This window comes from Oryctolagus cuniculus, chromosome 7 (assembly GCF_964237555.1).
Source record: "Oryctolagus cuniculus chromosome 7, mOryCun1.1, whole genome shotgun sequence".
In the NCBI taxonomy this organism is placed as follows: domain Eukaryota; kingdom Metazoa; phylum Chordata; class Mammalia; order Lagomorpha; family Leporidae; genus Oryctolagus; species Oryctolagus cuniculus.
The window spans coordinates 130,175,192-130,245,138 of record NC_091438.1 but is presented as its reverse complement, the minus strand read 5'-3'; the positions used below and the strand labels follow the sequence as shown (position 1 = coordinate 130,245,138).

Below are 69,947 nucleotides of genomic sequence, written 5' to 3'. Positions count from 1 at the left end.
GTGACAGAATAAGAGAGGAAAGAAAACAGAAATATTTGCTTCATATATTTTTTCTTCCTTCCTTTTTTTTTTTTTTTTTTTTTTTTACAGGTAGAGTTAGACAGTGAGAGAAAGACAGAGAAAGGTCTTCCTTTTCTGTTGGTTCACCCCCCAAATGGCCACTATGGTCAGTGTACTGAGGCCAGCGCGCTGCGCCGATCTGAAGCCAGGAGCCAGGTGCTTTCTCCTGGTCTCCCATGCGGGTGCAGGGCCCAAGCTCTTGGGCCATCCTCCACTGCCTTCCCGGGCCACAGCAGAGAGCTGGACTGGAAGAGGAGCAACCGGGACAGAACCGGAGCCCCAACCGGGACTAGAACCTGGGGTGCCGGCGCCACAGGTGGAGGAGTAGCCAAGCGAGCCGCGGCGCCGGCCTGCTTAATATATTTATACATACACATAAGCTTAACCAAATAGGGAGGAACTATGGCAATCACAGGTCTCATTTCTGTAATTGATCACATAGCTGTAGCTTTTATTTATAACTACCACTTCCTACTGCTCACTCTATGTTTTCTTTGCTTTCAGCAAGAACCTCTCATGGTCACTGGTGACTGACATCTTCATTCCTGAAGGGCCAGGACCATTTGTAGCCCTGTCTGGATTGTATTGTTGTAGTTATCCTTTTCCCTTAACCATAGAGCGTGGTAATACCAGGAGATGACCAAAATGATCTATATTCCAGATATACTCCTCCTTACTTCTACTGTGGAGTAATAATTCAGTTTCCTCTTTGTAGATAAATTACCGCAGCTGACATCAACCTCTTACTCTGCACAATAATGTTACCAAAATGGCTCTGTAAGAATGTTCAAGGGGACATTCCATTATTCAGTATTCTATCAAGCCAGATGCTTTAGGATTCTGAGGTGCCTGGTAAGAGCAGTGCCTTCTATGAGCATAAGCCCACTACCACACTTCTTTGGTTGTGAAATGAGTTCCTTGGTTAGAAGTAGTACAGTGTGCCACACCATGACAATGGATAAGACATTTTGTAAGTCTGTGGATGGCAGTTATGGAAGAAGTATTGAGCAGAGGGAAGGCAAAGCCAGAGAGTGTCTATTCGAGTCAGGACAAAATGCTGCCGCTCTCATAATGGAGGCAGTGTGAAATGATCAACCTGCCACAAACCAGCTGGCTGAGCGCTTGGGAAGTGGTGCCATACGAGGGCAGCCTCAGTGTTGGTCTCTGCTGCTGGCAGATTGGACATTTAGAGGTATATGCTGTCAGGTCAGTCTTATTGACTGGAAATTCATGTTGCTGAGCTCATACGTGACCTCCATCCCTGTCACCATGGCCACTTTTTCATGAACCCATTGGGTGACAATGAGGGTGGCCGATGAAAGAGGCTGCTTGGTATCCACAGAGAAGGTCATCCTGTCCTCCCGGTGAGTGGAATTGCTATCTGCCGAGGCTGTCCTTTGGTGAGCATTCACGTGGGACATACATCTCTTCCCATTTTGTGCCCATTCAGAGAAGTCCATCCATACCCACATACCTCATCCCCAGATTTTAGCACCCATTTTCCAGTCATGTTCCTTGCAAATGTCTACTCAGCTAAATCATTGGCTAAAACCCATGAATCCATATTTTATCATATGTCTCACCATTTTTCTTTTCAAGAAAACTGCACAACCAGGTGGACTTCCTGAAGTTCTGTCCACTGGGAAGATTTCCCTGCACCACTGTCTTTCTGGGGTGTCTCAGAGAGGGCTCTAGTGCTGTAGATGTCCACATTGTGACAGTGCCTGCAGACTGTACAGAACTGTCTTTAAACCAGGTGTGAGTTCTCTTCCTCAATCATTTCAGGAAACTCCCCTTGAGGCCATAGATGTAGGTTAGGAGAGAGAAGGCAGTGAACAGGAGTGAGGGTCATGGGCATTTGGGCCACTTCTTCGCATAACTTACTTGTGCCTTCAGGGCTTACTCTGGCCCTGTCACGAATCTATCAAGTCCACTTGATGATAGACTGTTGCTGTGCCAGCTGTATGACTTGGTAGGTCAGATATGAATCCAACTCACATGGTGAAGCATTCAGGCATTAGCAGGCCAGAAGCTGCCCCTCAAAAGGACAGTGGTTTGCTTCAGCAGATGACGGCAGGGCCTTGCTTTAAAATTCTATAGGCTTTACTTCGATTTATCTATGGGTGCCTGCCAAAAGCTCCAAACAACATCCTTATCTGCCACTGACATTTCAAGCACCACTGGGTCTCCTGGATCATATGTCCCAAGTGGGGAACAGCCTGGATCTATGGTAGAGTCTTATTTTATTTTGGGTGCAATTAAAAACTAATAGCTTTTGGCTCTGGGTAAATGGGCTATAGTAAAATACTCAAATGAGGAATAGGTAGCCTCCACAAAATGTGCCTCTTTCTTGGTTGTAGGAGGAGCCATATGCAACAGCTTATTTTTTGCTTTAGGATAAATATCACAAGCCAAGGCATTTAGCCTAGTAGCTAAGCTGACTGCATCCCATATCACAGTGCCTGAGTTCATATCCCAGCTCTCCTCCCAATTCCATCCCTCCAGAAATTCGAAACCTACAATGCAGTAGTGATGGCTCAAGTAGTTGGATCCCTGGGAGACCTGGATTGCATTCTCAGCAACTTGTTCAGCCAGGTCCAGACCTGGTCATTGCAGGCATTTGAGGAGTAAACCAATGGATAGGATCTCTCTCTCTATCTCTCTCTCTGTCTCTCTCTCCTCCTTTTCAAATAATTAAAAATAAATTTACAAAAAAATGGAATATCTAGACATGCCCCATTACCACCAGACCTCTAGAAATTTCACTGAGGTGAAAAGCCCCTAAATTTTAGTTGGCTTATATGCTACTCAACTAGGTCCAATCAGAATAATGTCATCAATGAAATATCATGTGGAAGAAAAGAACAATCAAGACCCCTGTGAACAAGACACAGGAAGAAACAGAAACCTGACCCAATCAAAGAAACAAATCTCAGGAAAGATGTGTGAATTATCTAACAAAGAATTCAAAATAACTACCTTAAAGAGGCTCAATTTGTTATGAGAGAATCCAGATAGTTAATTAAATGGAACCAGAAAGTGACATGAGGAAAACAAGTAGGTAACCAAGTGATAGGGAACATAGAAAAGACTGAATAGAAATTCTGTTGCTGAAGAATGCAGTAAGTGAATTGAAAAGTTCACTAAAGGGGTTCACAGCATATCTGATCAAGTAGAATAAAGAATCAGCAAAAGAAAAAAAAAAAAAAAAGAAGGAAAAGAATCTGTAAACATGATAGGTTATTTGAAATGACTGAGTAAACAAATGAAAAAACAATGGCTGTCGCCGCGGCTCACTAGGCTAATCCTCTGCCTTGCGGCGCTGGCACACCCAGTTCTAGTCCCGGTCGGGGCGCCGGATTCTGTCCTGGTTGCCCCTCTTCCAGGCCAGCTCTCTGCTGTGGCCAGGGAGTGCAGTGGAGGATGGCCCAAGTCCTTGGGCCCTGCACCCCATGGGAGACCAGGAGAAGCACCTGGCTTCTGCCATCGGATCAGCACGGCGCGCTGGCCGCAGCGTGCTGGCCGTGGCGGCCATTGGAGGGTGAACCAACGGCAAAGGAAGACCTTTCTCTCTGTCTCTCTCTCTCACTGTCCACTCTGCCTGTCAAAAAAAAAAAAAAAAAAAGGACAGTTAGTAAAGCCCCAGGGACTTATGGGATACCATCAAGTAGACCAATGTAAGTATTATGGGAGCTCTAGAAGAAGAAGGGAGGAAAAGGGGAAGAGAGCTCATTTAGGGAAATAATGGCCCCAAATTTCCCCCAAATCCAAGAATATCAAAGGACTCCAACTAAGATGAACCCAAATAGGCCCATCTGAGACACATAACCAAACTGTCAAAGGTCAAAGACAGAGAGAGAGTTTGAACACAATGTAAAAAAAAAAAAATCATTCTGGTATTCATATAAGGGAGATTCCACTAGATTATTGGGGAATTTCTCAGCAGAAACTTTACAGGTCAGAAGTGAGAGGGGTGACAGGTTCAGAGTGCTGCAAGGAGACAATTACCAACCAAGAACAGCATATTCCGCAAAGCTCTTTGAAAAGAAAGAGAAGAGAGCTGGTCACTTGGAACAGCAATTAAGTAGCCACCTGGGATACCTGCATCCCGGAGCAGAGTGCCTGGTACAAGTCCTGGTGATTCCGCTTCAGATCAGCTGCTCTGCTTCCTATGCAGCTCCCTGCTAATGTGTCTAGGAGGGCAGCAGAAAATGTCCCAAGTGCTTGGGCCCCTGTACCCACGTGGGAGACCCAGATGGAGTTCTGGGCTCCTGGTTTTGGCTTTGTCCAGCCCTGGCCATGGCAGGCATTTGGAAGTAGCAGATGGAAGATCTCCCTCTCTGTTATTTCCTCTCTCTGTAACTCTGCCTTTCAAATAAATAAATCGAAACTTCAACATACATACTTCCAAATAATACAGGAGTAAAGAAGTCTCAAGAGAAATTTTTAAGTATTTTGAGCTACATGAAAATGAAAATACAATTTATTCAAATTTGGGGGATGCAGAAGAAGTAGTATTTAGGGAGAAATTTACAGTATTAAATGCATGTAATTTTTAGAAAATTAGAAAAAAAAATGAAACCAATAATCAAGCTTCCATCTTGGAAAATTGGCAAAAGAAGAGTAAGTTAAATCTAAAACAAACAGAAAAAATTAATAAAAGTTAGATCAGAGGTTGATTAAATTTAAAATTAAATCACTAGAGAAAATCAGCAAAATTGGAAGCTTGTTCTTTGTAACAATCAATAAAATTGACAAGTCTCTAGCTAAGCTAACTAAGAAAATAAGAGAAAAAACATAGATTCTTCTGTAGACCGCAGATGAAAGACAGGACATCAGTGCAGGCACACAGATGTTAGAATGACAATCAGGGCAGGCATCTGGCCCTGCAGTCAGGGTGTCCCCTCCCATGTCGGACCGCCTGAGTTCCACACCCATATCCAGCTTCAGGCTCCAGTTCTGCTAATGCAGGTCCTGTGAGGCAGCAGTGACTGCACAAGTAATTGAGTTCCTGCCACAAGTGTGGAAAACCTGCGTGGAGCTCCTGGCTCCTGGCTTTGGCCTGGCTCAGCCCTGGCCATTGCAGGCATCTGGAAAGTAAACCACCAGATGAGAGTTCTCTTTTTCTGTTTCTCTCTCTACCTTTCAAATAAATTTTCATAGAAATATATATTTTTTCAAATGGGTAAGATAATCAAGAAATACTATGAACAACTCTATGCCCACAAATTAGATAACTTGAGTGAAATAGACCAAATTCTTGAAAGGTAACAACCTGTTAAAACTCACACAAGGTAAATAGATCATCTGAAAAGGTTTGTATCCATTGAATAATTTGAATTAATTGTTAATTAATAAACTCCCCCTAGAGAAAGCACCAAAACCAAATGGGCTAACTGGTGAATTCTACCAGGTATTTAAGGAAGAAATTATAGCAAATCTCTACCATCTTTTCCAGGAATTAGTGGAAGGAATATTTCCTATTTCTATGATGACAGCATTATCTTAATACCAAAACAAGTAAAAGCCATCATAAGAAAGGAAAAGTATATATAGACCAATATTTCTTATGAACATAGATACAAAAATCCTTAACAAAATATTAATATACCAAACTCCATGACACAAAAGAATTAGACACCATTAACAAGCTTTATTCCAGGTATATGAGGCTGGGTCAACATTCAAAAATCAATTAATGTAATCTACCACATCAGCAGTCTAAAGAAAAATAATCACATAATCGTATCAGTGGAGGGAGGAAAAATATTTGGCAAAATCCAAACTCCATTCATAATAAAAAAAACTTTCAGAAAAGTAGGAAAAGAGGGGAACCTCTTTAACTTGATAAAGAGCATCTACAAAAGCACTATAGCTGATATCATACTTAATAGTGAGAAATTTGAAGGTTATTGCTAAGACTAGGAACAAGGCCAGGGTGTCTCCTTCTAACTACTACTTTTTAAAATTTATTTGACAGGTAGAGTTATAGACAGTGAGAGAGGCAGAGAGAAAGGTCTTCCTCCCATTGGTTCACCTCCCAAATGACTGCTACGGCCGGCACTGCGCCGATTTGAAGCCAGGATCCAGGTGCTTCTTCTTTTCCCATGCGGGTGCAGGGCCCAAGCACTTGGGCCATCCTCCACTGCACTCCCGAGCCACAGCAGAGAGCTGGACTGGAAGAGGAGCAGCCGGGACTAGAACCGGCGCCCATGTGGGATGCTGACGCCTCAGGCAGAGGATTAACCAAGTGAGCCATGGCGCCAGCCCCACTAACTAACTACTCCTTTTCTTTTCTTTTCTTTTCTTTTCTTTTCTTTTCTTTTCTTTTCTTTTCTTTTCTTTTCTTTTCTTTTCTTTTCTTTTCTTTTCTTTTCTTTTCTTCAGGCAGAGTGGACAGTGAGAGAGAGAGACAGAGAGAAAGGTCTTCCTTTTGCCGTTGGTTCACCCTCCAATGGCCGCCACGGCCGGCGCACTGCGGCCGGCGCACCGTGCTGATCCGATGGCAGGAGCCAGGTACTTATCCTGGTCTCCCATGGGGTGCAGGGCCCAAGTACTTGGGCCATCCTCCACTGCACTCCCGAGCCACAGCAGAGAGCTGGACTGGAAGAGGAGCAGCCGGGACTAGAACCGGCGCCCATGTGGGATGCTGACGCCTCAGGCAGAGGATTAACCAAGTGAGCCATGGCGCCAGCCCCACTAACTAACTACTCCTTTTCTTTTCTTTTCTTTTCTTTTCTTTTCTTTTCTTTTCTTTTCTTTTCTTTTCTTTTCTTTTCTTTTCTTTTCTTTTCTTTTCTTTTCTTTTCTTCAGGCAGAGTGGACAGTGAGAGAGAGAGACAGAGAGAAAGGTCTTCCTTTTGCCGTTGGTTCACCCTCCAATGGCCGCCACGGCCGGCGCACTGCGGCCGGCGCACCGCGCTGATCCGATGGCAGGAGCCAGGTACTTATCCTGGTCTCCCATGGGGTGCAGGGCCCAAGGACTTGGGCCATCCTCCACTGCACTCCCTGGCCACAGCAGAGAGCTGGCCTGGAAGAGGGGCAACCGGGACAGCATCTGGCGCCCCGACCGACCGGGACTAGAACCTGGTGTGCCGGCGCCGCAAGGCAGAGGATTAGCCTAGTGAGCCGCGGCGCCGGCCTCCTTTTCAATACTGTACTGAATGTCCTAGCTAATGCAATAAGACAGGAAAAGGAAATAAAAAGTCTACAAAGTGGGAAGGAAGAAATAAAAGTGTCTTTTTTTTTTTTGATGGATTACATGATCACCTATGTGGAAAATCCTAAAGAATCAACAAGAAGTGACAATAGCAAGTTTGCAGAATGTAAGGTTAATGTACAAGCTTTCCTACATCTCATTAATGAATAAGAGAAACTTAAAATTAAAACACGTTATCATTTATATTACTACCTCCAAAGCTGAAAAACTTAGGACTATGAGGGTACTTCAAAAAGTGTGTGGGCTGCCGCCAGCATTGTGGTACAGTAGGTAAAGCTGCCACCTGTGACACCAGCATCTCATATGGGCACCACTTCATGTCCCTGCTGCTTCACTTTTGATCCAGCTCCCTGCTAATGTGTCTGAGAAAGCAGAGAGGGATGGCCCAAAGTGCTTGGGCCCCTGCACCCATGTGGGAGACTGGATGAAGCTCTTGGCTCCTGGCTTTGGCCTGGTCCAGCCCTGGGAGTTAAAGTCATAGGGGAATGAATCAGCAGTTGAAAGATTCTCTCTCTCTCTCTCTGCCCCCCCCCCTCCTTGTAATTCTCTCAAATAAAACTTTTTTTAAACTTGTGGACAGTGGCATTAAATGCCAATTTTAGTTGTGGGCATTTGGTCTAGCAGTTGGGATGCTCATACCCCATACCAGAATCTGGCTCTGCTCCTGATTCCAGCTTCCTGCTAATACAGATCCTAGTAGGCAACAGACAATGGCTCAGCTACGTGGATCCCTGCCACCCACGTGGGCTACTTGGGTGAGTTGTTGGCTTCTGCCTTCAGCCCAGGGCTACTGTATGCATTTGGGAACTAGCAGATGGGAACTCTCTGACAGCCTTTTTCACTTTCTGTCTTATAGGAAAAAAAAAAAAAAAAAGCTTATTTTGGTGCAAAAACCTGAGAACTGCAGTTTCATAAGAAAATTCGTAGAGGGGCCTGGCACTGTGGCGTAGCAGGTAAAGCCACCGTCTGCAGTGCTGGCACCCCATATAGGTGCTGGGATGAGACCTGGCCTGGGAAACACAGTGGAAGGTGGCCTGACTTGGGCCCTTGCTTCTTCTATGTGGGAAGAAGCTCTTGGCTCCTGGCTTCACTTGGCCAGGAGTTGAGAGTTGAGGCCATCTGAGAAGTGAACCAATGGATGGAATTTCTCTCTCTCTCTTTCCCTCTCTCTAACTCTGACTTTAAAATAAATAAATAAGTCTTTTCTTAAAAAAAAAGTTCATAGGAAATGCATATTATGAAAAGACTACTCATGGATTTCAAAATCTTTTTGTACCAAAATAAACAAATTTTAATTAGATTTTCCATGAACTTTTTGAAGTACCTTTGTAAATCAAACAAAATATACATATATCTGAACAGCAGAGTGAGAGAGAGAGGGAGTGAGGGAGGGAGATACCCCCAGTCCTCTGATTCATTCCTCAAACGGCCACAATGGCCAGGGTGGGCTAGGTTAAAGCCAGAAGCCAGAACACCCTCCACATGGGTGGCAAGGGCCCAAGTATTTGAGCCATCTTCCACTGCCCTCCCAGGGGCATTAGCAGGGAGTTGGATCAGAAATGGAGCAGCTAGGACTTGAACTGACCCTCCAATATGGGCTTAGGCTGCTGCGCCACAACGCCAGCCCCAGATCTTGTATCTTATGGCTATGGATATCAGATCACTGTGGCATGTGGTTGAATATAGTTAGAATGATAATGTACCAGTTTCATTTTTAAATGACAATATCAAAAGTTAAACTGCCCTACAAATATTTACATTTAGGATTAAAAAATATTAATGTCAATCTAATAGTGAGCAAACAGTTTTTCAAAATTCATTTACAGGGCACGTGAGCAAAAGAGTGTGAAGATAACTAGGCTAAAGAGAGATCAGGAGTCTGCTTTGAGACCGTGGAGAAACAGCAACTGATATTCAAGGTTAGGGTCAACACCATCCTCCTCTTCAGCCTTAAATCAAAATCAAGCCCTTACCAGGAAGAGCCTGAGGCCCTGGAGGCCAGTCCTTTGGAAGAAGGGGAATAAAACAGCGAGGGAAGAAACCCACCGCCACTTCACACACACCTTTAGGTCTTCTCCCCCACTGCTTGAGTTCAGGATGACTTTTCAAGAGATTGTAAATTAAGGGGAGGGCTGTGATTCCCCCAACTCCCTGATGTAAACTGCTTAGAGAGCTGTACAAACATTTAAAGGGACAGGTCCTTACCAGCTGTCACCTTAAAGCATCAGCTAAGGTCTCTGATAAAGAAGGAGGGGAACAGGACAAACCGGCTGGAGTCCAGACTACGTGACTAACTCTCAATGTTAGGTTACATTGCCATGATTTCAATCCCTTCTGCCCTAAACGTTCTGTAAAGGTTTATGTGAACTTCAGACTAGTATTTCCAGCTGCCTGCTACTCACCGTCTTTGTTCAAATGTCTAATAGGCATCTAACTCAACACAGGCAGACCTGGACACTGGATTCCAGCTTCCTCAGTGCTTTCCTTCTCAGTTAACACACCACCATCAGTCTAGGTAATCCAGCTCTCGGTTATTCCTCTCTGTTTCTCAAACCACACAGCCATCCCTATCAGCAAATGCCATTGGCTGAAATGTCAAGATTCACCCCGATTTTGACCATATCTACTTGCTGCTACTTATCTGAGGTGAGCCACCGTCACCTCTCACCTGGATAACTTCAACTACTTCTTCCTGGTCTTCCCACTGCTGCTCTTGCTCCCCTATAGTTGACAGTACCCGGATGATCCTTATGATTCATCGTGTCACCTTTCTGGCCAGTATTCTCTAGTGGCTTCCCATCCTTGAAATAAAACCCAAAGTCCAGGGCTGATGCTGTGGCGCAGTGGGGAAAAGCCCCAGTCTGCAGTGCCGGCATGCCATATGGCTACCGGTTCGAGTTCCAGATGCTCCACTTCTGATCCAGCTCTCTGCTATGGCCTGGGAAAGCAGTAGAAGATGGCCCAAGTCCTTGGGTCCCTGCACCCATGTAGGGGGTCCGGAAGAAGCTCCTGGCTCCTGGCTTTGGATCAGCACAGCTCCGGCCATTGTGGCTATCAGGGGAGTGAACCAGTGGATGGAAGACTGACCTCTCTCTCTCTCTCTCTCTCTCTCCCCTTTTCCTTCTTCCCCCTCCCCCTTCCCTCCCTCTCCCTCTGTAATCCTGCCTTCCAAATAAATAAATAAATCTTTAAAAAAAAAAAAACCAAACCGAAGTCCTCATGTGACCTATGAGGTCCTACGTGATCTAGCATCTATCCCTCTGGCCTCATCTGTGTATCATTCTGGTCCAGTTGTCCAGCGTCCTTGCCGATCCTCCACTGTACCAATGTGGTCTTGTCCTGGCAGCTTTGAACTTCTTTAGAAGGCTTCTGTCCCTAGATCTGTGTATAATTTGCTCCCTTACTTCACTCAAGGCTGTGTTCAAATATCATTCTTTCATGGTCTCATCTAAATCTGAGCACCCTCTATCCCCGACTCCTACCTCTGCCCTCATAACCCTTGATCCCCTCTCTCCTTAGGTTACTTTTTTCTTTTTTTAAAGATTTATTTGTTTATTTGAAAGGCAGCATTACAGAGACAGGAGAGATAGAGATCTTACATCAGCTGCTTTACTCCCCAAATGGCTGCAACGGCCAGAGCTGGGCTGATCCGAAGCTAGGAGCCAGGAGCTTTTTCTGGGTCTCCCACATGGGTACAGGGGCACAAGGACTTTGATCATCCTTTGCTGCCTTCCCAGGCACATTATCAGGGAGCTGGTCAGAAGTGGAGCAGCCAGGACTTGAACCGGTGCCCATAGGGGATGCTGGTACTGCAGGCAGCGGCTTTGCCTGCTACACCACAGCGCCGGCCCCTAGGTTATCTTTTTTACTCATAACAAAAATCATCACATGACACTGCATTATACATTTGTTGACTGTTTATTGGACTTCCCCAACGGATTGTAAGCTCCATGGAGGCAAATCTTTGTCTTCTTGTTGCCGTCTCCTTGGCACACAGGAGGCACTCAGGAAAGGAATGAGGTGAATGATAGTAAACAGGAGATCTGAGTTCCATGACAGGCAACAGCTTGTGCTGGAAACCTTGCACCAGGCAGTTAGGGGATGCCAACTGCCAGATCCAAGGGATGAGCTTAAGACGAGGAAACCTGGGAATTCACAGAAACCTTGGGGCTGAGTGTCCGATTTTTGAAGCATGTGGAAGGGGGAAGATTATCTAACTCTAGCTGACAGCTGCATTACACAGATCTTAATTCGTCTTAATGTCACAATGGACCAGGAAGCTCCGGAAGTGAGCTTGCCCAGGGTTATTTAGCTCAGTAACAGAGTAAGACTCTGAAATCAGTTCTTTTCCACTCTGGAAACCATCATCTTCCCAACAGCTAGCTTGGGAGAAAACTGCACAGCTTAGGGAGAACGCTTGGCCGAGAGTGGGTGCTCAGCAAAATGACTGCTAAAGGAAGAAGCAAGCCCTTCATAGCGAAAGTGATGGCTCATAGGTCTTTTGCAATCACACAACCTTGTAGAGCTCTCTCCTGGCAGACCAGGAGAAGGGAGATAAGCAAAAAGTTGTAGAGTAAGACAGGGTGAGGAGCTGTCCTGGTAATACTGGATAGGTCAGGTCGCTTGCAGCTTAGGGTGCTGAAGGAGTATAGTGGGACCAGAATGTGGCTAAGGATTTGGTTTGGAATTTATCATGAGACAGTGGGGAGCAGAAAGCCGTAGAGTAGCATGGTCAGAGCTTTGCTTTACTACGATCATTCAGGGCGCTGGGGACAGGGTTTCTCCATGGATTTGTCGTAACAGGAACAAAGGTTCCCTCCAAAGCAATTCCAGAGAGGTTATGGTTAAAACCTGCCTTCACCCAGATGTTCATAAAAACAGCCACTAGTTGGCAGCAGTGTGCCAATGAAGAATGGATGGGCCAGACCTCCGACCTGCGGCTTCTAAACTCCACGTCTGAACTTGTGCTGCGGTCTGATCACCGAGGTGGGGGCAGGGAAGAGGACTAGGTGGAAGGGCAGTCTGTGTGGTGGGAATTCCAAAAGCACAGAGGGAGGTGATACAGTGGCTCCTTGGCTGGAGGATATGGCTGGGCAGGCCTGGAATTATCAGGCAAAGAAAGAGGGATGTGGCCCTAGGGAAATGGGCACTGACAGAAGGTTAAGTAGGAGAGAGGTAGGATAAGACTGGCATTTTGAAAACAGCCGAACTATAGTGTGGAGAATGAGGGTAAAGACAGGAAGCAGAAAGAAGAGTAAGGAGTCAGCTGCGTACGGGGTGTGTGTGTGTGTGTGTGTGCATGTGCGCATATACTGGGGCCATGAGTGACCTGCACTAGGGTCAGTAACTGCAATGGACAGAGGGAATAGATTTGTAGGAGACATAAGAAATAAAAATCATAGAATGAGAAAGGGATCATAATAAGGTGGTTTTGTCAGAAGAAAATTTAAAATTATTTCCTTGTTATTAAATATAATTTCTAGGGTCGATGCTATGGGGTAGTGGGTTAATTCACCGCCTGTAATGCCAGAATCCCATATGGGCACCAGTTCAAGTCCCAGCTGCTCCACTTCCCATCCACTCTCCACTAAAACACCTGGGAAAGCATCAGAGGGTTTGTGGCACAAGTCCTTGGGCCCCTGCACCCACATGAGAAACCCAGAAGAAGCTCCTGGCTCCTGGCTTCGGATCGGCACAGCTCTGGCCATGGTAGCCATTTGGGGAGTGAACCAGCAAATGGAAGATCTCTCTCTGCAACCGCACCTTTAAGTAAATAAAGAAGTCGTTAAAAAAAAAAATACAGTTACTAGACTGGTGCGTTGTCTTCCTAAAACCGCACTGGAATAACTTGGATTTTGGAAATTCTTTGGGTCTAAAGTCTAAATTCTGAACCATTCATTCAGTAATTCCAACCAGATTATGGGGTGGGGGGAACTAAGGACCAAGCAGTGACTGAACCCCTATTCCTCCCCGAGTCTGGAGCGCTTTGACGGGAGAACTACAGCTTTGATGGAAGAAATACAGGGGGCCTTGATCCAGAAGGCTTCCAGGGGGAAATTCTGAGCCTAGGATTTCAGATTAAGGAGCTCACAAAACCCGTCAGTGAATTTAACTCAGCAGTGGAGGGAGAAGAGGGCCTGGAGAGCCACCTCTTCAGAAACCGTAGATGTCACTTCACTCGCAACAGGTTTCCAGGCAAGCTGCATTCCCCGGAACGCGCTCAACAAGCCCCTCCCTTCCCGAGAAAAGTGCCCCATCCGGAAGGCTGCCACTCGGGGGTCTTCCCTAGAGGCTGGCGTCTGGGCCGCCGCCCGGGGGCGGTGGCGGTGGCAGCCAGGCTGCTATTGGTGGAGGCTTGAAGCCCGCCCCCGCCGGACTCAAAGGCGGCTCTGATTGGTGGAGACGCCCCCAGGTCCTGCCTCTTCTATCTCGTCGGTGAGCCACAGATGGGCGGGGCTTGTAGGAAGGCTGTAGAGTTTGAAGAGGTTGGGTGATCGCTCCTAGCGGTAGGCGGTTCTACCCTGGCCCCAAGTCTTCTACACTCGGAGTGGGTTGAGGTCTCTAGGGAAGAGGCGTCAGGGGACCGGAAGCTGTGCCTCCCCTAGCCTTCAGGGCCGCTGAGGGGCCGCGCAGGGCTCCCTGCGCCTGCGCATCATTTCTCGTTCGGGAAATGGCGGCGTCCTGGGATTCGGGTGGCAACTCGCGGCGGGAGGGAACTAGGGTTGGGGTGGGGGTCTTGGGTCCCTTCAGCCCGGGGACTGGACCCCTGGACCTGGGCGGAACGCCCAGGGGCGGGCCGTGGTTGCCGCCTGGTCCTGCCGGCTTTCAGGGCTCTTGGGCCCGAAGGAAGGAAGCGGGGCGAGCTCTGCGCGCCATCTGCTTTGCCAGCTTTGCTTCGGCTCCGGTCCCTGGCGGCGGCTCCCTCCCATCCCCACCTCAGCCCAAGTTTTAAGATGCCATGGCATCAGCCGCTGAGCACCGCCGAGTCTTCTTGGGCCCCGTCTCCCTGGCAGCCTCGCACCGTGCCTCCCGGGCCCCGCTCGCCGGTGAGTCGTAGGCATCCCTACGAACTCCCTCCAACAGAAGCCCTTGGGAACGCATGAGGCTTCCCTTTCCCTGGCCCCAGACTCAGGCAGGCCCCACGCCTCCCGCCCTCGTCTGTTAAGCTGGCTAAGTCCTGGTAGATTCTGTTACCTCTTGACTAGGCACTTGGGCAAGCGCTGGTTTTCCATCTCATCCCCTCCTTCATGCTGAAGAGATGTTAGAGTTTTGCTCGTGTGCAGTTCGGAAGGCAAGTCACTCCCCTACCCCTTGGTGCTTTATTTCATCTGTGTGCCGAGTACTATACTGAATGGTGCTGGGGCCCTAGATAAGCCAAATGGCTTCTGTCCCTGAAATCGGAAAGGTGAGAATGTGCGTCTGTGATGGCGGGTGGAAGGGGCACGCCACAGGAAAGGAACAGATGAGCTGCTCTTGAAATTCGGGGCTGAGGATGGGTCAGCAGTAGCGTCTCAGCTGGAAGCCAGCAGGCTGGTCCCAGTGAAGTGGGAACCAGGCAGCAGCAGGACAGCTCGCTGGTCTGTGCAAAGAACATGGGTTCATTTTGCTGGGGAGAGGGGAGGGGTATAGGGGTTGTGTAGTATGTGGGGGGAGGGAGGGGGACTTCCGAGACACAACCTCTCCCAACCTGAGAAATGAAGATACAGGAACCACCCTACCTCCTTCACATCGAGATAACACTTATCAAGCCGAAGCATAAAGGTTGGCACGTGGCTATGACCGGGTATTACAGCACGGGTGTCGAGATAAGGAACTCAGATTTTCTCCGGGTAATGGGCATCTGACAGATTTCCAGACAACACGGGGCCCTGAGCAGCGGTGCTTAGGAGCAGTGGGCTCCTGAGTCAGAAGGGCAGGCGCTGCAGGGAAGCGACTCTGCTGCTCCCTCTCCCACCAGGACCTCCCTGCCCTCGACCCGCAAGCATCTCAAGACCGTGTTTCTAAAAACCAGCCATTTATATCTGTTTAGGTAAGTTACAGAAGGAGTGTGTTGGTGTATTTACAAGTTGGTTTGTCCAGATATACTATAACTTAGTGTCTGTATTTAATATTGACAACCAAAAAATATATATAAATATCTTCCATCTATACACAGCAGGGCAGGAGTGTCCATGTCTTCTGGAGCAGTGAGTTCTCAGCCTCGTGGGGCTCTCCTCTCGGGGTGGTCATCTGGCCCTCAGTGCAAAGGAGACTAGAACCTGGCAGCCCAGTCTGGCCCTTCCCCTCTCCTCCCTGCTCTCCAGTGCTCCCAACTGGTCTCAGGCAAGGAAAGATTAATCTGAGTGGTTTGAGTAGGAAGAGAGGGGCGGGTGAATCCTAACGGAGCCTGACCCCCAGGGCAGGGAGATCCAGGCCTGCGGAAGGGGGTGGCCACAGCCACCTCCCGGAGTAGAAGCCTTGAAGTTCGTAGTTCGATTAGTGTGTCCTTGGTCAGAAGTCCAGCCCTACAGATTAGCTTGGCGAAGAAGGCAAGTGTCTGGACAGGGCTTGGTCCCCACGCTCAGGCGTTGAGGCATTCAGAGTGAAGCCTGGAGGGTGGGGACAGGAGACTCTGGCTGATAAAAAAATAATAACAAAATCAGTAATAAAAAACTTATAAAACCTGCTGCTTGTCTGAATAGGGTTGAGCAACAGTCTTGGTTTTGTTCAAATCCTGGAGCCATGAAAAGTCCTGAATGTTCTTGTGGACATTGCTGCTGGCTGAAGAAAGAAGCCCCGGCCCGGCTCGGCTGCGATGTGTCAGTTTGGAAGTCCCACCCAGCTGCCTGTGCTCCAGAGAGCTCCATGGGGCTGCTGGGAGCAGGCCGGGCAGGCAGTGTGGGGCGCCTCACACTTGGGAATCAGCCCCCAGAGGGTGGAAGAGCTCCTCGGGCGTCTTGTCGCTTTGGCTGGCTCCCCCCTGCCGGAAGCCGGAAGCGATCTCATCGAAGGTCCGGCCTTTAGTCTCAGGAACTTTGAAGTAGGTGAAGATGAAGAACAGAACCAGGAGCACGGTGAAGATGATGAACACGTAGGGGCCGCACAGTTGCTAGAAAGACACGCAGACACATGTCACAGTCATGACCCCCGTTTCCCGGCTGTAGGACTTGGGACGGGTCACTTTACCTCTGGGAACACCCGCCTACCACCCAGGAATGCTGTGCTGCCTGCACCTGGCACGTGACAGGCTCCAGGAGCACCAATCAAAGCTAAGGACAGGACTTGGCCGGGTAACCAGGGCTGGGAGCCTCAGCTTCCTCAGCCAGGAGAAAGCTGCCCAGCACTCTGGGGTAGTGTGCACAGGCAGGAAACAGTGGGTCTGGAGGCAGGGGTTCTCACCTCCACATACTGGAAGCACATGCCCACAATGAAATTCGAGGTCCAGTTGGAGAAGCCAGCGACGGCAACAGCTGCTGGCCGAGGACCCTGGCTGAAGAGCTCAGCCACGATGAACCACGGGATGGGGCCAGGGCCCACTTCAAAGAAGGCCACGAAGCCAAAGATGGCCACGATGCTCAGATAGGACATCCAGGGCAGCTGCTCCTGTTGCGGGGAAAGGAAGGGGAAGTTAGGCTGGGTTGTGCTGGATTCTCAGGGAACAAGCTGCAGAGACGACTCAGAGCAGGCCAAGAGCTCTGGGCTGGAAAGCAGGAGGCCAGGGCGCTGGTCCCGGTCTCTCCGTGTGTCCCGGGCACCCTGCACTGGGTCTCCGTTTTCTCATCTGAACCAGAGGCTAGAAGTCTTGCAGTGTGGCTGCAAGCCTGAGTCCACCCTCTGGCACTGGTAATCAGGTGTACGTGAGCGAGCTGCTAAGAGGAGGCCCCTGCTTCGGGTGCAGTTTGCCACCTGCGGGAGAGACCTCGATTGTATTCCTGGCTCCCAGCTTCACTGGGCCTAGTCCTGGCCGTTGCGGGCATTTGGAGACCAAGTAGCAAATGGGAACTGTCTGTTTCTCAAGTAAGTAAACTAAAAATAAAATTTTTAAAATTACCCTCAGGAAAAAGAATTACCTTCAGGATATATGTATAAGATATAGATGAAACATAAATGACTTTCATGTTTAGACTTGAGACCCAAGATATCTTATATACATGGAAATATTCCAAAATCCAAATACATCTGAAATTCATGGGTCCCAAGCACCTTGGATAAGGGACGCCCAACCTGTAATAACTAAACCACTCCTGGGCTGTGAGAGCTGCAGGGGACTGGGTGGTCTGCACCTCTGGGCTGAGGGTGCAGATATTTCTGGGGCTGTTGCGAAGGTGCGTCGAGGCTATGGATGACACATGCTGGGCGAGGAAACTCCTTGGGGATATGGGGGCTTGGGGCCAGAGGTGCTGTGTTGAGAAACCACCGCCAGAGAGGAATAAGTTCAAGACAGAACGCGAATAGGTTGGAAAGACAGCCTGAGGAGCCAGAAGGGCCTGCCAGGCCACGGCAGAGACAGGCGCTTTGGGATCTGAAGCCCAGGGGCACTTGCCACCCCCTACCCCTGCTTCACCTTTCAGGGCGTGGCCACTCACCAGCAGGGCCAGCGCGATGGTCATGAGCACAGCACAGCCTGCCATGCCTGCCAGGCCGATGAGGTGCAGGGTCCGCCGGCCGGCTCGCTCCACCACGAACAGCTGTGAGCAGGGACAGTGTCAGTGCCACCCCTGCCTGCCACCCCTGGGAACTCCCCCGCCCGGAAGCCTGCACCAACAGAATTGCAAAGACTGGTGTGGAAGACTGTCCCGCCTCCTCCCTGGGGTTCAGCTTGGGGGCCAGATAGGAAGGGGCAGAGAGCTGGCCCCGTGCCTGACAGCCGTCTTAGGGGTACAGTGGAGGATGAAATAGGCAGCCCTGAGACTCAAGACAGCTGAGCCTCTCTTGGCTATGACCTCTGGAGGGCCACTTGCCATCTCATTCCTGAGCCTCTGTGTCAGCTATGTGATATGAGTAATGAACTTTCAAGTTGTTGAAGATGAAACGAGATCCGAGTTATGGAGCAGGTGACACATGGCTGGCTCTCAGCAAATGCTGCCGCTGTCATGAGGCCCTGGCTGGACCCTGGCCACCTGACCAGGGGCAAAGACTCACCGATACGACGGTGAAGGCGGTGTTGACGATGCCGGAGCCGATGGTGGCGTACACAGGCTGCTGCACCCCCGCCTTCTCGAAGATGCTCGTGGAGTAATAGAAGACCTGTCGGACAGAGACACCATGGAGACTCGGCTGGGCGCTGGGACCCTGGCCCTCCCTGCCGGTGTGCAAGCAGGTGTGGAATTCCGGGTGAGAGAGGAACGAGGTGGCCAATGCCTCCTGGGCCTTGCCTCTCGAGGGAGGCGTCTCCTGGCAGAGGCCTGCCTGTTGGCCCGTCTGGGGGACTTGATGGCGGGGTTTGGCTGGGGCCACAGGAAGGGGTGGGTGGGGGCACTCACGGCGTTGATGCCGGACAGCTGCTGGGACAGCTGCAGCACCACGGCGATGAGGATGGGCTGGCGGTAGGCAGGTGAGCGGAAGAGCTCCAGGATGGTGACCTTCTTCTCCCGCATCATCTGCCGGCTCTCCTCCTTCATCTCCTGCAGGTCCCGGGTCACGTCGGCATTCCCACGCAGCTTCTTCAGCACTGGGGGTGGGGGAACCGAGGGAAGGGGGCGTGGCTCAGGGCAGGAAGGCGGCCGGGGCTCGGCGGGGGGCTGGGGAGGAGGGCAGGGCCCGGCCCGTACCACTCTTGGCCCGGTTCTCCTCGTTGCGGTTGATGAGCAGGAAGCGGGGGCTCTCGGGGCACAGGGGCAGCACGATGCACTGCAGCAGGGCTGGGACGAAGATGACGCTCAGCAGCAGGGGCCACAGGTCCTCGTTGCCCATGATGGAGTCCAGGCCGAACACCTGGGGGAAGCAGGCAGTGAGGGAGGCTTGACCTCCCTGAACCTCAGCTTCCTCCCCTGTGACGTGGGCAAGCTAGGACCTAACTCGCAGCATTACTGGGAGGACAAATGGCGGCTACAGATGGGCCTGGGGTGGCGAGGGGAGGGTTGCTACATGGCCACAGGTAGATTTTAGGAGTGGAGGAGGGAGACCCAAAAGGCACATGGACCTGGAGGCATGAGAGAGCTCAGCATGCAGAAGGAACACCGGGGTCCCCTGGGTGGGGTGCCCAGAGTGAGAGGCTCCGTGACCTTGCTATCCCCCTGAGAAGTCCCCTGTGGGGTTCCTGAGTGGTGTCATGTTCTCTGGGTTCCCTGGACCATGAGGCTGTCCTCTCCAGGGCTGTGGAAGGCTGGGGAAAAGCTCCTCCCTGCTGGACACGGACGCTGGAGCCAGCGACACTGTGGGCAGGGGCAGTGCCGGGCGGGCTTACCTGCGCGATGAGGATGCCAACGACGATGCCCAGCTGGTGCAGGGTACCCAGGGCCCCGCGCAGGGCTGTAGGCGACACCTCCCCCACGTACATGGGCACGAAGCCTGTGGTCAGGCCGCAGTACACGCCAATGATGAAGCGGCCCAGGATGAGCATCTCGAAGGACTTGGCCAGCTTTGAGAAGCCCATGAGCACGGCGGACACGAAGGCCAGCAGGTTCATCATCAGCATTGAGTTCCGCCTGCGGTAGGGTTGCAGGTCAGGCAGGGGCTGGGGCAGAGGCTCCCACTCCCATCAGGGACACTCCCCGGGCAGGAGGGTGCAAGCTCCCCCAGGGGCAGGGCCAGGACCCCTCCTGCTCACCGGCCAAAGCGGTTAACGAAGAGGCCCACAGAGAAGGAGCCAATCATTCCCCCGACGGAGAAGATGGCCACCGAGAGGGACCACAGCGTGGTGAGCGTGGTGGGCAAGATGCGCTCCCCATAGCGGTGGATCCACGTCTGGTTGTAGAACTCCTCGATCACCTGCAGGGGAGAAGCAGCCTGGGTGGGCAAGCGCCGGACCGCACAGCCCACCCTCGGGGAGGGCGCTGGGGAAGCCACGGGGGCCTGGCTCTACCGCCCTCTCACTGCATGTTCTTGGGCCAACTCCCTCCCTTTGTGTAGGCCTCAGTTTCCTCAGAAACAGAGGTGGGCTCCCCTTCTGAGCAACGAGCCCGCTGTCACACTTGCCCAAGGTGGGCTTCCAGCGCCCTGTGGTCTCACAACATGGCTTGCCAGGGACAATGGCATATGGAGGTGCAGAGCCACCACGCTCTTTATCAGTAGCCCCTTTTCTGTCCTGCTCACTGTGGCCTAAGGCCCCTGGTTCCTGCCACCAGGCCACCTCGCCAACCCCTTGCTGGGGAGGAAACTGCTGGACGGACAGGTCCTGCCATTCCCTGGGTGCTGCAGGAAGTGCAGACGTGATGGCTCTGCACGCAGGGCCTGGTGGGTCAAACACACACACAGGACCCTTCAGCCGCACTCCCGCCCCTAGGCCCAGCTCTGTGGCGGCTGGCCTGGGAGGGCCAGCTTGCAGGACCACGGCCTCCTCCCTCTCTGCCGGGGGCCCAGCTGGGAGGTATGGGGAAGCGCTGTGGACAAGGAAGCAGCTCCGGGAACTGCAGCTACCTGTCCTGGTACAGCCCTGCCCCCTCCCAGGGGAGGGCCTGGCTGGAAGCCAGGTAAGTAGTAGGCGGGCACCACTGGATTTCAGGCGACACAGACACACTCCCAGTGCCACAGGGCAGGCTGGACTCACCCAGAAGACAGGTAGCTGGACACAGGCCCAGCTACCCAGAAGAGCTGCCTGCACACACGTCCCCTCACACACATGCTAGCATAATGTGAATACGCCTGACCCCAGCCAGTCACAGCCTGCCTGCCTCTTCCCGCCTCACTGCTTGCAGCTCATATTCCATTCCATGCCAACCCCATCCACCCCAGAGCCCCTCCCCAGACCCCTGCCGCAAGGTCACACACACAGCAGTAGGCAGCCCCTTGGTCCTCCACCCTCACTGCTCCTGGTCCTCTCTGGCCTCCCCAAGCCACAGGAGTCTGACAGCAGAGGCTGGGGGCGGCCGCACTTGCCAGGAGAGCCAGCTGGGAAGACTGCCACGGCCTGCCTCAAGGCTGGAGACACCTGACAGATGCCCAGCCCTGGGACCAGAAGTCGACAGAGAAGCCAGCCAGGGCAGGGATTAGGAACCTGGGCTCTGAATCTGGGCACTAGGAAGTCGGCTCCCAGCTCCGCTCCTGATTTTGGGTGTGACCAAGGGCAAGTTATCCCAATGGCCTCATCTCGACATCTCGGCAGGGAATTAGTGGAACATACTCGCGTGCTCCCACAGCCTCTGGCACTGTCGTCACCTCCAAATCACCCCCTGCACACGCTGGGAGCAGCCCGAAGGCAGTGCAGACCCCACAGCACCCACTTGAGCCTTCAAGCCACGATTCAAAATCAAGGCCCCAGGCCCGCCTCGCGCCCTACCATCATCTTCCACCCACAATGCGTCGGCCACCCCGCCCTCCGCACCGCTGAGACGCTGTCACTCCTGCCCGACGCTGACCCAGCTCTGCGGGAGAGACAGGAGGACCTGGGGAGGAGACGGACGCTGGGTTCTGCTGGGCGACGAGAAGGCCGGCTTTGCCACAGCCAGAGAGCGAGCGTCTCTCAAGGCTCAACGCCGACTGCAGAGCACTGGCTAGGAACAGTGACGTCCCCGTTATCAGGCCCGGCGGAGGACAGGCTGTTCTGGAGCAGGGAGCTATCCAGATAAATGACGCGCGCCCCTCGGAGGGCCACACTGACCCACTGTGGGGACTGAAATTGTTCTTCCTCCTGTCGCTGTCACCAGAAGCCCGAGCAGGGCTCCGGCATGACGCCATCCCTGGGCTCTGCTCCCTGGGCGCGGCTGGGGCCCGGTGGCTCTTGGTTTCTGCATCTCATGGTTCTCAGGGTCTCTCCCCACCGCTCTGGGGGCTCAGAGCTCTTCGCACGCAGCTCCCCAGCCCTCTGTTCAAGTCCGCCAGGCAGCCAGCTGGTGGGACTTGTTTGAAGTGCATGCTAAGGGCAAGTGCTCTGCGGGCTCCCACTGCCTACAAGAGGTTTCTCTTTTGGCAACTGGGTCTTTACCTCTCCCCCCGAGGTGTTGAGGCAGCTGGTAAGCAGACCCCGTGTATAAAGGGGGCCTTATCAGAGCCCCACACAATCAGAGAGGGTCCAAGCCAGGGCTAGCTCCTCCAGGGCTCAGCAGCTCCTCCATGTCCCAGCTCACGTCAAGCAGTTGAGGAAGGGTAAGAAGCCGGCCAGCTTCCTTCACTTTGACCTTGCCCCACTCAGCAACCCCCTCCACCACCCCCTCCACCAGCACCACCACCAAGCTGCACTTCTTAGCCAAGCCACAGCCGGGCTGTGGACTTTCTGCCTCTTCATTTGGCGGCTGGATTCCTGGGAAGAAACTGTGCCTGGATTTCCATTCCTGCTCTGGTCTGGGGACTCTGTGTCTGCTCCTCCCCGGGGGTCCATAGGACACGGTGCAGGCATGCCAGGGGGCCCTCAGATAATTGGGAAGAATCCAACATGGGGAAAAGTCCTGGGGCCCCCTCTTTTGCCAAACACTGTCCCCAGCATCCACTTAGAAGTGTCGGGTGCCTCTTGGGGAAGAGGACCCGACTCACCACTGCCCTAGCAGACCAGGCTCCCCCAGGCTCCTGGCTGACTCCTCAGCCCCAGCTCATGTGTGAGGCAGGGCCAGCCATGTGCCTATTTTTTTTTTTTTTAAGATTTATTTATGTATTTGAAAGAGTTACACAGAGAGAGGAGAAGCAGAGAGAGAGGTCTTCCATCCACTGGTTCACTCCCCAATTCAACGGTAAGAGCTGCACCCATCAAAAGCCAGAAGCCAGGAGCTTCTTCTAGGTCTCCCATGTGGGTGCAGGGGCCCACGGACTTGGGCCATCTTCCACTGCTTTCCCAGGCCATAGCAGAGAGCTGGATGGGAAGAGGGGCAGCCTGGACTCGAACCGGCGCCCATATGGGATGCTGGCACTGCAGGCGGCAGGTTTACTAGCTATGCCACAGTGCTGGTCCCATGTGCCTGTTCTGAACACTCTACCCACATGCCCATCACAAGCCTGAGCAGGGCCCTGGATCCTGCCACTGCCCCTGCTCGCGACCCTCCCTGGTCCTAGCGATTCTGCCCCTGGCTGGAGCTACTTCTGCATTCACGCGGCACCTGGCCTGGGTCTCGCCTGGGTTCTGCCTCAGACTCTTCCCATCCGCCAAAGCCAGGTCCATTTCCCACAGTTAAGTACTCGGCAGCACGCAGAGCCCTGCAGTCCGCCAGGTGCAGCTGCTTCCTTCCAGCCCATTCGTGCCCTTCACCTTCCTGGAGGCACAGGAAGGGAGGATTCTGGTCAGTGTGTGTGTGTGTGTGTGTGTGTGTGTGTGTGTGTGGCAGGGGTGAGCAGTCACGGCATTGGCCTGCCAAGAGCAGAGAGAGATCTGCCTAGAGACCTCTGTCCAAGCCCCTTGTTGAGCCTAGAGGGCAAAGAGGCCCCCAGGAGAGCTGGTGGGGCTGGCATGGAGGGTGAGCTCTGGGCAGCTGAGATGCCCAGGACTGGCTGGTTTCCAATAAGGAGCTATTCCTCACCCAGGGGGTCGGCGGGAGGCCTGCGTGTGCCTAGGGATGTCGGGGAAGCCCCCCACCCCCACCCCCAGGCGGTGGATTAGGACGCCACTCGGCCTGCCCAGACAGGAAGTCCTCACTTCCTCTCTGCGTCTGTGGAGGCGCATGCGGTGGCGCACGTCACCTGGCACACGAATAAACCGTTCCTGTCCTCACCGCAGTTCTCTAGAACGAAGCCTCTGCCTCTGGTGGCCAAGACAGTGCCTGGAGGCCCGTGTCCCCTATCAGAGTGCCCGGGTCCCTGTCCCGGCTCCCCTGCAGCTCCCAGCTCCCTGCTACTGTGCATCCTGGCAGGTAGGAGGCGATGGCGCCAGCGGTCAGGTCCCTGCCACCCACGTGGGAGAACAGGGACGGAGCTGCTGGCTCCAGGCTTCAGTGTATCTGGCCGCGGCTGTCGTAGGCATCTGGGGTGTGAATCAGCAGATGGAAGCTCTCTGATTCTGTCTTTCAAAAGAAGAAAGAGCAGCAGCAGCCACTGCCTTCAGGGAGGTGCTTGGGGCAGGGTTCCCGTGTTTCAGTTGCCGGAGGCTCAAGCACTGCCCTAAGGACCCCACAGGGTAAGTAAGGAAGCCCCTGCCTCGGGGGGTCAGGCCGGCTTCAGACCCGGAGGGGCCCGGCAGGTCTGCAGCCGCAGGGGGCAGAACCAGAGCCAGGCTTCAGCTCAGAGAAAGGAAGTGCACAGCAGGCCTAGGCTGCTCATTTTACAGGTAGTGAGCTCCCCGTCTGTGAGGAGCATGCAAGCAAGTTCCAAACAGTCACCAGGAGGCTCATCCGGGAGACAGGATCTTGTTCCAGGCTGGCCTTACCATCCTTCCCTGTGGACTCTCCTGCACCCCAGGAGCCTGGGTTTCCTGAGTCATCCCCAGCAGGGCCCCCTCTCGGCCCTCCCTCCTCTTTCCTAGGTGGGACTGTGGGGAGGAAGGAGTTAAACAGCCAGCCAAACTTCCAGCTCCAGGCAGAGGGAGAAAAGGCCAGCTTGTCCAGCTCCGTCCTTCAGCCTGGCCTTGACCTCTACTCCCTGCCTCCTCCTCCTCCCCCTTCCCAGTTGGGCTGGCCTCCGGTCCCGCACCCTACGACCCAGGGCTTCTATCTCCATAGCAACTCAGAAACCAGCAGATCAGCTGTGAGCCAGGTGGGGCTGCGCGGATAACCCCTCCCAGGGGCTGGGAGAAGGGGACCAGGTTGGAGCCCGAAGCAGGGCCCCAGCCCCACAGCAGAGGATCGGACCACCCAGGCTGCTGGCTTTCTCTGGGCAGGCGGGCAGGCGGCAACAGCCCAACAGCTCAGCCCCTGGAAGTGCTTTTTGGCCCCAACCCTTCCTGTGGTGCTCGCAGGACCTGGACACCCACGCCTCTGTGCTTTGCTCTTAGCTTGGTCACCTTTCAGAGAACGCATGGGGCGGGGGCTCCCGTGCAAAGCAGGCTGGGTAGCCACCCCCCACCATGGCAGGGCAGAAGTTCTCCAGCGGGCGCTCTTGTCCCCCTCCCCTGGAGGACACCTGCTGGGCCCAGAGCCTCCTGTGGTTGTCACACTGGCTACCTGGTGTCTAGCTGAGCAGAGGCTAGGGATGCCACTGAAGATCCTGGCACGCACAGGGCAGCCCCTACCACACCGGGGGACGGACCCAGGGAGCCGTCAGCCCCTGGTCGCCGGGCGGGCAAGTGCCTTCTCCCTCGCCCTTCTCAGCTCCCGTGGTTGTTTCCATCATGGTCCTCAGACCATGTGTGACTGAGGGGGCTCGGAGACGAGGTGGCTGTGACAGGGTGTGGTGGTATGGGGGATGGTGCAACTGCCCGCAGGAGACCGTTGAGATGCCCACACACCAGCAGGCCTGACTCAGCTCCCGTCAGAGCTGGGTGGCAGCTGCGGGTGGCGGCAGGGTGGCGAGGTGCCCTCCTTCCACCGTGGTCAGGGACAGACTGGAGTCTGCCTCCACGTACTCACACCCCAGCTCTGCCACTCGCTAGCCATGTGGCCTGGGCATAGTCGCTTAACATCTCTGTGCTCCAGTCTCCTCTACACCAGGGATCGTAGGAATGGGGGCCATGAGGGGCTGAGCTACTACGGGGTGTAGTGGTGGTGCTGGGCAAAGGAGGAATGGGACCCAGGACTGTTGGCATCAAGGAGGGGCTGCCTGGAGCCAGGACGGGCGGGGAGCTGCGTGTCGCCTCCCCCAGCCCAGGCGGTTCTTTCAATCAAGCCGGGTCCCCTGGCAGCCTCCATCCGCTCTGTCCCACAGCCACCAGGCCCCTCCCAGCCCAGCCTCTGCGTTCTGAGGATACCTCATTCCCAGACAAGCCTGACGCTGCCCTTTGGCCAAGCCCTCGGAGTTTCTCAATGGCTTTTAGTCAGCTGTGTTGGCAACTGAGCCGCTTGGGGAGAGGAGAGGCAGCTCTCAGACGGGCCCCGCGTTCACTTCCCCGCTCCCCCGTACCGCCCCGTGGTTGGGCTGGCCTTGTCTGCCGCCACCCTCCGCCCTCAGGGGCAGGGCACCATCACTCACAGTGCAGGGCAGGGGCAGGGGCAGGCAGGGCACGGGCGGAGGAGGCGCAAGGCCCAGAGTCCACCTCTGACGCAGCCTGGCTCGCTGTATGACCTCACCTAGCCTCGCTTTCCTCCCCTATAAAAGGGGAAGATAATTTCACCCGCCTGCCTGTAGGAGGTAATTTATGGGTCGGGTGCTTTGTAAACATTTAAGATAATATTAAGATTAATTAACCACTTCCAGGAGGAAGCCCTCTGGGGCCTCTTTTATGGCGGAGAACAAGTTTCTGGTAATTAGCAGCAGAGCCGGCGTCTTCACCATGAATGGGGAGAAGCCTCTTCCCGAGAGCAGGCAAACCATGGCCGTTGCCCAAGAGACGTTGTTCTAAGTGGACAGGGGAGCTGGCGAGCCCGGTCTGCGGGAGCCAGCAGCTCCACATCGGCGCACACAGCACGCCGCCGTGTCTTTGCACACGCGGCTCCCGTTGCCTGGATCCCTGTCCCTCCTCCCTGGGAGATGAGGGTAGGGCAGGGGGACTGTGTTGTGTTCCTGCACCTGCCTCCTGCGATGTCAGCATCCATATAGGAGTGCCTGTTCAAGTCCTGGCTGCTCTGCTTCCGATCCAGCTCCCTGCTGAAGCGCCTGGGAAGGCAGCAGATGATGGCCCAAGTGCTCGGGCCCCTGCAACCCATGTGGGAGACCTGGTTGGAGTTCCTGGCTCCTGGCTTTAACATGACCCAGCCCCAGCTGTTGAAGCCATTTGGGGAGTGACCTAGGGGATGGAAGATAACCCTCTCTCTCTCTCTCTCATCTGTCACTCTGCCTTTCAAATAAATAAATCTTAAAAGAAAAAGTCTAGGGGCTGGTGCTATGGCATAGCAGGTTAAACCACTGCCTGCCGTGCCAGCTTCCCATAGGGGCGCTGGTTTAGTCTTACATGTTCCACTTCGGACCCAGCTCCCTGCTAATGACCTGGGAAAGCAGCGGAGGACGCTCCAAGTCCCTAGGGTCCTGCACATGGGAGACCCGGATGAATCTCCTGGCTCTGCCTTCAGCTTGGTCCAGCCCTGGCTGTTGCAGCCATCTGGGGAGTGACCCAGCAGATGGAAGAGCTCCCTCCCTCTCTCGTTCTGTAGCTCTGCCTTTCAAATAAATAACTAAATCTCTTTTTTTTTTTAAAAATGAACATTTACATTGTATCAGGTACTATAAGTAACCTGGAGATGATCCAGAGTACACAGGGGAAGAAACAGAGGCTGTGCGCAAATACTGGACCGTTCTGTACTAGGGATTTGAGCACCCAGGATTTCCTGTCTGCAGGGGGTCCTGGAGTCCCTGCCCCTGGGGATACTGAGGGATGCCTGCATCGAGCTCTCTCCAAGGGGGTCTCTGCTGCCCCTATGGACGGGCAGGCCGTGGAGGGCAGGGACAGAGCCTGGTGGCCCCTCTGTCACAACACGCTGGCTCCCAGCCACACTTTCATGCCATACCCTTGGGTCCACCTAGCCTTCCCTTGCATGTGGAATTGGAATATATCTTTCCAGCCTGTGCTGGTTGGAACAACTCCGGCCAGGCTTGTTTGTACGACGCGGAAGCAAACATGCGCCCGAAACGCTGCTAGCTTTCAGTGTTGTGTCCTCAGCCCTGGGGCTCGGAGCTGGTTCCCATGTGACCCTCGGACAGGAGGCCCCCAGAACTGCTAATAAACGCAGCGCACAGCCCCCGCTGGGGTCCGTGGATGGTCCTTCTCTTCTACCCATGGTCCATGGGAGTGCTGACCTTTTACCTCATTCCGATTAGATGGGAGACCCTGATTCTAGAACTGCCCACAGCTTCAGAAGTATCTTAGGACCTGCCCACACTTCCTCTTCTTCACGGTCTCCTCCACGGATTCCTTACAGCACATTTAAAAGTCCTCAATTAAGAGAAAGGGAGAAGGCTGGCGCCGCGGCTCACTAGGCTAATCCTCCTAGTTCTAGTCCCGGTTGGGGCGCCGGATTCTGTCCCGGTTGCCCCTCTTCCAGGCCAGCTCTCTGCTGTGGCCAGGGAGTGCAGTGGAGGATGGCCCAAGTCCTTGAGCCCTGCACCCCATGGGAGACCAGGATAAGTACCTGGCTCCTGCCTTCGGATCAGCCTGGTGCGCCGGCCACGGCGGCCATTGGAGGGTGAACCAACGGCAAAGGAAGACCTTTCTCTCTGTGTCTCTCTCTCACTGTCAAAAAAAAAAAAAAAAAAAAAAAAAAAAGAGAGAGAGAGAGAGAAGAAACCGTAGCCTGGCAATGTGCTCCTGTCTGCCCTCCCTTGGAAGGGCCGACTCCTCGCTCTCCTCTGGTTCCTCAGCCTGCACCGCGAGGCTGCTCCTACCCGCACAGCCCCTCCCTCCAGCTCTCCCAGTCACAGGGCGGCCACTGCCCCTCTGGCCCTCAGCAGTGCTAACTGCCCCGTCCAGTTCAGCCACGGGGCATCTGACGGCTCCTGCACGTCATTTGGCTGCCCCGTGCCTGCTGTCACAAAAGCTCCATTCTAGCGCTGAGGACACGCGGCGAGCGGGCCCTTCACGAGCCCGCATCCTCCTGCTGTTGAAGCTTCCGTCTCCTGGTTTTGGAGGTCCCAGCTCTCCTTGTACCCGCTGCCCCCTTCTCCTACCAATGGGGAGGTCTCTGGAGTCCTGGCTCTTGTTCTTCCTTCTGTCCCACACAGTCTCTCTAGGAGATCCTCCACGCCTGCCTGTGCAGCAGTGACCCACTCCTATTCCCGTCCAGTGCCTCCCGCACTTCCACAGCTGTGTCCAGGCCTCGATTCCTGCACACCTCACCACGCCTGCTCCTCTTCAAGACCCCACCCACAGCACCCAAGCCGTCCAAACCCTTCTGCTGTCCTCACTCAGCTGACGGCCGGATCCTGCCCATTCGTCCTTCTGAGGGCTTGGTTTGGCGTCACCAATGCGACAGCAGCTTGCTCACTGGCTCCCCTGTCTCTGGCCTCACATTCTGATGCAGCCCACCACACCAGACACCTGAGTCGTTTTCCTGAAATGCAGATCGGATCACCCCTGTCCTTTCAAGCCCACACTCCCCAGCCTGGCTAATGCACAGGTGCCCCCAGGCCCGCTGTGCCTGCGCCGTGCCACACTGCTGAATGACCATCTGCCAGTCAAGCCCACCACAAGGCCCTTTGTGGTCCAGCTCTCGCGTGCATTTGCATCGTGGGGCTCCCCGGCGTCCCCTCTCCTCCCGCTCACCTTAGGGCCAGGCCTTCCTGAACACCGGACTTCCTCTTTCCTGGGTATTTTACTCCCATGCTTGCACCTGCCTCCCCACTGCTGCTGGGGTTCTGTTCTGGTTCCTCCTCTTTCCTGCCCTGGGTGCCTCCTCAGGCATGAACTCACTCTACGATCTCCTTCAAGACAGCGCTCAGTCCTTCAGCTCTCAACCTTGGCTGCACAAGTAGAATCAGGATGCTTGAAAACTCAAGACCCAAACAGCATCCCAGACCCAAGTGAGTGAGAATCTGGGGGTGTACAGGAGCCCCCAGTGTGCCATCGAGGTGGACAGCCAGCCTCCCTCGGTTGCATCCTCCTCCGCCTTGCAGACAGACTGCCCATGTGCAAGGATTCCCAAAGGGCACCAGCTCCGAAGCACACACCTTGGCAAGGGCTGCTCAGGGCACTTAGCAAGAAGCAGGGCTTGGGGCTGTTCCAAGCCTGAGCCCACAGTCGCCATGTCCAGGCGAGTCTGGAAAAGTTCCGTCAGCTGGGCTGCAGCTGGGCATGACTCAGCAGCCCCAGCCTTCCTGGTGACCTGCTCCCCAGCATCGGGCGTGGTCCCCATAGCCAACCTCTGCCTATCTGGAGGAAGCCCAGCTCTGATGCCAGACACTGCTCAGTTCCCCCAACAGGCCTGTGAGCCCGAGGAGCCAGTCACACTCATTTTCCTGTCCTGGCTGTCTGGCCGGGGAGCGTGGCCCTGACAGCAGTGCCATCTCATCTCCCTGGGGAGACGCGGACATTTAAACTGCCCAGCCGGTTGGTTAGGAAGACAGCTTGAGATTGTGTGAACAATAGAACTCCGTTCTGGCTTGACCATCCCTGGCTATGTGACCCAGGGCCTCAGTTTTCCACATCTATAAAATGGAAATCAGCACCCAAACCTTGTGCAAACACGCAGAATGCCTGGTACAAGGAATGACTCCATTCCGTTTGCTTTCTTGCCCTTCCCTGTCCCCCCACTCCCCTCTCCTCCCTAAGGCACAAAGGTGGGGCCGCAGGTGATCACCAGGGCCCTCCTAACCCTGACATCCCAGTGAATGAGAGAGGACAGATCTGGGACGCACTGTGGAGAGAAGGAAGTCAGAACAGACTTCCTTCCGCTGCGGGTCCCTTTCTCCTCTGCCTGGCACAGGGCCTCCAGGGACAGGAGGCAGTGTCAACCCAGAACTGAATGCCTTACAAGGGAGTGAGTTGTGTGTGGGTGTAGGTGGGTCAGGGGGAGGCGGTGGGGGGGGTGAGGAGCACAGGCTCCAGGACCACCTGGAGGGAAGGGCTGACACCAGCTGTCTCTCTGCCCAGCCGGGTGGTGGTGGGCAGGTGTCTCCTCTCCGGCCAGCTTCCCCACCAGGCTGCCTGTCTTTAGAGGGCTGCGGTGGGCATCGAGTGACAGAAGCACCAGGAAAACCCTGCAGTCCTGGGGGCGCCATACCGGGGCAGCATCCTTGTGCTGAGTGTGGCTTTGTCGTGAGAGCTCACATTGGGTGGGAGGTTGGTGAAGATGACCTATGAAGACCCCCAAGTCTGTGAGCCCCGCAGCCCCACAATCCCAAGGCCAGAGCTAGGAGGCTCTGACACGGTCAGGGTCCGACAATTGGCTGTGGAGGCAGAGGGTGAACTGATGCCGATGACAAACAGGTGGTGGGTGCAGCAGAGCGAGCAGGTGTCTGAAAGCCATGCAGGCCACAGCACTCACCTTCTGGGGGGCGTTGATGACTCCAGTGTTGTAGCCAAACTGCAGGGAGCCGAGCACTGCTCCTCCCACGGCCAGCATGAGGCGGCCCGTCACCTTCTGCGGAGAAACAAACCACAGTTACAGGCGTGTCTGGGCCCAGGTTACCGCAGGGCAGGGCTCGGGCTGGCAGGTTCCCATGCTCAGATATCTTGCCTGCCTTCTGGCACCACACCCATCCTTCTCCCAGGAAACTTGGCCACTTCCTGACCTCGGGTGGCCAAACCAGCCCTGCTGACTTCTAGACACTGGGCCGGCCAGATCACTTCCTGGGGAGAAAGGGCAAGTAGGGTCTTCTCTCTGCAGCCGGGTCTTGGCGTCAGATTTTCCGGAGCCTCATTCTCTCCATAGAGCCACGCGTGGGGTTCAGTGGCTCCTGACTCTCTGGGGGGTACTCTCGCGCAAAAGGGTGCAAATGGGAGCAGCACAGATGGGGGAAGCTCCTGATCCCAGCCCGTCTGCTCCGTGAGCACTATCAGCGAAGGTCAGACTGCCCTCTCCCCTCTGCCTGCTTGTCTGCAAAATCGGGGCAACCATGATGGTGAGCCCTGGAGAGGTGATCCTGGCCCTGCCTGTGCCTCCACTCATGGGGCAGGAGACCCTGGGGGGAACTCAGGGCTCCAGACGCCCCACCCAGCACCCCTCACGGCAACACTCCCCAAACCACAAGCTTCTCAGGGCTGTGTGGCCACGGATGACATAGCAGCCAGGAATGTGCTTTAGAAAAGCACACGACACAAGGCGAGGACGCGTGTTGGGCCAAGGGAGGAGGGGAGGGTGGTGTTGTGGAAGCCTGAGGGCGCGAAGGCAGCAGGAAGGGATGGGGCCAGCAGGTGAAAGGGCTCTGCTTACAGACAGGTAAAAGGCTGGCGAGGTGTCTGCCTTGCTAGGGAAGGGACAGAACTCTTTCCGGCTTTTCAAATGAGGGAGCCAAGAAATGTGACATCAGACAGGCCCTTAACTGGCTACGGGAGCACGGAACCCGGGGAGGCTCGCCCAGGGCAGGGCTGGTGTTCAGGCCGGGCACCACGGCAGGCTGGGCAGAGGGTGTGTGTGTGTGTCTGGGGGCCGGGTAGGAAGCCCAGACTCCTGAGTCACATTCGTGGAGGATTGCCTCAGCCCGCCACAGCCTGGCTGTGCGCCCCGGTTCCCACACAGAACCCAGAAGCGGCCCTGACTTCGAGATCAGCGCTGATAGCGCTGGGCGGGGCTGTTCATCAGACAGGTTCCCAGTACGGTCCCTGCGCTCTCCAGAAGCCCATCAGGCAGCGACTGCGAGAGCCAAGGCTCTCCCATCAGAAGCTGGGAAAGAGGGAAGAGGCTTCCGCCCGGCCACGGTGCCCAGCTCACACCCATTCCGTGTCAGGACCCCCCTGGCCGGTCCACCTGCCCCTCCTTGGCGAACCTCTGCATGTTCAAAAGCCTGCTTTGTCTCAACTCCTCGGGGAGCCCTCAGACTGGGGACTGTCGCTCTGAGTGAGCCCCTGACAAGCCTCTACTCCATGGGGCCCCCTCCGTGCTCTGCCCCCTGCCATACTCCCTGCCACACCCCCCCTCCAAAAAAAAAAAAACGACCCGGACCAGGCCCAAGTCTGCAGGTGGCCCCTGGCATTGTGGAGGCTGCTGTAGGGCAGTGAGGAGCAGCAGCAGGAGGGCTCAGGCACTGAGCCGTGCACCCTGCCAGGCGCTGGGCCTCGTGCTTTTGCTTGGCTTATCCAGGATGTGATGCTCAGGGTACGCAAGATAAATATTTTTCCAGTACACAATAGAATAGCTAGAAAAGCAGCAAGGCAAACCTATGATTTCATAAGGTACAGCTCAGCTATAAAAAAAAAAAAAAAAAAAAGCCGGAATACCTAAGAAGAAAGCTCTCTCTATGGATTGATCTGGGACAGTCTCCAAGCCACAGTGCTAAGCAAAAGTGAGCTTCAGCGCATGTGGGTTGCATGTCACCTTTCATGTGAAAAAAACCAAATTGGCTGGGTGGGGGCGGGGTGGAGGGAGGATATTTATGCATCTCTCTATATAAAAGAATGGGCAGGAGGGCTGGTGTTGCGGCTCAGCAGGTTAAACCACCGCCAGCCATGCTGGCATCCGTGTGAGCGCCGTTCCCACTTCTGACCCAGCCACTGTACCACGTGAGAGACCCAGGTGGAGCTCCAGGCTTCTGGCGTTGGCCTTGCCCAGCCCCGGCTGTTGCAGCCACCTGGGGAGTGAACCAGTGGATGGAAGATCTCTCTCTCTCTCTCACTCTTTCAAGTAAATAAATAAATCTTTTTTAAGGAAGGGATGGGCAAGAAAATGAATGCTGTTCCTGGAGGAACTGGAGGGGCTATGAGAAAGACATCGTTTTATATCCTTTTTTGCACTTTTTTTTTTTTTTTTTTTTTTTTTTTTACAGGCAGAATGGACAGTGAGAGAGAGAGACAGAGAGAAAGGTCTTCCTTTGCCGTTGGTTCACCCTCCAATGGCTGCCGCGGCCGGCGCGCTGCAGCCGGCGCTTTTCCTGGTCTCCCATGGGGTGCAGGGCCCAAGCACCTGGGCCATCCTCCACTGCACTCCCTGGCCACAGCAGAGGGCTGGCCTGGAAGAGGGGCAACCGGGACAGAATCTGGCGCCCTGACTGGGACTAGAACCCAGTGTGCCGGCGCCGCTAGGCGGAGGATTAGCCTAGTGAGCCGCGGCGCCGGCTCTTTTTTGCACTTTTTGTTTTTGGATTCTGGACCATGTGAGTGGATCATCTATTCAAAATAATTTTTACAAATCCTTCAAATTCCTACTACTTTATTTTTTTTAAAGATTTGTTTATTTATTTGAAAGTCTGAGTTATACAGAGAGAGGAGAGGCAGAGAAAGAGGTCTTCCATCCACTGGTTCACTCCCCAATGGCGCCAATCTGAAGCCAGGAGCCAGGAGCTTCCTCCAGGTCTCCCATGCAGGTGCAGGGGCCCAAGGACTTGGGCCATCTTCCACTGCTTTCCCAGGCCAGAGCAGAGAGCCAGATTGGAAGTAGAGCAGCCGGGTCTCGAACTGGTGCCCATATGGGATGCCGGCACTGCAAGCAATGGCTTTACCTGCTACACCATGGCGCTGGCCCCACTTTATTTTTTTTAAAGATTTATTTTTATTTACTTGAAAGACAGGGTTACAGAGAGAGGTGGAGACAGAGAGAGAGAGAGGTCTCCTATCCTCCTATTACTTTAAACAAGCAATTTCAGTAAAAATAGTACGTGAAAAGTAATACAGATCGGTGACCCATGAATCTGGCCAAACACACGCCAGCGGAGCATGAGCCAGCGAAGGATGCACAGCAGTGGCCCTGTTCTATTTAAGTCCCGCCCGGATGTTCCAGAGGTCTCCAGGCCTCTGACGTCATCCTTCGGGCCCCCCTGCAGCCTCTGATAGTGGGGGCTGCTGGGAGCCAAGGACAAACCCCTGTGGTGGACTTTTGCCACTGGCAGGTCAAGGCCAAGCTCTGCTTTAGGAAACCTGCCCACCACGCCCTGGTTATACTCACACCCACCCAGGCAGGCTGCTGCCTTAGGACCCACTGCAATCCTGTCACTAGCGCATGTTCCAGGCCCCGACCTGGAGCTGGGGCCCTGGGTGACGCCATGGAAGGAAGGGGCTTGCAAGTCCCTGGGGGGCTGGGGCTGGGGCAGAGCGGGGAGGCAGACGAAGAAAAGAGGTCTGGGCTTCAATGTGTGTGTGTGTGTGGGGGGGTGCCACGAGGCACCGTGGGAGTCCTGGCAGGACAGACTTTTAATTTTGCCTGGGGGAAGTCAGGGATGGGTTCCCAAGAGATGACATTGGAGCTGGGCTGTGGGGGCACACAGGGAGTCTGCCAAGTGGCGAAGCAGCAGCAAGGCTGCATTCCAGGCAGACAGGACGGTACGTGCAAGGGGAGAGATGGGCCGACAGGTCCAGGTGAAGAAGCGGGGTGCTTGGCGTGGCTGCCGCTCCGAGCCCCTGGCTGCCAGCCTCTATCGGTGCCCATCATGGGCCACAAGTGTTTGCCAGATCAGAGAAGGGACGGACAGGAAGCCACCTCCACTGGGCCGTCTCTGTACCACCTGCTCCTGCCAGCCTGACGCCGAAGCTGAAGGGCCGTAATGCAGTCTGTTCACACAATGGGCATTGTCCTAGGTGTGGAGCTAACAGAATAGCTGATGATGACTTAGAGAAGGGTAAAGTGCCGCCAGCTGTGCCTTTCTGGTGGACCTTTTTCAGTCGTGTGCAGCAATGTGGAGCCTAGACTCTCCCCCCCCCCCCCCCCACAGAGGCCTATTACCACCCCCTGGGAATGCAGCTGTCTTCAGAAATGTTCTCTGCTCTCCTATAGGCCATTGGCCTAGCTGTGATCTCAGCCTCCAGCTTAATACTTTAAGAATGGACGTGGGGGGCCCAGCACGTTGGCATGGCAGTGCCACATATGGACACCGGTACTTGTTCTGGCTGCTCCACTTCCCAACCAGTTCCCTGCTAGTGGCCTGGGACACACAGCAGAGGATGGCCCAAGTGCTTGGGCCTCTGCCACCCACATGGGAGACCTGGAAGAAGCTCCTAGTTCCTGGCTTCGGCCTGGCTCAGCCCTGGGCTGTTGTGGCCACTTGGGGAGTGAACCAGTGGATGGAAGACCTCTCTCTCGTAACTCTGCCTTTCAAATAAATAACCAGGATCTTCTAGTCTCTGCAGTTGAGTACCCAGGGCAAAGACCTCCCAGAGCTATCACAAAACACAGAAAATCCACCACTACTCCATGTAACTTTTCTGTGTGCATCTGTTTTGCTATTCTGACCCAGCTGTTGCTCAAACCCCTGATGAGGACTGGCACGTCAGCTCTGATAAGTGGAAGCTGCCTGGCAGACCCCACCACATCTCCTCTCCAAGCCCATGGGCTGCAAGAGAGATATTGAAGTTAGGGGACCAAACTCAAGTCCCAGCTCTCCCAGGAGTGCCACATGCCCAGTCCAGCCACCGCCTGAGCTCAAGGTCCCCACACCTTGCCCGCAGTTCTGGAGGTCCCAAAGCCCACCAAGAGCTCTCTCTGTCCCAGGAGGCCACTGAAGAGGTGTTTGCTTTGAGGACCTCTCCTGCACAGGCTGGGATGCTGGTTGGCCTGGGCAAAACCACAGCCTTTTGGCTGGTGCCCCTGTGCCTGTCCTCGGCAGCTCCAGCCCCGGGCTTGGCCTGCAGCAGGCCCTCAGTCAATATTGGCAGAGGAAGGGTGTGTGGCCCTGCCGCTCAGAGGCAGGGTGTTCCCTGCAGAATCCAGATGTCACTCCCTTTTGTCTTGTCCTCGTCCTCCTCCCACGGCTTCCCTCACACAAGGGCAGGGGACCCTCTGCCTGCTTTGCCCAAAGCTCGGGCGGGGGGGATGGGCAGGTGGGGTCTAGTTGAGAGCTCCCCTTTTACTGACTTTGCATGCGTTCCTTTTCTGAGAGTTGAACAAAGTTCTAGACTTTACAACTTTTCAGATTGCTCTGACATCCTCCCTGATAAGGAGTCTAAGGCCAGAGGACACCCGGCCAACAAAAGGATTCCCGGCCTGGTGTTTCACCCTCTACCTCCTTCTATCCTGGCTGGTCTTTCCAGAAAGCCAATGCTGGCCCACGGCGGAAGCCTCAGGTACACGGTCCCCTGAGAGTCATTTCCTGGGAGCCTTCAAGTGATGTCAGGACTCTCGCATGGCTGAGCGTCCCCAGCACCCCCACGGTGGCCCCGGAGGCAGAGGGTGCTCACCGGGCTGTAGGGCAGAGACCAGAGGAGAGGGCGGGCAGGCGCAGTTATCGGCGGCACCAGCAAGGAGGTGCTGGGCACCCTGCCAGCGGCCGCTCACACATCCTGATTTAAGCACTGCACAGCAGCTGGGGTGGGGTAGGGGGAGATTGCTCCCACTTCACAGAGGAGAAAGTGGGAGGCTCAGAGAGGAAGAGGTGCGTGCATAGCCAGAGGGCCCTTGGATTCCCTGAAGTTTCTAGTTGGGGGGTCTCTGGTGCCAAATTCTGCTCCCTTCCTGCTCGGATCCTCCCCCCTGCTTCCGGGTTTGGGTTCCTGAAGGAAACAAGGTTTCTACCTGGTGCTTTCTATGTAGGTCAGACTCGGTTCCAGCAGCCACGCTCTGCGCTTCGCCTGCTCCGAGCAGAGACAGCCCCGTCTCAAGCTCAGAAACTTTTTGGCCACCTCACTGGATTTTGCTCCAAGGCAGGGTTGGCAAACTAAGGCCTCTGGGCCAAATGCAGTGGCCGGCTCAGAACAGGCTTTGGATTTCTAAGCAGCAGGGGACAGGTGACCAACAGTTTGTGATTATGTGAAAACTAATATTCAATCCCAATTTCAGTGACCACTGGGTTTTACTGGAACACAGCCACACACGTGTGTTTATGTCTTGTTTATGGCTGCTTTTATGCCACAACGCCAGAGCTGAGTGGTTGGGACAGGCAGAAACCAGATGGTTCAGGAAGCTGACAATTTTTACTACTATTTGGCCTTTACAGAACAAGTTTGCCAACCTCTGCTTTAATCCCCAGGTGCCCTGAACCCAAAGTGTGAAACTGCCCAAGATTGTCAAAGCCTCCCAGGAAAAATCAGATCCTCCCTAAATAATCCGAGAAGTGTGCATCCTATGGGATGCTAAACGCAATTGACTAGCCCTCTGGGCTGTGTGCCCAGACCCTCAGACTGGAACGGGACCTTGGAGATGCTGCCACCCTGGAGGTGGTATGCATTCAATGGTGAGATGGGGCATATGCAAAGGTCACTGTCACTCCCAGCACACAAGTGTAAGTCCCACCTCCACTGGGGGGGCCTTAAAAAAGTCTCTTCCTACGAACAGGTGTTTGGCTCAGCAGTGAAGACACCTGCATTTGCTCACCTCCTGACTCCAGCTGCCCGCGAAGGAACATCCGGGTGGTGATGGCTCAGTGACTGGGCTCCTGCGACCCACGTGGGGGACCTGGATTGAGTTCTCAGCTCCCAGTTTATGGGCTTTTGAGGGGTAAACCAACAGATGGGAGTTCCTCTTTACGTCTCTCTCTCTCAAAAAATAAGTCTTTTTCCTAAAGCTTCAGTTCTCCCTGAGAGGTTTTTCCAAGAAAAAAAATTACTTTGCTAAAGAAAAGCTATGCCTGAATTCATGTTTCCAACCCTATCCTAGCCAATGGGGCCTCGATGACAAACTAACCCTAATCCCTGCCCAGGGAACTTGACATTTCAGTCGAGGGCTAAGGCAGAAAATAAATGCTTGTCATAACATCAGGTGGTGAATCTGCATCACGGTGGGACATGCCTGTAATGGAATAGTACGCAGCTGTTGGAAAGAACGCAGCACATCTGCACATGCTGACTGATACCCGAGGAGCCCTGGGGCTTGTACAACGGCGCTGGCTGGGGTGCGCAGAGACAGGCGCTGCACATATTGGGCTGGTGAGCAAGAAGGGCCAGGCAGAACAATGGAGAAAGCATGATCCAGTTGCACAAACATGACATTTGTAGGCATGCATCAACACATGCATGACAAGAGATCTGTGAAGGCAAGCACCAATGCGTTACAGCTGGAGAAGACATTCTTTCGCCTGTTAAGTGTCATGAGATTTGGTTCTATGACTTCTGTATTAGAAAAAAATTGGAATATCAGGAACTCTATTGGACACAGCTCTGGGGCCCATGCTTGCCCTCCCTGCGCCCCAGAAGTCTCAGAGCAAGCGGCAACCCCACAACACAACACACCATGTAAAGATTCAAAAAGTTCGTGGAAAATGGAATTCAAATTTTATCTTGAAGGAAAAAATATTTGAAGTTCATGCAGGATGGGCATAGCAGGTAAAGCCACCATCTGCAGCGCCAGCATCCCATGTGGGTGCCAGTTCGAGTCCCAGCTGCTCCACTTCCAATCTAGCTCCCTACTAAGTGTGCCTGGGAAAGCAGTGAAAGATAGCTCAAGAGCTTGGGTCCCTGCACCCACGTGGGAGACCCAGGTGAAGGTCCTGGCCCCTGGCTTTGGTCTGGCTCAGTCCCGGCTGTTGCAGCCATTTGGGGAGCAAAGCAGTGGATGGGAAATCCCTCCCTTTCCATTTCTCCCTCTCGTTCTCTGTAACTCTGCCTTTCACAGGTTTTCCATAGTATGCATTTTCCATGAACTTTATGAAGACCCCACTTATATCTGGGAGATAGGGGTGGGCGGCTCCACACACATGAACAGCTTAAATCTTTTACAAATCAGCATCTTAGAAAGATGACGTTAATTCATCCTTATACACCCCACATGCTGGCTGTGTGGGAACAGCCTCCTGTCTGGGGGCCTGGAGGGGTGAGTGGGCAGGAGCAAGGACAGGCACCAGCAACAGGGGCACTGTGCATTCACAAGGCTAACTCCCAAGGGGGCAGCTGCCCATGCCTCTGTCAGGCTGTGGCTGGTGGGCTCAGTGAGGGGCTACTCCGCAGAGAGGATTAGGGCCAGGATGGAGCCTGCAGGTAGGCGGAGTTGCTGGGCAGTGCCCGGCATGCAGTGTCCCTCACAATAGTGATGGCAAAGCGAGCTGTCTGGACACTCAAGCTGTGCTCAGACCAGCGCCCAGTGCCACCATTCGTGGACTGCCACCACCAGGCTGTGGACAGCGATGACGCGGCCACGCCCACTGGGACACCGGACTTCACAACTACCGTGTCACATGATGGGTGGTTGTGAGCTCGGTGCTGCTCCTGGCCATGCCATGGGTAAGGGCTGGGAGGAGAGGGGAGCCCGGAGTAGCACGCCAGCCCCGGGGGGCCGGGACCCTGAGCGGGAGCTCTGATACAGTTGTGTGGGCTGCTCCAAGTTATCACACACCAGGGGGAGCCGGAGGAGGCAGCAGCCAGGGGCAGGAGGAGGTTCTGCTGGAGTCTCCTCAAGCTGGGCCCCAGCCCAAGAGGCCTCCCCCCCCTTTCTCCAGCAGAGGGCCCTACAGCCATCTGGTGGCTCCGGGGCTCCTGCTGGGCTGTGAAAGGCCTCCTGGGCACTGCCCAGCTCCCAAGGGACCCAGACACCAGTGCCAACGAGAGGTGCGGCTGGCCTAAGGTCAGACAGTAGAGCTGATTCGGAAGCAGGGTCCTCTACTCCCCACTCCCACACAAGTGGGCAGGGGGAACCGGAAGTCTGGGCCAAGCCATTCGGGCAGATGTTCTGTCCCCAGAGGCCTCGGCAGCCACATGTCCCATCAGCTGGGGCCTGCCAAGAGCTCTCTCCACTTCAGAGCACGTGGAGACCCTGGGGAGGCAAAAGCCAGTGAAGCCCTAGAAAGGGCAAACGCGACCTTCCGCCGGCCGGGGTGCGAGGCCCGCTCAGTTACTGCGAAATCCCGTGTTCATGCGTCAGCTACTGCCAGGCCCAGTGGCTGGAGGACAGAGCCTCAGGCTCCACTCCACCCCGCCCTCTGAGGGAAGTAACAATCGCAGGTTTGTTTTGGTGGCCAGGGCTGGGCCTGTTGACCTGGACACAGCCTCTCGGAGCTTATGAGTCCAGCCAGGAGCTGTCCTGGCCTCTGCCATCCTAGGGACGCCGGTTACCAGACTGAGTGGCTTTGTCACCTCTGTGCCCAGAAGGGGGGTGGGGGGAAGGGGTTTCAGGCTGCAAGCCAGCGATGCACACTTTCTCCTTTGTTCCAGGCCTCCTGCAGTCTGCCAGCCTGGGGGAGAGGGGAAGGGATGCCCACACCCCTGGTGCTGGAGCAGAGGTCTGGGTCCCGACACCCCGTGACCAGGAGGCACCGGGCGAAGCTGAGCTCCCTGAAGTCACAAGCTGATTACTGCGGATTTGGGGCTGACCCAGCTCCGGAGCAAGTAGGGTCGGATCCCTGGGTGGCTCAGCAGTGGGCAAGGATCATCTCGGAGCTGTGTACATTGTTTGTCCGCCCCGACTGACCACACAAAGGGCCTTTCCATCTAAAATAGCCACCAGGCGGATTGAGGGCACAGGGCCAGTCTCACCTCATCTACCGGAGCAGCGAGGCCCACACATTACAGAGAAGGAAACCAAGGCTGCAGCAAAGCGGCTTCTCCAAGGTCAAATGCTTCATGGGAACAGTTAATGTTTCGTTTGCACTCACAGAAGTGAGTCAAATCAGCCGAATCCAACTTTTAGACTCCTGCTGCATCCACACAGCTTGGAAAGTCCTACCTCCCCAGGGACAGATGATGGGGGCGGAGGTGAGAAAGAAAGTGGCTCCTTTTTTTTTTTTAACTGCTGCAGAGCCCCTCCAATCTTTTGTGAAAGCCTTAACTTGGACAAGTGTCTTCCCTTCTCTGTCATCCGCCAAACCAAGGTCTGGGCCATGGCTGGAAGACCCCTCCGACTACGGCTTTCCTTATCATTGTTACCATCTTGGAACGGCTGGCAGTGTGTTGGGGGGGTGGGCTCAGTGTGCGACCTTGGCAAAGTCATTTTTTATTAGGACTATACAGCTGCTGTGACTTGTGGGCAGATGGGAGGATTCCAGGAGCTAACAGCCTCAAAAGTCCCTCTCGGAGGACCCAAATGCAGGCAGGGAGGGGGAAGCCCAAGGCAGAACCACGGGGGCTCTGGGCCTGGCATGCCCCGCCCAGCTTCCTGAGAAACCATTAAAGCTAGGAGCTTTAATGATTAACCTGAGTGATTCATACTAGCGGGGGGGGGGGGAGGCATCCTGGCCCCCAAATGCTCCCATCACCAGAATACCGGACTTTTGGACAGAGGCCAAGACCCAGGTACAGGTGGCGGGAGGCGCAGGAACATTTTTGGGGCGTCCGTGGGGACAGATACTCTAATGATGGAAATAGAGCAAGCTGAGCTTCAAAACCCATCTGCAGGGCTTCATCGGTGGTGCGCCTGGGGCCACCAGGAGAGCCCCACAGATCCCCGATTTCTTCTGACTGCGGGGCAGAGCCTGGTCAGCCAGGCGGAGGCAGGGGCAGGGTCAGCCCAGAGTTCTCCCAAAGGTGCGAGACATCCCCAGATAGGGCTCAGCCTTGCCTGCTGCTCACGGGGGATCGTGGGTGAACTGGCTGGGATGCGACGGGACTCCTCCTGTCCCCGCCTTCCTTCCGACTCAGTTAAGCTCATTACTACAAACTGCAAGGCGCACAACAGAACAGGAGTGAGTCAGCCCAGTCAAGTCCCAGGTCCTAGGAGATGAAGGGGGGCAGAGCAGAACCAAGGTTTCGGAGCCAGACACACAGGCAAGCGATCCAAGCTCTCCTGGCACCAGCTTAACATCCTGCACAGAAAGGCCGGGCTGGCTGATCAGATCGGCAGGCTCCGAAGGCCAGGACTGCATTCTGGAATGTACACAAGGTGACCCCTGGGGGACTTAGAATCCCCTACCATCTACCTCATATTTGTTTCTTGAAAGTTCTACCTCCTGCAGACATATAATCTACTAACATCATAACGCATGCATATCGTGTATATTTAGAGTATATAAACATTTGCATTTAATTTATAAATACAGACAAACCACAAGGAAGGAGGGGCTGCAAGCTGTTTACTGATGGGGTGGGTGGTGGAAAGTGTGGTGAGCACAGCACCAAAGCACGGTGCAGCCTTTGGAACGGGCTGGCACAAGGACGGCCCTTGACGTGAAGCTAACGCTGTCCCCTCCACCCAAAATTTAAGAAGTGCCCTGAAAAGGGGCAGTGGCGACAGAACCAAAAGCCCTTTCTGAGTAGCCTGGGTTCCGATCCAGCTCGGCCAAGCTGGGTGATTTCAGGAAAGGTACTTCCCTTCTCTGAGTTCAGCCCGGGGAGGAACCAGCAGGGCTGGACGGTGAGCGACACGGCAAAGGCTTTTAGCCAAGGGCCCAGGAAACCATGAGTGGCTGTCGATTCTCCCTTCCACTTTTCTGTCTCCACACCTCCTCTGCATTGATCCACTCCACTCGGAAACGCCCGTGTCTGGGGTCTCAAGGCTAAACAGAATTTTGTCTTGCGGAAGAGAAACTGAGGCCCAACAGGCGAAGTGGCCGCCAGAGCCCTGAGATGGCACAGGGACCTGTCGGGACTTCAGCCCTGGCCACGAGCTGCCAGCGCTCCTCCTCGGCTTCCATCTAGTGACACCCCACCGTGGTGCCACCTGCGCCTGCGCAGAGCCTGTCCAGAGGGGACAGCTTCCTCCAGGTCTCACCTCACCTGCAGCCCCAGGGCGAGGGCAGGATGGAGCAAGTCCTCTGGCTTCACAGGTATGTGGGGAGGCCTTTTCCCAGCGGAGGCTGCGGCCTGGCGCCACGGCTCTCAGTCCCACTGACACCTCCACGGCCCGCGGAGCGGGGCAGTTCTGAGTTCAGAGCCACCCCTCGTCCCAGGAAGAAAGGGCGGGGGCACTCTACTCTGGTGCCTTCCCAGCCGGACAGGAGAAAATCCAAGTAAGAAAGAGAGCGTTTCAAAAGAAAAAAAAAAGTGACTTGAAAATGATATAGACTGGGGGGAGGGGGGAGAGGAAAGGAACCTAACACCGTCCTATACATCAAGAGTGTGTTGAAAAGAAACCTCTCTGCGGACAAGCTATAAGGACCCCTTACAGGACAAGCCGGTCTACAGAGGGAACGAGACCCCGTGGCGCCAGCGGTCTGCCCCCGAGGGTCCTCGTCGGTACAGAGGCAGAGGCCCTCGTACCCCGGCCCTGGGCGTGCGCTGGGCCCGAGCAGCTGCAACCCGGGGCGCCTCCCCGGCCCCGGCCCCCGGAGCCCGCGCTGCTCCTCAGAGCACATCCTCGGGCCCGGGCAAAAAAAAACTTCGGGGTCAGTACGACTATTAAGGAAGGGCCTCGGAGATCGGCCGTTCGTTCCCCACCTCCCCGCTGGGGCCAGGCACGCCCGGTCCGAGCCGGGCCCGAAGAGCGTCTCCCGCCGCGGCACCCCGGGAGGCCGGCTCGAGGCCGGTCAACGCCTCAGGCCAGGCCGTGCACTCCGTGCCGCGCCCGGGCGCGGGTAGCCGCGGACCCCAGCCGGCCGAGCGCGGGCGGGTCCCGCCTCCTCCGCGCGCCGGGGCCGGGCCGGGGGCTCGGCCGGCTCAGCCAATGGGCGCCACGCTCGGGCCCCCTCCCCCGCCCCGGGAGGAGCCGGCGCAGGGCCGCCGCCGCCGAGGTCGTGCGCGACGTGCGGCGCCCGGGCCCTGTGTCCCCGGCCCCCGCCGGGCCGCGTGGACGGCACGGCGCCCCCGGAAGGAAGCCAGGTATGGAGAGCGGGCGCCAGCTACGCACGCGGCGCTCTCCGGCCCGCCACATCCCCAGCCGAAGGCGCCCCGCGTGCGCCGCGCCGGCGGGGCGCTCGCTGCGCTGGGGACCCGCGCCGCGCCGGCTTGGAGAGGCGCCCAAGGCGGCCGCGCGGTCGGGGAGGCCAGGGCCACGCAGGGGCCGGCAGGATCGGCGCCTTTGTTCCGGGCGGGGAGGCCCGCGGCGCGCCGCTCACCTTGCTGCTGGGTTCCATGGCCGCGCTGCGCTAGTGGTTCTGGCAGTGCTGGGTGCGCGGGCGGCGCTCTGCGACTCGGATCCCGAGACTCCGACGGCGGCTGACTCCGACTTGGGTCGCTCGGCCTCTCGCTGCCTGGCGCGCTCGTCCTGGGTCCGGCACGCTCGCCGGTGCTGCCCTGGCCTCCGGCCTCCTGCCTCCTGCCTCCTGGCCGAGAGCGCGCGGACAGCCGCGTTTATAGGACCCCAGCCATTGGCTGGCGCCGCCGGTGTGTCGGGGGGTGTGGGCAGAGCTCGGGGCGGGGCCTGGGGCCCACGGCCCACACGTCCGGGGCGGGGCGCGGCGGGGAGGGGGCGCTCGGGAGGGGGCGGAGGGCGCGGGCCGGGCCTCGCTGCTGCTGCCGCGCTTCCCGGCTCGCGGAGCTCCGGGGCCGGGAGGGCGCTCGCTGTGTGACCCTGGGCGAGCGCGCGCGCCTCTCTGAGCCTCGGTGGCCTCCTCCGGCAAAATGGTGGCGCCGGTACCCGGCTGTAAGGCGAGCGAGCCGGGAGCGGCCGGGGAGAGCGCTTCAGACCCAGGACGCTGCCTCCGAGTGACTTCGGGAAATAGGGGTGACCGCGGCGTCGTTAGGAAGATTGAGTGAGTGAATATTGAAAGTGGCCAGCACAGTACCTGCCCGCAGGAGTCTAGGAGGGAGACCAAGCAGGTCCGGCCCCGGGGCTGGGTTCGCCCTCCTCTTCCGATCCCCCACATTCCTGTTGGCCAGCCAGGCCTCTCTGCGGCACCGGCTGGGCTCCCGGCCTGGAGACCCGTACCCACGTCTCACCTGGGCCCCAGAATCACCACCTCTGCCACGCTGCCTTCTCCCTCCGGATATTCAGGTGCATCCCGGGTGATGGGTACCATAGGCAGCTCAGCCTCAAGCTTAAGGACGCAGGAGAGCTCCAGCTTGGCCCAGCTCTGCTGCAAGCAGGCACTTTTACCCAAGCTTGTAGAACATGGAATTAAAAGGTAAGCTGGCTGCCCTGCAAAAAAAAAAATCTTGAGATCCATGTTTTTTTTTTTTTTTTTTTTTTCTCCATTCAGTTTTTGGAACCCCTAGGTGTGCCAGCCTGGTATGGTCCAGGCAGGCTCCTGGTCTGGGAGCCTGTTTTCTTGTGCATCAACTCTGATGTGCATGAGAGTTAGAAGCGCCAGAGGAGCCCATGAGGGCCTCAGTCCAGGCTGTCACACAGCGGGACCTCACTGTTGCCTGTGAGGTCACGTGGTGTCCTCTGCTCCACCGGTGCGTTGCTTGGGGGTACAGTGAAGGGAAACCTCCAGCCCCACCCAGTCCCCAGGTCTGCCCGAGGTCCCGAGGTTGGGCCGGGAGTCTTTTTCCCTGAGGAGGGGATCCTGGTGGGGTTATTTATTGTCTATTGGAAACAGGGAGGCTGCGCTGACCACATGACCCCAGGAGTTCTCTGGGCAGGGTGTCTGGTGCTGGCTGGCGAGCTCGCCTAGTTTGGCTTGAAGCCCTGAGGGAGAGGCAGGCCCTTTCTGGGCACTGCTGCCCATGGCTCCGATTTCTGTGGGCTGGGAGGTGGGGATCCGCGGATCTGCTCACCCCACCGTCTACACCACTGCATCTCCCTGCCGGCTGCTGCCAGCTGCAATGTGCAGGGCCTCTGTCTCCTCCGCTCTCACCTCCTGCCATCCCGGACACGTTCATTCCCCTGCTCTCATGCAAGGAATGAGGCCCGAGCTCCGGGACATCAGTGCGCAAGCTCAGCCCTTCTCTCCCCGCCAGCACCTCACAGCCACATCTGTGCTCTGCCTGCCAAGAACCCCTCAGGCATGGGTCCTCCCCCAGAAAATGTTCCTGATCCCCCCAAGGTGGGATCTGTCTCTCCTGCTCCTGTCCTTGGTCTTCCCCAGACTGGGAGCACCTTGAGAACAGCTCCTGTAGCTGGGACGCCTGGTGGGGAGTGAAGGGGTGAACAAATGAATGAAGAATGAATGAACAAGCGAGCAGCTGGTCTGGGTTGCGAGTGTCTTTCCCTCGCACTCCAGTCGGTTCTACCAACACTTGCAGTCTTTCCTGAAGGAACTTTGGGGTTTTGCTGTCTCCCCGCTCCCCCCGAAGCTCCGTGCTTCCTCACACTTCCAGGACACTGCCTCTCCCGGGTTGTGGGTTTGCCTCACTCAGCCCCTGAGTCACACTCACTAAGCAGACACCTTTTCCTTCCCCATGCTGGCCTTGGGCTGTCACTTTCCCAGGAACAGGGGCACGAGAGCTCACTGCTCGCCCTGAACTGGAGAGGAGACAGGAGGGAGGATGAGCAGCAGCAACACCAAGTTCAGGTGTAGGGATAAAAATGTATGCCCGGTAGGGGGGCAGGTTAGGCCACTGCCTGGGACGCTGCATCCCATCTCAGAGTGTCTGGTTCCAGTCTTCACTAGTCCACACTTCTGATCCAGCTTCCTGTTGATGCACCTGGGAGGCAGCATTTGATGGCCCAAGTACTTGGGTTCCTGCCTCCCACATGGGAAACCCAGATAGAGTTCCCGGCTCCTGGCTTTGGTCTGGCCAGCCCCTGCTGTTGCAGGCATTTGGCGGGTGAACCAGGGGATAAAAGATCTCTCTCTCTCTCTCTCTCTCTCTCTCTCTCTGTCTTTCAAATTAAAAACAAAACACAAGGGGCTGGCACTGTGGCGCAGCAGGTTAATGCCCTGGCCTGAAGCACTGGCATCCCATATGGGCACTGTTTTGAGACCCGGCTGCTCCTCCTCCAATCCAGCTCTCTGCTATGGCCTGGGAAAGCAGTAGAAGATGGCTCAGGTCCTTGAGCCCCTGCACCCATGTGGGAGACCCAGAAGAAGCTCCTGACTCTTGGCTGCAGATCAGCGTAGCTCCGGCCTTTGTGGCCAATTGGGGAGTGAACCATCAGATGGAAGACCTCTCTCTCTCTGCCTCTCCTCTGTGTAACTCTGACTTTCAAATAAATAAATATTTCAAAACAAAACAAAACACAAGAATGTGTACAGGAGAACAACTTGTCCTACAAGGGAAGGAGAGAGTAGAGAGAGCTTCAGCAAAGGGGTTCGTGTTGATCTGCGTCTAAGAGGCTGAATACGAGTTCATCAGGTGGATGGGGAGGGCTGTACTTGGCAAGGGAAAGCACGTGCCAAGGTCGCAGTCAGAGAGCTAAAGGGACCAAAGACTCTGGACAGCACCCAGGGCACCCAGGGTCAGACTCCTGAGACCCAGCCCTGCTCTTTGCTTGCCAAGCGTCCCTGAGCTCCCTTCTCTGAGCCTCAGGATGCACATCTGTAAAGTGGGTGCGACAGTCCCCTTTTGGGTCACCCCTGGGAATAACAGATGTGTGTACAGGTCCATCCAAACAAGCTGGACTACTTCTTGTACAGTCCACCCCCATGGACGGTCAGGAGGGCACTCAAGGTCGAAGCGAAGTGACCGGGAGCACAGCTTAGCTCCGCCCAGCTCCACTCCACCTGCCCAAACACAGACACACACACACACACCCCCATGACACACCTGCTGGAAATCCCATGTCTAGGTGTCCTGTCTCTGTAAATGGTTTATGAGCCCCCCGGGAGGGGGTACTGGAGGGGGGGCAAATTCATCAGAAGTTACTGACGCTGGACCAGAGGCGAGGCTTGTAATTTTGGCGACTGAGTCCTTGGGAGCAGAATTTAACTGCAACTACTACGGAGGTAGCACCAGGAAAAGCCCAAGGAAGTAGTGAAGGCCTGGTGCAGGGACGAGAGCAGGAGCACCTGCCTGGTGGGCAGACACGAAGGTGCAGGGGAAGCCGGAGAGCCGGCCACGTCCTCCCAAGCAGGGGCCAAGGAGAAAGAAGATGAAAGTTGGAGGCATCTGGGCGAGAGGAGTCTGAAGCGGTGGGATCACAGAGGACCCCCAGATGCCAGGTACCAGGACTAGGGGTTTACTCCGTGGACGTCAGAGTTTTTGAGTGAGGGAGGCACCTGGAGATATCTCCGCCTCTCACAGGCCTACCATACCTGCGGCTCTAAAGCGAGTGCGAGGAGGCTCCAGCACAGAGCCCCCCCCCCCCCCCCCCGCACTGGGTCTGGAGGGAGCTGGTGTCCCCTCTCCCAGTCTGCACCCACAGCCGCAGCCTTTGTTCCCTGGAGGCTGCCTTCAGCCCTGGAAGGAACTCGGGCTTTTCTGGGTCCGGTTCCACGCAGTCCCAGCCCCAGCCGGTCGGAGGAAAAGAGCTCCCAGGGGCCGGAGAGGAGGTGCCAGGTGCACAGGCTGATGCTGGCGCCGTGCGTGCCCGAGCGCACGCACCGTGGGTGGGACGCAGCGGAGTGTGGGTGGAGGCGGGGCCGAGCAGCTCAGGAGTCGCGGGTGAGTAGGGCGAGCCTGGAAAAGACTGTTTCTCCTTTAAAGGCAAGTGTGCCTGGCAGCCAGGAGAAAAGGCTCTGCCGAGTCAGCTGCTGCTGATGCAAAGGGGGCTCGCGGGAGCAGGGATGGGCGAACCCCTAATCCGCGCGATGTTTTGCAACTGCAGGTGAATGCAGTGTGGGACTCCGGGCGGGCCTGATGGGCCGGGCTCGACCGCCTTCCGGGTTTAGTATGTTCACTCTGATTTGCACACTTCCAACCACCTGCTCCCAGGACGCTTTTCAGCGTCCCTTCTCTGTCCCCTGTGTGCCCCTCCCTGGCCCCCTGCAAGCGCTCTCACCAATGCCGTGAACACCTACTCGGTGATGCTGGGGGCTACCAAAGGAGCCTGTCCCTTCTCCATTCTCTCCTGAGCGCCAGGCTTGTCCAGACAGCTGCCTGCCTCTAGGCTAGCCCTTGGCATGTCCCACTGGCCACGCTAAAAGCTGAACAACTCGTTGCTCCTCTGGCGGCCGGTTGCCCCAGCCTGAGTGCCCAGTATCCAGTGGACTCTGGATTTCTGAAATCCCACCGATCTCCACACATTCTCTCCACCCGCACAAGCCACAGCTGCCGCTCATTCCTCGTCCCAGCCGCCACCACACTGGTCTCTCCAAAAGGCACCGCGGGCTGTGCACGTCCCTGCCTCTTGTGAGCATCTTTCCGTGGCACGCAACAACGTGGCTAGACTTGGCAGAGGTCCTATGGAGTGACAGGCCAATGTGCAGAAGCATGTGACTGCGAGGAAACAACGCACAGCTGGCCTACAGGACCAGAGTTCTGGGCCCAGTTACCTTAGGAAGGCAGGGGCAGGGTGACTGTGAGGGGAGCGGGGCCTGGGCATGGGCAGGTGGAGACCTGATCAACAGTCTCGATGTTTTCCTTCTGCCCCGAGCTTCCGTGTGAGTCAGCACCGCAAGGTGAACCAATCCTGTCTTCACTTCACATTTCGGTATTTTGTCATCATGGTTTTGTTTTGTTTTGTTTTTCTTTCTCATTTTCATTTTTTTTTTCAGAAGCATTGCATCAAAAATATTATTCAAGGCAGACATTTGGCACGGTGGTTAACATTGCTTGAGAGACCTGGATTCCATCATAATGTTCCTGGTTCAAGTCCCAGGTCCACTTCCAATTCCAGCTACCCTAGAAGACAGCAGAAGCTGGTCTGAAGTCCTGGGCTCCCTGCCACCCATACGGAAGACCCGGACTGGGTTTCTGGCTCCTGGCTTCACCCTGGCCCAGACCTGGCTTTTGTGGGCTTTGGGGAAGTGAGCAAGTATGTGGAAGATCTCCCTCTCTCTCACTCTGTCTCTCTGTGTGTGTGTGTGTCTCTCTCTGTCTCTTTCCCACTCTCTGCCTTTCAAGCAAAATGAAGAAATAAATAAAGATTTTAAAAGCCAAAAATATTCTTTATCTAGATGACTGAATTTATTGGCACCCCATCCCCGCTATGTTTTCTGCGAGAGACCAGTGCCTCTCTTACCACCCTCTGCTCCTGTCCCTGCTGGTGACATTTGTACCTCATCCGGGTGCCAGTACACATATGTGTTCACTTTGTAAAAATGCATGGAACTGTGTATATCCCCAGTTCCTGTTGCTTATTCTGTGCATATTGTGCTTCAATTAACACTCTTTTTTTTAACTTGAATTCCTTGTGACCCCTGGACCAGAAACAGTACATTCAGTTAATTTAATTTCCACAGAAAGTCTATGAATAATTTTTAAGACTTATTTATTTATTTGAAAGGCGGGGTGACAGAGAAAGAGGGACAGACAGAGAGAGCTCTTCCATCTGCTGGTTCATTCCCCAAGTGGCCACCAACAGCCAGATGTAGGCGAGGTTGGAGGAGCCCAGAGCTCCATCTGGGTCTTGCCACATGGGTGGCGAGGACCCAAGTACTTGGTTCATCCTCACTGCTTCCCATGCACATGGGCAGAGACCTAGATTAGAAGCAGAGCAGCCACAATACCAGCGCCTATGAGATGAGTGTTTTTCTCCATTTCCTAAAGCAGGAAACTAAGACTTCAGGGAATGCTTTGTCTCAAATTACACAGGTAGCGGGTGTGAATTCCAGCACTTGGATTAAAAGTGAGACAGAGGCCAGTGCTGTGGTGTAGGGGGTAAAGCCACTGCCTGTGACAATGGCATTCCATATAGGCACCCATTTGAATCCCAGTTGCTCCACTTCCGATCCAGCTCCCTGCCAGTGTGCCTGGAAAAGCAGTGGAAGATGGCCCCCGTGCTTGGGCCCCTGCACTCATGTGGAAGGCATAGAAGAAGCTCCTGGCTCCTGGCTCCTGGCTCCTGGCTCCTGGCTTTGGCCTGGCCCAGCCTTGGCCGTTGTGGCCATTTGGAGAGTGAACCACTGAATAGAAGATTCCCACCCCCCTCTCTCCCTCCCTCTCTGCTTTTCCCTCTCTCTGTGTGTGTAACTCTGCCTTCCAAATAAACAAAATAAATCTTAAATAAAAAGGGGGGTCAGGGGAGCAGGCATTGTGGTGCAGCGTGTTAAGCAGGGTTGCTTAGGAGGTTGAGGTTCCATATTAGAGTGCAGGTTCGAGTCCCAGCATCTCCACTTCCCATCCAACTTCCTGCAGATGCACTTGGGAAGTCCACAGATTTTGGTCCCAAGTGTGGATCCCTGTTACCCATGTGAAGCTCCCAGCTAATGGTTTCACTGTATTCCAGCCCTGGCTTTTGTGGGCATTTGGGAATCAACCAGCAGTTGGAAGATCTCTCTCTCTCTCCCTCTTTCTCTCCTTCAAGTAGAAGAAAATAACTAAATAAACATTCAAAAATAAACAAATGGGCCAGGGCTGTGGCTGGCTCCTGGCTTCAGCCTGGCACAGCCCAAGCCATTGCTGCTATCTGGGGAGTGAACCAGGGGATGGAAGACATCTCCCTCTATCTTTCCTTCTCTCTTTCTCTCTCTCTAAATAAATAAATCTTTTAAAAAATAAAAATAAACAAACCCAACCAGCAGTGCTTATTCAGGCCCCTGACCCAGTGCAGTGCCTGCACAAGCTGTGTACCTTGCCTGGCTCTTATCTCTTAGATTACAATTATTTGAGCCTTATCTTCCCCTTAGATAACCAGGGCAGGGGCTCAGACATTCCTGCCTTCCCTGTGTCCAACAAGATATTTGGCACAGGAAAGAAATGGAGTGAATGACCCAAAGAATGAAAGAAGAGCATGCAGACGGGATGTGGTGGGAGAGCGCAGGCTTCGGAGACACCTGCTGGCTGTGAATCTCTGGGCATCGTACCTAAGTCTGAGACTCGGTGTCCTTATCTGTAAAATAGGAATAACGCCAGGGACCAATTGAAGAGTCTGTCAAGTGTATTCAGTTGAGAGTTTGTCCCTAGGTATTTGTATGAAATATACTAATTCCCCAAGTCAAATAGGAAATTGTCTGATCTATGCAGTCAAAGAGAATTGAAAGCATTGTTTTGGGCCTGGCTCTGTGGCATACTGGGTAAATCTGCCACCTGCGGTGCCAGCATCCCATATGGGTGCCAGTTCTAGTCCTGGCTGCTCCTCTTCCAATCCAGCTCTCTGCTATGGCCTGGGAAAGCAGTAGAAGATGGCCCAAGTCCTTGGGTCCCTGTATACCCGTGGGAGACTTGGAAGAAGCTCCTGGCTTCAGATTGGCATGGTTCCAGCCATTGTGGCCATTTGGGGAGTGAGCCAGTAGATGGAAGACCTCTCTCTCTCTGTCTTTCTCTCTCTCGGCCTCTGCCTCTCTATATCTCTGCCTTTCAAATAAATAATCTTAAAAAAAAAAAAAAGCAAGCATCATTTCCAAGTTGGTCAGTTGATCATTCCACATAGTTCCATCAAATCTGAGTCCAGCATATTGTGATCAGCCCGTCCCAGCGTCCTGCACTGGCTTTACATTTGTTCCATGTTCAGTGTGTCAGGTATGATGCCAAGAGGTGACACGAGCTGGAAGCTGGGTCAGTTGCTGCATATTGGAAAGCAAAGAGAAGCTGAACGTTTCTATCCACAGCCCATGGATTATAGTGAGTGGCAGCATCAGGCTGAATTATGTGTGGCAGAATAGGTGGCGAAGTTTGGAATGGTTGCCAACAGTTTCCAAATGACCAATAGCTGGCCAGTGGGCAGGATCAGCAGTGTCAGAACCTCGTATTTCCCTCTCTGGAATGGGGCTGAAATACTTGGTTTTGTGGCTAGAACAGGACTCGTTGGTTTGCACATAATGACCTGGACACCAAGCTGTGTTGGGTGTAGTGCAAAGTAATGCTTGCATACTTGATGACAGAAATTATAGATACCCACCACAGCATGCACCCGAGCTGCAGAAGCTGCTTTCTCTGTGACGTCTGGAGACCCTGTGAATGGAAGAGGAAGCTGTGCTTGTGGTTGGCGATGTGTGAATATTCAGGAGCCATGGGTAACAAATTACACTGCTTCCGAAGGTTGTGATGGGGGCTGGCATTGTGGTGCAGTGGGCTGGGCCTCCGCTTGCAATGTCAGCATCCCACATCAGAGTGCTGATTCAAGTACTGCAGCTGCACTTCGATCCAGCTCCCTGCTAATGTGCCTGGGAAAGCAGTAGAGTGTGGTCCAGGTACTTGGGTCCCTGCCACCTACATGGGAGATCAGGATCAAGTTCCTGGCTCCTGGCTTTGGCCTGGTCCAGTTCCAGCTGTTGCAAATATTTTGGGAGTGAACCAGCAGATGGAAGATCTCTCTGTGTGTGTCACTATGCCTTTCAAATAAATAAACATTTAAAAAGTCAATGGCAGGGCCAGAGCTGTGGCATAGCAGGTACAGCTGCCACCTGCCACCTGCAGTGCTAGTATCCCATATGGGTGCCAGTTCGAGTCCCGGCTGCTCCACTTCCAATTCAGCTCTCTGCTATGGCCTGGGAAAGCAGTAGAAGATGGCCCAAGTTCTTGGGCCCCTGCACCCACAAGGGAGACCTGGAAGAAGCTCTGGCTCCTGGCTTCGGATCAGCGCAACTCCGGCTATTGTGGCCCTCTGGGGAGTGAACCAGTGGATGGAGGACCTCTCTCTCTCTCTCTTTTTCTGTCTCTTTGTCTCTCTCACTGCTTCCGCCTCTCTGTAACTCTGCCTTTCAAATAAATAAATAAATCTTAAAAAAATAGATTGCAATGTTTCTTGAAATAAATGGTGATCCACTGGGACAAGCAAAATGAAAATATTCTCAAGAATAAAACCACTAAAAAAATTGAATTCGACCTAGACAGGTAAATCACAATTGAGGCATTTGAGCCCCAGAAACAAACTGGGCAGGTGATCCAATGTTAGCTCTCACCTGAGAATCTTCATTGTGAAAATGGCGGGGGTGTGAGTGGGACAGAGCAAGTGCTTGAAACCTGGCACTGTTCCTCCTGCGGTGTGTGACGTCCTCAAAGCCCGACCGACTCCAGCGCTGCAGAGGTTTGCTCTCGAGCTCCAGACCCCAGGGCTGCTCTTCCTCAAGCCCACAGGGGGGACTTCTGGAACAGTCCAGGAGTCCGGATTTATGGTCCAGCGCCACCTGCCCGTGGGCGCATGTTCCCTAGGAGCCTCAGTTTACGTTTTATCAAATGAGACTCAGCATAATCTTGACCGTGTGGCGCTCTGGGGAGGCTCAATGGCTTGACCCTGGGCCTAGCACTCGGTAGTCTCTGCATAAAAGCTGAGCCTGAGGAATGAAGCTGACTGTTGGGGGGGGGGGGCAGTAGAGACACCAGAGGGACTCAGAGACCCTGAGAGGTCTAGGGACCATGAGAAAAACAAGAACCTGGCCCAGCTGCTTTGTGCTTAGAACCCAGAGAACTTTCTCCAGAAGAAAGTAATGGCCATGCCCTGTGCTGATGTAACTTTACAACTGCACAGAATACTCCCAGATGCCATTCTGTGGCTCCTCCCCCGACACACATTGACACTTAAGGCAACAGGGCACAGAGAGGTTAAGGCACTGGCTGGAGATGGCTCCGAAGGGGGCAGTTGGTAGCAAATTGAAGGTACAAAACCTGGGCCTCTTGATTCCTGGATTTGGATCTGAAGAAGGCACACCGCTCCCCTCCCCCAACCGAGCCACCACCACCTAGCTGGTATTCTGCTGTGCCCGCTTCCCCCACCCAGCCCCCACCTGGACGCCACCTGGCAGTCACACGCACATGCATCAGGAGGAGCTGGCTGACTCACCCGTTATACTGGAGCTGACTCACACTTTACAAGAGGGAGTGAGACCCAGTCGAGAGCCTGGAGGAACTTCTCATCTGCACACTGAGGCCTGCAGTTAATGCCCTCAGTGCTGTGGGCTGGCTGAAGGCAAGGGTCTCTGTACTCAGAGATGCGAGGGTTTTTTCTTTTAAAGATTTATTTTATTTATTTGAAAGGCAGAGTGACAGAAGAGAGAGAGAAAGAGAGAGAGAGAGATAGTTCATCTATCACTTGTTGATTTACTCCCCAAATGGCCACAATGGCTGGGGCTGTGCCAGGCAGAACCCCATCCAGGAGCCTGGAACTCCATCCAGATCTCCCATGTGGTGATAGGAACCCAAGTACTTGGGCTATCTTTTGCTGTCTTTGCAGGTGCATTAGCAGGGAGCTGGATTGGGACTCAAACTCGTGCTCCAATAGGGATGACTGTCTTGCAACTGGCAGCCTAACACACTGCACCACAGAGCCTGTTCCAGAGACAGGAGGTGTCACTTGACTCTGGGCTGTGTTCCAGGTTCTCTAAGTGGTGTCGTGATGTCATTGCTCTTCAGTGGCTTCAGCTTTGTAATAAAGAGGTTGCCACAGGAAACCTCAGAGATTTGTCACCAACGCGGCCATCAGAGACCCCTCTGCATGGGATGGGTGGAGAAAGGGGAGCTGATCTTGATGTTGTCATATAGACAAGCCTGCAGCCACTGCAAATGTTGTTGAATGGAGACATTCATTCGTTCACAAGGAGACAGTCTTTTTTTATGATTTATTTGCTTATTTATTTGAAAGTCAGAGTTAGAGAGAGAGAGAGAGGGAGAGAGAGAATCTTCCACCCATTGGTTCACTTTCCAGCTGGCTGCAATGGCCAGGGCTGGGCCAGGCCGAAGCCAGGAGCTTCTTCCAGATCTCCCATGTGAGTGGCGGGGTCCAGACACTTGGGCCACCCTCTGCTACTCTTCTCAGGTGCATTAGCAGGGAGCTGGATCAGAAGTGGAGCAGCCCATATGGGATGCTGCTGTGGTAAGCAGTGTCTTTACCTGCTACACCACAACATCGGCCCCAGTCATGATGCTTTTGAGTAGAAAAAGCAGGTTATGAAACAATATGTTTGTCATGTGTTTAAAGTAAGTATGCGTATGGCATATATTTGGGTTTCTATAAATACACACTAAATGTTAACTGAAATTCTCTATGGGTAGTGGAACCAGGAGTGGATATTTCCCTCTTTTGTAATGTCTACATTTCTCTGATTTTTCTGTAATGAGGGTATTAGTTGAGTAATGAGACAATAACTCTCACCTCCCAAGGTTACCGTGTGTGCTAATGTATGAAAGCCCCAGCATGGGATGGCATTTGGGAAAGTTGCACAATGACTGCTTGGTGGTGGAGGTTCAGTAGGTTGGTGTCACTCAAGACTCTGCCTTCTGGGAATGCAGTGAGGAGGGGGCACTCATGGCCTGGAGCTTCTGCTCTGGTGGTCTCTATGCTTCCGGAAACCCAGGAAACAAAAACGGCGGAGTGTTCCAGCTATCTGCTGCGGCAGAATAACCGCCCCCAAACTTGGTGGCTTTAAATAGCTATGACTTAATGCTTCTCATGATTTTGCAGCTCCACACGATGTCAGCTGTGGGTCACTCATGCAGCAGCAGACAGGGGGACACATGGCTGGGGCCATTCTCTCCACGTGGTGTCACAGCCTCCTGTCTCCTGCGGGGCAGCCTGGACTTGCTTCCAGCATGGCGGCTGGGTTCCAAGAGGGAGTGTTCCAGGAGGACGAGGCCCAGGGTGGAGAAGCACGTGGCGCTCATTGCAGCCATGGCAGTCATTCTGGATATAAATTGCTTTGTCTCCTAATCTGTAATGAATCCTTCTCCGTGAGTAAGTAGTCATGGTGCTATGAGTTTTTTTTTTTTTTTTAAGATTTATTTATTATTTGAAAGTCAGAGTTACACAGAGAGATAAGGAGAGGCAGAAAGAGGTAGAGAGAGAGAGAGAGATAGGTCTTCCATCCACTCGTTCACTCCCCCATCGGCCGCAACGGCCGGAGCTGTGTCAATCCGAAGCCAGGAGCCAGGAGATTCTTCCAGGTCCCTTATGCAAATTCAGGGGCCCAAGGGCATCCTCTACTGCTTTCCCAGGCCATAGCAGAGAGCTGGATCAGAAGTGGAGCAGCCAGGACTTGAACTGGCACCCACATGGGATGCTGGCACTGCAAGCGGCAGCTTTACCCACTACACCGCAGTGCCGGCCCCGGTGCTATGATTTTTAATGGTTGCCTGGGAGTCTATCGGTGATTGCACCATTCTATAGTGATGAATGCTTAGGCGGTTTTCATTTGAGAGTAGTTGTAAACAACTGTGGGAAAGACAACTTTGAACCAAAAACTGGGTACAAATCCATGTTGGGGGGATTATAGGGCCAAAGGACAGGTGCATTGTTAAGGCTTAGCCCATCGCTCTTCAAAAACTATTGTGCATCTTCATCTATCAGCTGGAAAGAGACCTTCCCTTGTGGCAATCCTCTGGTAAATATTGGGTGTGCTTTGTCTTTGTCAGCCGGATCAATGAGAAGTGGTGTCTTATCGCTGCTCTTGGAAGACAGAAGATTGAAAGTGATTTGAGAGAGGTTGAAAGTGTGATGCCCAGTCGGGCGCCTGCTGACTCCGGCTATAAAATCCGAGAGTGGTGCTGACACACGTGCTCCTGGCGGCTGGGAGGTCACCGTGTCTTCACTGTGCGGTCAGTTGGGACAAACCCACTGCTTTCCTGCCTGTGTCTGTAGCCCTGCCCACTGCGCCTGCCATGCCCATCTTAACTCTGACCCTACTCCCTCTGCCCTACTCTGAGGGCCTGGTGCGGAGCCTGGGCCTGACCAGCAGTGATGAACGAGTAGTAACAAGAGGCATACAAAACAGGACCGGCCGGCGCCGCGGCTCAATAGGCTAATCCTCTGCCTGTGGCGCCAGCACAACGGGTTCTAGTTCCGGTCGGGGCGCCGGATTCTGTCCCGGTTGCCCCTCTTCCAGGCCAGCCCTCTGCTGTGGCCCGGGAGTGCAGTGGAGGATGGCACAAGTCCTTGGGCCCTGCACCCCATGGGAGACCAGGAGAAGCACCTGGCTCCTGCCTTCGGATCAGCGTGATGCGCCAGCCACAGCATGCTGGCAGTGGCAGCCCTTGGAGGGTGAACCAACAGCAAAGGAAGACCTTTCTCTCTGTCTCTCTCTCTCTCTGTCCACTCTGCCTGTGAAAGAAAGAAAGAAAGAAAGAAAGAAAGAAAGAAAGAAAGAAAGAAAGAAAGAAAGAAAGAAAGAAAGAAAGAAAGAAAGAGAGAGAAAACAAAACCCTGAGGTTGATCTTCATCTGTGAACAGCTGGAGCCTTGGCAATCCCCGGGCTGGGGGACGTCTTCTTGTGCGGAAGCAAGGGCCCCTGGACACAGCCAGCGTCCTGCGAGCTGTGGAAGTTTTCTGAGCCTCAGTTTCTTCTAGCAAACGAGGGCAATGGAGCAGTAAGGACTGTAATGCACTTCCGGTACGCCTGACGTTTGGGACTCTCACAGGATCCCTCCAAGGTTGAGAGGGATCTACAGATCCCTGCTCTACAGATGAGGCCGCGTGAGGCCCAGGGAAGGGAAACAGCTCGCCCGAGACCACCCAGCAAGGGAGCAGCATTAATGAGCGCCAACGGGCAGCGTGGAACCAAAGTCCACATAAGCTCCTCCTACAGGCTTGGTGAGGGATGCTAGAGACCCTGCAGCGTCCGTGGGTGAAAGGCTCTGTGCGGCTTCAGTGCAGCTTTGAAGACCTGCTGCCACCCACATGCGTGCCTTGCCTGGGTGGCTCACTGGAGGTGCTCTCTGCGGGCGAGGTGGCTGGACTGAGGATCCGCCTTGGAGCTCTCCACAAAGGTGCCTGATTTAGCAGCTGGGATTCGACGGGGCCTTTCGCTGAATCCTTGCTACCATCCACTCACAGAGTCACCACCCCCACGTGTTCATGTAGTCCCCTCCTGCTGTCAGCTCTCACAATGATTCTGTGTCAAAGCTACGACGGCGGTTCCCATGCTTCAGCTGGGGCTGCTGGGCACAGGGCCGCCAGGGAACCTGCCAGGGTGGGAGGGAGGGCTGGGTTCCTGACTGAGTCGAGACTTCACCTTCCTAACCAGGGCCCAGGAGTGAGGGGCTCAGGACTGGATCACCAGCGTCTACACAACCTTGTGCCCATTATCCCAGTAGAGCCTCCTCTTGATGCTGGCAGAGAGCCAGGGCAGGGCCACGTTCGCTGTGCACAGGGAGGAATGGAGCTCAGGGAGGAGGGGAGGCCTGCTCCGTCCACTGCCTCAGATGCTCAGTCTGACACCAGGAGAAGGGAAGGGGAAGGTTCACAAGTGTGGCTGGATCCTGCCTGCCTGGAAGCCGTGACCTCAGCAAGAGAAGGGCGATCCTTCCAGGGAACGGGGTGGGGCAGGATGGGTAGGGAGCGGGGTCGGGGAGGCCAGGCAGGAAGAGGAGAAGGCAAGTCTCTGGAGGCCTTCGGGAGTGAGGAAGGGAGCCTGGATCCACCCAGGAACGGGGGCTTGGTCGGGGAATTACTGAGATGAAGGTTCAAGCAGGGGCCAGGTGGGAGGGTGCAGCTCTGGGGTCAGAGGCTCTTGGATGCAAATTCTGCCTTTGCTGCTTGGAGGATGTGAGCAGGGCGTGCGATCCCCTGCGCCCCAGTGTCCTTGTCTGCAGAAGGGTGCTTGGAGTACCTGGAGCTTGGGTTGGTTTCCAGCTCCACCACTGCCCCAGTAACCTGGAACAAGCAAATTCACCTCTCTCGACCTCAGTGTCCTCATCCGCAAGATGGGCCTGATAATCACAGAACTGACGTCACAGCAGTGTTGTGAAGAAGAAAGGGTGTGGCGGGCACGCAGCCTTCCAGCAGGCTTTTCATCTGATGGATACGCCTGTGCTGCCGTCATCGCCGCCGCCATCATCAGCCGCCTCAAAGGACTCTGCTGAGGGGCTGATACACAGCGGCTGTGCAAACTGTCTGGAACGGGCATCATTAAAAAATTACAGCACCAGGGATGCGTGATGCTATGTAAGGTGGTGTGGGGAGACTTGGGAAAATAATTCTCTCTCTCTGGGTGGATGGATGACATAGAAGGTTTCCTGGAGAAAGCGGCATCTCAGATGGGCCTTGCAGGACCTGTGGAGCTGGCACTGTGGCTTAGTGAGTAAAGTGACCGCCTGCAGTGCCGGCATCCCATATGGGCACTGGTTCGAGTCCCAGCTGCTCCACTTCTGATCCACCTCTCCACTGTGGCCTGGGATAGGAGTGGAAGATGGCTCAATTCCTTGGGCCCCTGCACCCATGTGAGAGATCCGTAGGAAGCTCCTGGCTTCGGGTTGGCATAGCTCCGGCCATTGCGGCCATCTGGGGAGTGAACCAGCGGATGGTAGACCTCTCTCTCTCTCTCTCTTTCTCTTTAGCTCTGCCTCTCTGTAACTCTGCCTACCAAAAAAAAATATAAATCCTTAAAAAATAAAAATAAAATTCTTTTAAAGAAAGAGCTCTCTGAGAGAGAGCCTCAACATGCTTGGGGAAAGGTAGCCATTTCTTGAGGCTGTGCATTCCAGCTGTGGGGCAAGGCACACGGCTCGCGGGGCACTGGGGCCAGGTCGTCTGTCGTCAAGGGCTGGGGACGCCTCGCTGGGCATCTAACTTGATCGAGTGGACGGGGAGTTCCATCAGTCTAAATGGCAGAATCACCCAAGGCACTTTAAGAAGCAGTTTCTGGGATTTCAACAGCAGATTTGATCAAGTGAAAGAAAAACAACAAACTCTAGGAGAGATCGTCCAGGGCTGGTGCTGTGGCGGAGTGAGCCAAGCCTCTGCCTGTGGCGTCAGCATCCCATATGGGCACCCATTTGTGTCCTGCTGCTCCTCTTCTGATCCAGCTCCCTGCTGATGACTTGGGAAAGCAGTGGAAGATGGCCCAAGTGCTTGGGTCCCTGCACTCACGTTGGAGATCCGTAAGAAGCTTGGCCGGCGCCCTGGCTCACTAGGCTAATCCTCCACCCTGCGGCGCCGGCACACCGGGTTCTAGTCCCGGTCGGGGCACCGGATTCTGTCCCGGTTGCCCCTCTTCCAGGTCAGCTCTCTGCTATGGCCAGGGAGTGCAGTGGAGGATGGCCCAAGTGCTTGGGCCCTGCACCCCATGGGAGACCAGGAAAAGCACCTGGATCCTGGCTCCTGCCATCGGATCAGCGCGGTGCGCCGGCTGCAGCGGCGGCCATTGGAGGATGAACCAACGGCAAAGGAAGACCTTTCTCTCTCTGTCTCTCTCTCTCACTGTCCACTCTGCCTGTCAAAAATAAAAAAAATAAATAAATAAAAATAAAAAAAAATAAAAAAAAAAGAAGCTCCTGGCTCCTGGCTTCGGATTGGCCCAGCTCCGGCTGTTGCACCATTTGGGGAGTGAACCAGTGGATGGAAGACCCCTTTCCCTGTAACTCTGCTTCTCAAATAAATAAATAAATCTTTAAAAAAAAAAAAAAAAGCCGTTTGCATGGTCCCAGCCAGCAGCCTCTGAGTCAGGAGGTCTCAGGTGGGACCCGGGAATCTTCATCGGTTGAGGCTTCCCAGGAAATTCTGATGCTGAGCAGGGTTGGGCGCCCCCGCCAGGGGAGGGGCTGGAGGGGTTCCTTGAAGCAGGTGTACGATCCATCGCGATGTCCACTCCAGACCTCCAGGATCTGAACAGAGAGCCTGAGGGGTGGGAAATGGGTGGTGGCGACCTTACAACCTCCCTCTCTTTTCCAAGGGAGTCCCACACTGAAGGAGTCCCACTGCGGTGGCCAGCCTAGGGATGCTCCCTCCCCGGAGCCCTCGGGCTCGGCGGCGAGCACAGTCCCCTCTCTCCCTCCTGCCCTTTCTTCCACCAGTTTTGGAGCTGGAGTTTCTCCTGCATACCAGGTGTTGTGCCCTGGAGGTGCCCTGCTGAATACAGTAGACAGCTCCCCCCTCCCCCATCCTTGGCTGGCCTGAGCACACAGTGCTTTGTCATCAGGAATGTGGCTAAGCACAGGAGAGGGGACAGGAAATCCACCCAGGGGGCTCCCGCAGCACCATCATCCCCCCCACAATGGTCTAGCCTCCAGGCCCTGTGGCTTCCTGGCCTCCACCCCCAGACCCCCGCCCAGTCTCTTCTGTCTTCCTGGCTCTGGCCTAGCCTGCCCAACTCCTAACCCTCCCTAGGGTAGCCCCTGCCAGGAGGGTCCTGGTGCCTAGGGCAGGAGTGGGCCTGTGCACCTGGCCTTCCTGCCGCCTGCCGACAAAGACAGCCGCCTTGGCTGAGGTCTGAGCAGGGCCAGGGATCATTTCCTCACAGGGTAGCAGAAACAACAAACAGGAGGAAATGACAGGGATTCCGGGGATTTCAGAGCACAGAGCTCAGGTGCGGGAAGACCCCTGCGGAGAGCTGGGGTTAGGCTGCTCCTGCAGCCACTTCCTCACCTCCCTCCCGGAGCAGGCCCCTTGCGTCTTCATGCTTTGTTCGGTCCTCTTCTTTCATCAGGATCCTTTGCCCACTCCAACCCCTCCCTCACCATCACCGGATGTCACTGTCTCACTCATCCGTTGGCATTCGTTCGTTTCTTTCTTCAACAGGGAGGCACCGTGGGCCAAGCACAGGGTAAAGCTGTGGGCAAATAGGGCCTCACATGCAGTTCCCAGTTGGGTGGGGAAACCAGCGTCATCAGACGACTCTGATCCAGTACCATGGTTACCTCTGTGAGACTATGCCTAGGCTGCCATAAAACCGGGGAGAAGCCAATGGAAGGCCGGTTCTCGAAGAAAGGGTAGGAATTTAAAGAGGGTATGCCAAGCGTGAGAACCGCAAGTGCCGAGGTTGGCAACGGCCAGAGCACAGGTACGACTCTAGGGCACCATGGGATTGGGGGCTGCAGAAGTCAGTGGAAGAAATCCACTATTGCTAGACTAAGGAATGAGAACTTACTGCCTCGGGGTGGGGGGGTGGACAGCCTTTGGAGTCTTGTAGGGTGGGGAGGGATGTGATCAGATTTGCATCCCAGAACAATTCTGCGAGAGTTAAGTTTTGAGGAATGGGTTGGAGGAGAGGCCAGGCAGAGCGGCCAGTAAGGAAAACCAAACACAGTTGGGGGACCGGAAGCCAAGACCTCATCCAGGGCAATGCGGTGGTTCAGCTGGTGTGAGCATCTCTCAGTGTACTCTGGGGCAGGAGTGGGGCAGGTGGGCTGTAGAGCTGGCCCCATTAAAGACAGCTGGGTGTTTCCAGGGCGCAGGGCCAAAGGGAGGCTGAGACAGGCAGATCTCTTGGGCTCTTGGCTTGAGCAGGCTCAAAGTGAGATGATACGGCTGGGTCTGCGTCTAGGGGTCTGGAAGAGCCGCAGCAGGGCCTCAGCCTACACCTGGGAATTAGGGCAAAGGCCAGACCTGGAGAACTCTCACGAATGAGGCAAGGTGTCAGGTGGGGCCCTGGTCCTGAAGCCAGGCTACCTGGCTGTCACACTTTTATGTCACTGACCGCTTGCTTTTTATGGCCCTATGTAAAGAAGACGCACAGACACCTGGGAAAACATCACTCTAATTACAGTCTGCTCCCAAGCTAGCACCGGCTCTATCCTGCTCCTGGCTCTGACTTCCTGGTAAGGGTGAACTCTGATTTGGCTCCACCTGCTGAGGTGCTGTCAGGAGGAGCGCGCCCGTCTTGCCAGATGCAGTCTTGGGTGATGGGCTAGGATATACGGATCCCAGACCCTGGAGTCCACTTGGCCAACCAGTCACTCGCACAATAAACAATATGGTAGTCCCTGGGCTGAGAGCTGTATTTCCAGTGTTGAATCAGATTCAGTGTTCGTGCCTGAAGAGTTTAGTGGAGATAAACACACATACCGTATCCCAACACATTCTGTGTAACACAGCACAGCTCACTGTAACTCAGCACCACACATCTCAACTTGACACAGCGTAAAAATCCCAGGTGTGGGTGCCGGCATTGTGGTGCAGCTGGTTAAACCCCTGCATCCCATGGCCCAGCTGCTCGGCTTCCAGTCCAGCTTCCTGCTTCTGTGCCCAGGACGGCAGTGAGTAATTGCCCAAGTGCTTGGGTCCCTATCAGCCACATGAGCGATCAGTTCCTGTCTCTTGACTTTGGCCTGGCCCAGACCTAGCTGTTGTGGCCATTTGGGGAGTGAGTGAGCAGATGGAAGGCCTTTCTCTACCTCTCTTTCAAAAAAAAAGAGAGTTATTTATTTATTTTGAAAGAGTGATGGAGAGAGAGAGACACAGAGAGAGAGAGTTCTTCCATACACTGGTTCACTCCCCAGGTGGCCACAACAGCTGAGGGTAGGCCCTGCCAAAGCCAGGAGTCAGAAGCTTCATCTAGGTCTCCCTCATGGATGGCCAGGGCCCAAACACTTGGGCCATCTTTTGCTGGTCTTCCCAGGCCAGCAGCAGGGAGCTGGATCAGAAGTGGAGCAGTCAGGATACACACCGGTGCCCGGATGGGATGCTGGCTTTGTAGGTGGCAGGTTTATCCACTGTGCCACAATGCTCCCCCCTCCCCGTGTACCTTAAAAAACAACAACAACAAACAAAAACAAAAAAACCTGTTAATTGTGTTTTTCAGCTCTGGGGCCTCACCTCCAGAAAGTGCAGCTCACAGGCCAAGGGGCTGGGAGGTGGGACATCTGCCCTAGGGGGAGAGGCGGTATTCCAGAAAAGGGGGCACCCTGTGCATCACAGCTTCCTCCATGCTGACGGCACAGTGGGGTGTCTGCTGCCCCTCCCCTACCCAACCTTGCCCTCCCTCCCTAGTTGCTCCTGGGAGCCCAGGCTTCCAGCCCAGCCTCTTGAGTGGGGGTGGGCGAGGGAGGACTCTGCTCAAAGCCCTTAGCAAAGCCTTTTCCTCAACCAGGATGGTTCCTTCTCTTCCTTGAGAGGAGGGCTGGGTCCTGTGTCTAGGTGGTAATTTTTGTAGCCGTCACAACCCGAGACTCACGGAAAATTAAAATCTGTCCTAGAAACAGGCATTTCAGAACAAGCCGTTGTAAGGACCACAAGGCGCAGAGAATTTTAGAATGCCCTAAATCAGAACAATTGGAAGGGGCCATGAGAGGGACACAGGCCTCTCCTGCACAACACTGCCAGCAGCTGCTCCTATTGTCTCTGCTTAAACAGGGCTCTGCTCTCAGCAGGTGATCAGCTCCCCCGGGATTAGGGCAGCAGCTGCCTGTGGAACTACTGGAGATAAGGAGGTCCTTAACTGTCTCCTGTACCTGTGGCGGCTCACGTGGACGCCAGCCCCCGGTGAGCGCAAGGTTTACTTATTATGTGTTTATTTTGTATTTTATATGAGATTTTACTTTTACAAGCCAGAAAGAGAGAGAGAGTGATAGTGAGAGAGAGAGAGGGTTTCCATCTGCTAGTTCACTCCCAGAGCTGGAATCCCAAGGGAAACCAGGAATCAAAACAGGGGTGCCAACATGGGATGAGGATGTCTTGTGCAGAGCCAACCCTGCACCAAATGCCCACCCTGTGCTGAGGCTTTAGCCCGGGTTCTAGTCCCAGTCGGGGCGCCAGATTCTGTCCCGGTTGCTCCTCTTCCAGACCAGCTCTCTGCTGTGGCCCGGGAGTGCAGTGGAGGATGGCCCAAGTCCTTGGCCCCTGCACCCGCATGGGAGACCAGGAGAAGCATCTGGCTCCTGGCTTCAGATCAGCGCAGTGCGCAGGCCGCAGCGGCCATTGGGGAGTGAACCAACGACAAAGGAAGACCTTTCGCTGTCTCTCTCTCACTGTCCACCCTGCCTGTCAAAAAAAAAAAAAAAAAAAAAAAAAAAAAGGAAATGCAATAACCTAGCTAGACCTAAGACCTGGGATCTGGGTGGTCCAAGGCATGATCACCTCCGCTGAGCTCATTCTTGACTGGAGCGGGGCTGTGGCCAGAGGGCATGGTGTGATAATAGATGGTGGTGGTGGTGGCTACCATGTATTGATAAGTTGTATTTTCCTTTCATTTAGTTAAAAATATTTTAAAAATGTATCTCCAGATTCCTTCTTTGATTCAACTGTTATTTAGAAGTGTGTTGCTTAATCTTCAAAGTATTTGGTGATTTTCCAGTTATCTTTCTGTTGTTGCTTTCTTAGTTTAATTCCATGTGATCTGACAGCACACATTGTACGGTTTCTATGGTTTTAACTTGCTAAGCTGCGTTTTTTAGCCCTGAATGTCATCTATCTTAGTGAATGTTTTACGTGAGCTTGAGAAGATTGTCAGGGTGAATTGTCAGGGTGGCTCAGAAAGCAAGACCAGACTACATGTTGTCTGCATGAAACTTGTTTCAAATGTGAAGACACTTACAGATTAAAAGCCGAGGCAATTGGGCCATCTTCTGCTGCTTTCCCAGGCACATTAGCAGGGAGCTGGATTGCAAGTGGAGCAGCCGGGACTGGAACCAGTGCTCATAATGGGATGCCAGCGTTGGAGTCCTAGGTGGCAGCTTAACTCTCTGTGCCACAATGCTGGCCCCAAATATGGTATACATTAGTTCAACTGTACTGGCTACTATTTACTTTTTAAAAGACTTACTTATTTATTGGAAAGACAGAGTGCCAGAGAGAGAGAGAGAGAGAGAGAGAGATCTTCCATCCACTCATTCACTCTCCAAATGGCTGCAAAGGCTGGGGGCTGGTCTGGGCCTGGAACTCCACCTGGGTCTCCCATGTGGGTGGCAGGGGCCCAAGCACTCCAGCCATCATCCACTGCTTTTCCAGGCACATTAGCAAGGAGCTGGATAGGAAGCAGAGCAAAGCATTCCAGGCCATAGATTAATCTGCTGTGCCACAGCAGGTTCCTAAACAGTCACTTTAAATATCAATGGTCTCAGGGCAGCGCTGTGGCATGCAGTGGGCTAAGTCTCCATCTGCAGCACTGGCATCCCCCATGGGCTCTGGGTTCTAGTCCCAGCTGCTCCTCTTCCAATCCAGCTCTCTGTTGTGGCCTGGGAAAGCAGTAGAAGATGGCCCAGGTGCTTGGGCCCCTTCACCCACATGGGAGACCTGGAAGAAGCTCCTGGTTCCTGGCTTTGGATCGGCGCAGCTCCAGCCATTGCAGCCATTTGGGAGTAAACCTTTCTCTCAGTCTCTCTCTCTCTCTTTCACTGTTTGTAACTCTACCTCTCAAATAAATACATAAATCTTAAAAAAGTCAATGATCTCAATATATCAAATGAAATATGGAGATTATCAGAGTGGCTCTAAAAACAAGACCAGACTATATGTTGTTGCATGAAACCTAATTTAAATGTAAAGACACTTACAGATTCAAAGTCAAGGGGTGAAGAAAAACATATCAGCCTAATACTGATCAAAAGAAAGCGGGAGTAGCTGTATAAATTTCAGAACAAGGAAAATGATGAGTGATAAATGTGAACATTGCATAATGACAGGGAGCTCAATTCTCCAAGTCATAGAACGTGTACACTCCTTAATGTGGATGTGCCCAACAACAGAGCATCAAAATACAGGAGGCAAATACTGACAGGACCGCAAAGACAAATAGGTGAGTTCACAGTTACAGTAGGCGATGTCAACATCCCTCTATCAAAAATGGGCAGATCCAAACAGGCAGAAAATCAGTAACACAACAGCCAAATCAGAACCCAGCAGCACAGGAAGCCACCTGGGGATAGTCAGTGGATCTAGGTGACTCCATCCATCAGCATGCATGGCACCCTGATTGTATGCTGAAATGCCATACTGTCCCGCTCCGTCCCGCCCAGGATGTGAATCATCCCTTTGCCCAGCCTCCCTGTACTGTGTACCCTACCTGCCCGTTAGTCATTTAGTAGCCGTCTGGGTCATCAGATCACACAGTGCTTGTATGTAGGGTCAGTACCAATTGCAGTTTCAAGCACCCCCTGGACGTCTTAAAATGTATCCCCCCATGGCCAATGTTGTGATGTAGTAGGCTAAGCCTCTGCCTGCAGTGCCAGAATCCCATATGGGCAGTGGTTTGAGTCCCGACTGCTTCATTTTTCGATCCAGCTCTCTGCTATGGCCTGGGAGAGCAGTGGAAGGTGGCCCAAGTCCTTGGGCCCCTGCACCTGCGTGGGAGACCTGGAAGAAATTCCTGGTTCCTGGCTCCGGATCGACTCAGCTCCAGCTGTTGCAGCCATTTGGGGGAGTGAACCAGTAAATGGAAGACCTCTCTCTCTGCCTCTGTCTCTCTCTGTAACTCTGCCTTTCAAATAAATAAATAAATAAATATATTTTTAAAAAGGATGTATTCCCCATGGAGGCTGATGTTGTGGCACAGAGGGTTAAGCTGCTGTTTGCAATACCAGCATCCCCTATTGGAGCCCTGGTTGGAGTCCTAGCTGTTTTGCTTCTGATCCCCACCTCCATGTGGGAGACCCAAATGGAATTCCCCGCTCTTGGCTTCAGCCTGACCCAGCCATGGCTGTCGGAACCATTTGGGGAGTGAATGAGCAGATAGAAGATCTCTCTCTCATTTTACCTTTCAAAAAAAATTAAAACAGAACGTATCCTCCATGGATAGAAGAAGGGACTACTGTAACAAAATATTCTTCATTCCTCCTTTACATCCCTTGCTTCATTGTAGTCATTTCACTTATACATAAACTGTAATCAGATGTACTTTGTTACTATGATTATTTTGAACAAATTGTTAGATCAATTAAGAATAAGAAAAATGGAACTCAGTATGTCAGTTCTTGGGCAGCACATAGACTAAAATTGGAGCAATATAGGGGATATTAACATGACTCCTGTGCAAAGCTGACATGCAAATTCATGAAGCATTCCATATTTTTAATTACAACTAGACAGGAGGAATCGATTGCAAGAGACTATTGTACAGCATGGTTAGCACAGTTAATGATGATATATTCTTGAAGAGTATGAAGACAGTGGCTGTTAAGTGTTCTCACCACAGACATGGTAACTATGTGAGATAATATATTTGCTGATTAGTTAGATTTAATCATTTGTTCATTAGTTAGATTTGACAATGTTATTATACTTCAAAACGCCATACAGTACACAACACATATACACAATGTCTGCTGCCAACTAAAAGAGAATAATAAAAAGTGTTTGTTTTGCTTTCAATTATTCCTTCTTCTCTGCTCCTCCTTTCTTTATGGAGATTTGATTTTCTGACCCATATCATTTCCCTTCTCTCTGAAGAATTTTTTTAACATTTCTTGCAAGGCAGGTCTACTAGCTGCAAATTTCCTCACCGTGGTTTATCTGAGAAAGTCTTTATTTATTCTCTACATTAAATATTTCACTTCACTCTCTTCTTGCTTGGTTGGTTTCTGAGAAGTTGGATGCAATTCTTTGCTCTTCTGTAGTTAAGTTGTTTCCTCTGCTTTTTTTCAAAATTTTTTCTTGGGGCGGGTGCTGTGGCATAGTGGGTAAAGCCGCCACCTGCTGTGCCAGGATCCCATATGGATGCCAGTTCGAGTCCCAGCTGCTCCACTCCCAGTCCATCTCCCTGCTAATATGCT

The 69,947-nt window shown here is 54.2% G+C and overlaps 1 protein-coding gene, 1 long non-coding RNA gene and 1 other non-coding gene across 4 annotated transcripts; 2 read left to right on the top strand and 1 right to left on the bottom strand.

Moving 5' to 3' along the window:
* Positions 1 to 15,276: 15,276 nt before the first annotated feature.
* Positions 15,277 to 44,935, bottom strand: SLC2A1 (solute carrier family 2 member 1). The gene is given in 10 exon segments (NM_001105687.1): positions 15,277 to 16,367; positions 16,658 to 16,861; positions 17,845 to 17,946; positions 18,401 to 18,505; positions 18,742 to 18,929; positions 19,030 to 19,192; positions 19,665 to 19,905; positions 20,028 to 20,188; positions 31,342 to 31,437; positions 44,792 to 44,935. Coding segments are annotated over 10 exon segments (1,479 nt in total). The 5' UTR covers positions 44,810 to 44,935; the 3' UTR covers positions 15,277 to 16,166.
* Positions 44,936 to 45,213: 278 nt separating this feature from the next.
* Positions 45,214 to 50,603, top strand: LOC127493468 (uncharacterized). Of its 2 annotated transcripts, XR_007923670.2 has the most exons (3): positions 45,214 to 45,799; positions 47,469 to 49,163; positions 50,216 to 50,603. It is a non-coding gene; the product is annotated as an uncharacterized lncRNA (long non-coding RNA). The 2 variants fall into 2 exon arrangements; XR_011390180.1 differs by lacking the exon at positions 47,469 to 49,163.
* An 18,542-nt stretch (positions 50,604 to 69,145) lies between these two features.
* Positions 69,146 to 69,248, top strand: LOC127493804 (U6 spliceosomal RNA). Its single transcript, XR_007924345.1, has one exon. It is a non-coding gene; the product is annotated as a U6 spliceosomal RNA (small nuclear RNA).
* Positions 69,249 to 69,947: the final 699 nt, after the last annotated feature.